This window comes from Mus musculus, chromosome X (assembly GCF_000001635.26).
Source record: "Mus musculus strain C57BL/6J chromosome X, GRCm38.p6 C57BL/6J".
NCBI lineage: Eukaryota > Metazoa > Chordata > Mammalia > Rodentia > Muridae > Mus > Mus musculus.
Genome location: NC_000086.7, coordinates 81,046,300 through 81,118,388, shown reverse-complemented (window position 1 = coordinate 81,118,388; position 72,089 = coordinate 81,046,300). Strand labels below are relative to the sequence as shown.

General features: G+C 36.8%; 1 protein-coding gene across 1 annotated transcript; it reads right to left on the bottom strand.

Annotated features, from left to right (window-relative positions):
• Positions 1-20,513: 20,513 nt before the first annotated feature.
• Tmem47 (transmembrane protein 47) lies at positions 20,514-47,745 on the bottom strand. Its single transcript, NM_138751.2, has 3 exons — positions 47,229-47,745; positions 33,958-34,098; positions 20,514-23,937 (listed from the first exon to the last, which is right to left on the bottom strand). Exons 1-3 carry the CDS (start codon positions 47,452-47,454, stop codon positions 23,759-23,761), a joined length of 546 nt encoding a protein of 181 aa, NP_620090.1. The 5' UTR covers positions 47,455-47,745; the 3' UTR covers positions 20,514-23,758.
• Between the last annotated feature and the right edge of the window lie 24,344 nt (positions 47,746-72,089).

The following is a 72,089-nucleotide window of genomic DNA, read 5'->3' as shown; positions in this document are numbered from 1 at the left end:
GTCTCTGCCTCCCCTGGGTATTTTGTTCCTCCTTCTAAGAAGGACCGAAGTATCCACACTTTGGTCTTCCTTCTTCTTGACCTTCATGTGGTCTGGGAATTGTATCTTCGGTATTCCGGGTTTCTCAGTTAATATCCACTTATCAGTGAGTGCATACCATATGTGTTCTTTTGTGATTGGGTTATCTCACTCAGGATGATATTTTCTAGTTTCACCCATTGGCCTAAAATTTTTATGAATTCATTGTTTTTAATAGCTGATTAGTACTCCATTGTGTAAATGTACCACATTTTCTGTATCCATTCCTCTGTTGAGGGACATTTGGTCTCATTCCAGTTTCTTGCTATAATAAATAAGGCTGCTATGAACATAGTGGAACATGTGTCCTTATTGCATGTTGGAGTATCTGCTAGGTATATGCCCAGGAGTGATATTGCTGGTGTGATGGTTTGTATATCCTTGGACCACGGGGTGGCACCATCTGAAGGTGTGGCCTTGTTAGAATAGGAGTGACCTGGTTGGAATGGGTGTGTCACTGTGGGTGTGGGTATAAGATCCTCACCCTAGTTGCCTGGAAGTCAGTCTTCCACTAGCAGCCTTTGGATGAAGACACAGAACTCTCAGCTCCTCCTGTGCCATGCCTGCCTGGATAGTGCCATGCTCCCACCTTGATGATAATGGACTGAACCTCTGAACCTGTAAGCCAGCCCCAATTAAATGTTGTTTTTTATAAGACTTGCCTTGGTCATGGTGTCTGTTCACAGCAGTAAAACCTTGACTAATACAGCTGGGTTCTCAGGTAGTACTATGTCCAATTTTCTGAGGAGTCACCAAACTGATTTCCAGAGGGGTTGTACCAGCTTGCAATCCCACCAGCTAAACTTTCTAATTATATTAAAAATGTTTGAAAATATTTCACTCTATACTCATGTCAAAATGATCTGTGGCAATTATAACATGAAAAAAGTATAAAATAAAATATTATGAAAGATTCTATTTGTTACTTCTAAAAATTAAAGGACTGTGTGCACTGGATGTTGTTGTTGTTTTTGTTTTCATTTAGGGGGAGTTGTTTTGTTTTGCTTTTTGACCTGAAGTAGATAACAAATTTGTACAAGTAAATTATATGCCATCCAACTATGACTTAAGGCTTATAAATTCATTAGATCCTTTCCTGGGCCTGTCTCAACATAGGGCCTCCTATTTGAGGTGAGGGTAAGTATCAAGATAAGGTTTTCCTTTTTAGTTCTGGCTGTCCAAGAATTCATTCAGTAGACCAGGCTGGTCTTGAACGCAGAGATCTGCCTGGTTCTGTTTATAGAATTTTGGGACTAAAGGAATGAGCCACCACTATAAAAACATTAGGGACTGTAAAACCTCATCTAATATCAACCAAGTAGTAAAAGATAAAATTTTGGATCAAATATAAATTCTGTAGAATCATTTGACCTCTTATTTCTTTTAGGTAATATTCAGATGATGTTAAAATGCACACAGCTTCCTATTTATTTATTTATTTGTTGCTTTTTCCAGACAGGGTTTCTCTCTATAGCCCTGGCTGTCCTGGAACTCACTCAGTGGACCAGGCTGGCCTCAAACTCAGAAATCCACCTGCCTCTGCCTCCCAAGTGCTGTGATTAAAGACGTGCACCACCCGGCTAGCTTCCATATTTAAACAGAATAATATGATACATAAGACAGGTGAGTCAATAGAGCTCTAAGCTATGGCTTTTTGTACTTGTAATACATGGTTTGCTTTCTTGTTTTCATTACAGGAAAAAAATAAATCAGCATATTTCATTCAATTTGTGCATGCTGCTTATCATTAAGAACAGAAGTTCATGTATGCTAACCAAAGGCTCCATGGCTGAGTTATATTCCAGCTCTCATTCAATTTAAAGAACAGTAAGTCCCAAAATCCTGCAGTCTCAAGCTCACTTGGTCAGGAAATGAAGAACATTTTGATGATCCTTATATTAGTAAGAACTGGCAAAGGGAAATGAAAGGTTTTTTTTTTATTTTGAATGTGATAAATGATAGCCTAAGAGCCTTAATTTTATTATAATGTAGGATAATAAGATACTTTCAATGGATTATTGTATTTTTAAACAAATTCTTCTTTTATCTCTATGCAAAATTATTTACAATTTAAAGAAAAAATTTATATAGGTGTACATTTAATTGAATATCCATATAGAGAAATGTATTGCATTTTTAAAATTTTTATTAGATATTTTCTTCATTTACATTTCAAATGCTATCCCCAAAGTCCTCTATACCCTCCTCCTGCCCTGCTCCCCAACTCACCCACTCTTGCTTCCTGGCCCTAGCATTCCTCTGTACTGAGGCATATGATCTTCACAAGACCAAGGGCCTCTCCTCCCATTGATGGCCAACTAGGCCATCCTCTGCTACATATGCACCTAGAGCCACAGCTCTGGGGGGCAGGGGTGTAGCCTCCCCCAGCCTGAAGCAGGCTGGTACAGACCTTGTCACCACTGAGGTGGGGCCACCTGTGGTGCAGCTTTCCAACCTGGCTGGCTTCTTTTCAAGTGTCAACTGCCCTGAGATTCTGCTACCTGCTGAGAGGCTGAACCTGTCTTCCTGAGACATTCCTGAATAAGCAATAGCCTGGTGACCAAGTGCTGACAGCTTGGTGACAAAGCACCAAGGATGGACTGGTGTGTGTGTGTGGGGGGGGGGAGGTGGGTGGTAGGGGGATGGATGGGCCTTCCCCCTTTTAAGCACAGTCTCTTAGTAATCTGGCAGGCCTTGATCAGAGAAAAAATTGTCTTGGCTTCATTCTTTTCTTGCTGTATAGTCTCTCTCTCTCTCTCTCTCTCTCTCTCTCTCTCTCTCTCTCTCTCTCTCTCTCTCTTTCAGCCCCAGCCTGCCTTCCAGGAATACCCAGTTCATGTAGGCCAACGGACCAGCCTCCTTCTACAGGGGGACAGGGTTCATATTGTTGTTCCCCCTATAGGGTTGCAGACCCCTTTAACTCCTTGGGTACTTTCTCTATCTCCTTCACTAGGGGCCCTGTGTTCCATCCAATAGATGACTGTGAGCATCCACTTCTGTATTTTCTAGGCACTGGCATAGTTCCACAAGAGAAAGTTATATCACCGTCCTGTCAGCAAAATCTTTCTGGCATATGCAATAGTGTCTGGGTTTAGTGGTTGTATATGTGATGGATCCCCAGGTGGGGCAGTCTCTGGATAGTCATTCCTTCTGTCTCAGCTCTGAACTTTGTCTCTGTAACTCCTTCCATGAGTATTTTGTTCCCCATTCTAAGACGGAACGAAGTATCTACACTTTGGTCTTCCTTCTTCTTGAGTTTCATGTGTTTTGCAAATTGTATCTTGGATATTCTAAGTTTCTGGGCTAATATCTGCTAATCAGTGAGTGCATAACATGTGTGTTCTTTTGTGATTGGATTGCATTTTAACTACTTGGCTATATACTAATCAAGTTAATTTTCTGAGTCATGGTGCAGGCCATCCCAGTGTAAAACAACTAGTATCAAATTGAGGCACTGTTAACTCTTAACATATTATAGGAACATAAGTAAAAACAGCCCACATAGAGAGAGACTCTCAGGATTCAATGGGGGTTACCTTTGTCAAAATTCCCAACATTGGGGAGAGGGAACTCTTGTCCATCTCTAGTAGATAGACTGGGTTCTCAATTAGAGGGACTGGATTAACAACCCACAGTCAAAATTTATGACACAGAATTTTTTCTGTCTAAAAAAACTATAGGGACAAAAATGGAGAAGATACTGAAGGAAGGGTGGTCCAAAGACCAGCCTAACTTGGGATCTCCTGGTGGTGGGGGCACACTGAGGCCTGACACTTTTATGATGTTATGATGTGCAGATACTTGCACTCAACTATGTACTGAAGTTGGGACCTCTATGGTTGAATTAGGGTAAGGATTGAGGAAACTGAAGGAGAGAGTGACCTCAGGGGAAGACCAGCAGTCTCAACTAACCTATAACCCAGGGAGCTCCCAGAAACTGAGCCACCAACCAGGAACATACACAAGGCTAGTCAGAAGCAGAGTCTGACTGGTCTAGCCTCAGTGAGAGATGGGCTTAATCCTAGAGAGATGTGAGGCCCTCAGAGACATGAGAAACCTGGAAGCAAGGGAACAACAACCTCCGAGGCAAGAAAGAAGAAGAATGGAATGAGGAACTGTGGGAGGAGGGATGGGGGTGGGCAATGACTCAAATGTAAATAAATAAAATGATTAAATAAACAGCCCACATGGTGTTTTGTTTTGTTTGGTTTTGTTTTTATGAATAATGTATCTCTTCACATGGTCCAAATATAATTACACATAATTGTTCAATGAATAAGCATGAAAATTTTCATCCATGTATAGTGAAGTGTAAGCAAGTTTAGGAGCTAATTTTTGTATTTGGCTTTAGTTCACAAGTTTTCATATTTGCTTATGATGCTTTCTGAGTACTACTATAACATTTATTTATATCAGCTACATTTCTATTTCTAGGACCTAGTAACCAAGAAATAGAATGCTACAGGATAATTGTGGGTAACAGTCCAGGTTTTCCAACTGTCTGCACATAAATTTTATGAGGATAAAGTGCTTGGAATTGTCTGTGTGCTGAATGTAAGGTTATACCCCAGAATTATGTATCTGTCACCACATCTTGAAATACAATTAGAATATAGGTGAAAATAACTAGATTTAGATGTAAAATACTACATTAAAAATTTTAAATCACCCTAAAATTTGCTCTCTAAATCACCCTAAAATTTGCTCCCTAAATAACTTTAAATATTAGTTTTCAGTTTCTTCAACCAAAACTTTAGGAAATAATAATTCCTTATCATATGATGTTATACTAGTAATTTAAGATTATATTGAAAGACCCCCATTTCTGGGAAGACTCTCGCTCAAGTCCAAGGATGAGCCAATGCCCCAATAACTCAAGAGAAACCGTTCTTTTTTTTTTTTTTTTAAATAAAACAAAACAAAACATTTAATTTTGTAAACTTAAGTGTCAATTACCATGGTCATGATTCCAACATATTAAGAGAAAAATAGAAAAAGTATAGTAGCAAATGGAAATTCAAAGTTGTTATCTATAAATTTCCTAAGTAATTATGGAATTCAGCATCTTCAGTTTCATTCAGCGGCTGCCTCTTAATTTTAAGGTTTCCTGTGGTTTCATGCTCATCCTGCTCTAGCGATACCCTAGCTTTGGTGTTTTATTTTCTCTTTCTTTGGCATAATACCAATATTTTAAAGATTTTTTTTGCTATTTTTTTTAATTAGGTATTTTCCTCGTTTACATTTACAATGCTATCCCAAAGGTCCCCCATACCCACCCCCCCAATCCCCTACTCACCCACTGCCCCTTTTTGGCCCTGGTGTTCCCCTGTACTGGGGCATATAAAGTTTGCAAGTCCAATTTACCACCTACAGCAGGATGTCTTTGCTGTCTTCTCTTTATCTGTCCTTGTGGAGGTGTGAAAGCTATATTGCTACAGGCAATTTATTTAATAATTGGAAGCCATATTGATAATGGATGTGGTGATATTTGTAGTTTAATCTACTTTAAGCGGCAGTAACTAATGGAATTTTTTTCCTTGATCATATATGTAGCACTTTTGTTACTTTTTAAAGATATTTATATTTGATAAATCTTTTTTTCATTTTGAGAACTCAAAAAAAAAAAAGTTTGCAAGTCCAATGGGCCTGTCTTTGCAGTGATGACCGACTAGGCCATCTTTTGATACATATGCAGCTAAAGACAAGAGCTCCCGGGTACTGGTTAGTTCATATTGTTGTTCCACCTATAGGGTTGCAGTTCCCTTTAGCTCCTTTGGTAATTTCTCTAGCTCCTCCATAAGGGGCCGTGTGACCCATCCAATAGCTGACTGTGATCATCCACTTCTGTGTTTGCTAGGCCCCGGCATAGTCTCACAAGAGAGAGCTATATCTGGGTCCTTTCAGCAAAATCTTGCTAGTGTATGCAATGGTGTCAGCATTTGGAAGCTGATTATGGGATGGATCCCTGCATATGGCAATCACTAGATGGTCCATCCTTTCGTCACAGCTCCAAATTTTGTCTCTGTAACTCCTTCTATGGGTGTTTTTTTCCCATTTCTAAGAAAGGGTAGAGTGTTCACACTTTGGTCTTCGTTCTTCTTGAATTTCATGCGTTTGGCAAGTTGTATCTTATATCTTGGGTATCCTAAGTTTCTGGGCTAATATCCACTTATCAGTGAGTACATATTGTGCGAGTTCCTTTGTGATTGGGTTACTTCACTCAGGATGATACCCTCCAGGTCCATCCATTTGCCTAGGAATTTCATAAATTCATTTTTTTTATAGCTGGGTAGTATTCCATTGTGTAAATGTACCACATTTTCTGTATCCATTCCTCTGTTGAGGGGCATCTGGGTTCTTTCCAGCTTCTGGCTATTATAAATAAGGCTGCTATGAACATAGTGGAGCATGTGTTCTTCTTACCGGTTGGGACATCTTCTGGATATATGCCCAGGAGAGGTATTGCGGGATCCTCTGGTAGTACAATGTCCAATTTTCTGAGGAACCGCCAGACTGATTTCCAGAGTGGTTGTACAAGCTTGCAATCCCACCAACAATGGAGGAGTGTTCCCCTTTCTCCACATCCTCGCCAGCATCTGCTGTCACCTGAGTTTTTGATCTTAGCCATTCTGACTAGAGTGAAGTGGAATCTCAGTGTTGTTTTGATTTGCATTTCCCTGATAATTAAGGATGTTGAACATTTTTTCAGGTGCTTCTCTGTCATTCGGTATTCCTCAGGTGAGAATTCTTTGTTCAGCTCTGAGCCCCATTTTTTAATGGGGTTATTTGATTTTCTGGAGTCCACCTTCTTGAGTTCTTTATATATATTGGATATTAGTCCCCTGTCCGATTTGGGATAGGTAAAGATCCTTTCCCAATCTGTTGGTGGCCTTTTTGTCTTATTGATAGTGTCTTTTGCTTTGCAGAAGCTTTGCAATTTTATGAGGTCCCATTTATCGATTCTTGATCTTACAGCACAAGCCATTGCTGTTCTCTTCAGGAATTTTTCCCCTGTACCCATATCTTCAAGGCTTTTCCCCACTTTCTCCTCTATAAGTTTCAGTGTCTCTGGTTTTATGTGGAGTTCCTTAATCCACTTAGATTTGACCTTAGTACAAGGAGATAGAAATGGATCGATTCGCATTCTTCTACATGATAACCGCCAGTTGTGCCAGCACCATTTGTTGAAAATGCTGTCTTTTTTCCACTGGATGGTTTTAGCTCCCTTGTCAAAGATCAAGTGACCATAGGTGTGTGGATTCATCTCTGGGTCTTCAATTCTGTTCCATTGGTCTACTTGTCTGTCACTATACCAGTACCATGCAGTTTTGATCACAATTGCTCTGTAGTACAGTTTTAGGTCCAGCATGGTGATTCCACCAGAGGTTCTTTTATCCTTGAGAAGAGTTTTTCTTATCCTCGGTTTTTTGTTATTCCAGATGAATCTGCCGATTGCCCTTTCTAATTCGTTGAAGAATTGAGTTGGAATTTTGATGGGGATTGCATTGAATCTGTAGATTGCTTTTGGCAAGATGGCCATTTTTACAATGTTGATCCTGCCAATCCATGAGCATGGGAGATCTTTCCATCTTCTGGAGAAACTGTTCTTGATGCAATATCACATGAGGTTTATTCGGGTATCAGCATGCTGAGGCCGAGCTCGTAACCCACACAGGGGCAGAGGAGATCGACCCCCAGCAGTTGCAGTCAAGGGTTTTTAAAGAATAAACCGCAAAGTGAGGGGAGGATGAGACCACAAAGAATGAGGAAGCTGAGTAAACATCATAAGAATGGGGATGACGAATTACAGCTCATCTCTCACAGAAAGGTTACAGGCTATCTTTGGCAAAAATTCTCGGTCCCTTACACAATGAGTCGGGTATCTGGGAGGGTCGTCTAGTGGCCATTGTTCTCTCAGGCTGAAGGTGAAAGAACAAAGAACTCCATCCTGGGCTTTGTTTCTAAGGGTCTAAGAAACACATTGAGTTGGAGTCTTACAATATCATATAAAGTTGCATATATATATATATATATATATATATATATATATATATATATGATCATCTTATTTGCAAAAATGTTAATTTCATCTAGAAGATTCAGGTAGTAATACCCATTTGTAGAATCTTTCTTTGTTGTGGGGATTTTGTAATGTTTTACATGTGGTATATGACAATGATGGCATCAATATTCCATTTATCCCTTTATATGCACTCTTTTCAGTGTACATTTTCAGTTTCATACTATCAAATTTACCTTTTCCCTTTGGTCTGGGATTGAAGATTTGATTTACTTTGTCCAATGGCTTATGTGAATATGTGTGCAAACAGAGCCTTAGAATGAGCATATGTAATACAGGCTAGACTTTTTCTACCATAGGATAGACAAAGAATGAAATCCATGGAGAAATAGAGTAAAGGACAGTATTTCAACATAGTTCAGGTCATCTTAGATCTTAGACATTCAACAATCCCAGACCTATTAATAAAACTACCCATGTCATCAACCCATAGCTGTAAGCTTAAGGTTGTAGACAACTCAGAGTTTATCTTGGTGCTCATATTATAGAAGCAATAAGTAACAAGAAATTATCTCTACCCATACACACAATGAATCTGTAGACACTATTACTGTCTACATTAGACAAAGAAAGATACAGAGACAAGAGAAAAGTTCAGTAAATTGCTCAGAATTACATTACTAGATAATAGATAACGGAGGCCATTGGAAATGATGAAGTCTAGCTCCAGAGGCATTATTGTAGCCATTACAGTTGAGTGAGTGGCTTTGTTCTTCTGAAAAGGAAATTAAATTGTTTTTTAAAGTTCCTTGTCAATGTTAAAGTACACACACACACACAAAAGCATTATTATGAGACTGGAACTCCTTTTCAGAGATACTATAAAATTCCAGCTAACTGTACTTTACATTTCACATAAAATGTAACCTAAAGCAAGTGTTAGATGATTCAAGATGCAGAGTTCTTTGATATGCCAGTGACATAGGGAGAGTTGGTAAATTGTGAAATTCCACACGCCACCTTCCTTCTGAATTTGTAATAGAGTACTACTATTTGCTAGGCAATGACCAAGTAAACAGAGAAATAAAGCCATGCTTTTCTTGGCCAATGTCATTAAAAATAGATTACGTTCGTGGTAAATGTAATCTGTAACATAGATCACACAGACAAAAAAAAAAAAAAAAAAAAAAAAAACCTGAAGGGGTTAATAAAACATTTCAGCACAATGAAGCAAAATAATCTTTGGGAATCCCAATGAAACAGGACATGTCTTCCTGAGCTTCAGGAGCCAGGCATATAGAAATAGTTCAAAACAGGAAGCTGATTATGCTTTGATGTTTAGTAAACGTATAAAACAAAAACTCTGGAAATGCTAATAGGCATTATGTTTATATGCTATAACTCTATTGACAAGGAATAGTGTCTGTAGGCATATATTTTAAGATTCATTTGATTTTTCATGTTTTAGTATATTTAAACTTCCAAAGATTATTATTCTCTTGAAAGAATTAACAGGAGTAAAATTATGTACATATCTATATTAAAGAGCATGAGCTCAGTTGATCAGGGCAGACAAAAGAACTTAACTTGCAGGTATATAGGATATATTATTCCTTTCTTACAAATAAAGCACAAGCCTTATGCTTTTAAAAAAAAATACAATTAAAAGAAAAATCCAGAAGGATAATAATGCAATTTAAAGCCAGAAATGGAAAAAGATACTCAAATAACCCAAAATGTCATTGGACAGAATAGAAAAAAAAAAGTGCTTTGGATATTATAGCTGTAATTAAAACAATAAAATTGCTAGATTTTACTTAATGGATTCTTTATTTTTTGCTTATTTATTAATTTAAGAATTGTCACTTAATTGTCTCTTCATATATAAAAAGATTTGAGTAGAAATGAAACACTCTAATATTGTTGTTTGTAGGGTCTGTATGTAACCTCATATTTAGCATTGAACAAAATAATGTACTCACATAGTAACTTAAAAATTGACTGAATGTCAGTTGAATGTGATTATTACTTATCGGGGTTTGTCTTATACCAATTTTGCTTTGATAAAACTGACTTTGCTGAATTAGATTTGAATAGAAATTTTGTTTTTACATCTTAGATCCAGTCTGCCATTTTTTTAAAAACATACTGGAAAAGAAAAGTTGGGGGTTTCTCTTGGAATTTTCATATCTGAAGATAATATATTTTTATCACAACTATGCTCTATCATGCTCTCTCATTCTCTTCTTTTTCCCTAATTGTACCTCTTCTACTTTACTCGTTTTGTTGTTGTTTTGTTTTGTTTTAATTTTGATTTATTGATTTATTCGTTGAGAATTTTTTACTTGAATACAGTGCATTTTGCTCATACCCATCCCTCTATCTTCTCCCATACCCTCCAATGACCCCCTTCAAATTTAATATTGTTTTTATAACCAAAGATCACTGAATCCAGTCAATACTTCCCAAATGAGCATAGGTGTAGATTCATCCACTGGGACATGGTAACTTTCAAGAGATCACATCTCTGAAGAAACATGACTACCCTGACTGAGCAGCTATCAATTTTGAGTAGCTCTCATCTAGGAGTGTGACTTCATGTTTCCCTCCCTTCTTCATGGTAGAGTATTCAGTGGCTTTTGATCTTGTCTTGCTGAAGCAGCAGCTGCTGCTATGACTTCATTTAGTAAAATGCAATCATGTCAAGAAGACACTTTTTTTTCAACAGTCCTCCCTGAACTCTAACAAGTTTTTTGTTTGTTTGTTTTTTGTTTTTTGTTTTTTTTTTGTTGTTGTTGTTTGTTTCCTTTGTCATGGTGCTTCCTAAACCCTGAGGGCATGATATAGATGTTTTATTTCAACTAAGCACTTCATTGTCACTTATTCTGTCTGCATGTTCACTAGTTATGAATTTTTTGTTAAAGGATGTCCACTCCCATAAATATCTTCTCAAATGTAGGGTGAGTGGCACATCAATTGATATGTACAAAAAATAGGTATTTAGAAGTAATTTTGATAATACATCCATTAAGCAAAACAATAATAAGTGTGTTTTTCCTAACTTTGTTTTCTTTGCCACATTTAACACATTTAACACAGCAAAAAACTTATGAGCTTCCCCCTGGGGAGTAGGCCTTCTATTCAAACAGAAAGCTGTTGGCTACAACCATATAATGGACACCACACTGTTGCACCAATGAGCATACATTATGAGCTCCCATAGTTAACAAGTAGATAAGGCTGTTGATGATTTCTTATCTCCTACAAGCATCTTTTGGTATTATGATGAAATCTAAGCAGAAGAGAAAGAGCTTCCAGGTCAGTACCAGCTTGATTTTTCAATATCCTGTGACCAAAGTATGTAGTCTTCAGTAGTAAAATCTTAAGATCAAGCTCTGGTGAGCAACCAAGAGGAATTGCACTAATCTTTATTCTTAGGGTGCTCTCTGGAATTCCCCTGACTAGTAACACAAAAGGAAGTATTCCATGCCTGCCACTGGGCATTTTGTTTGATAATCTATGGCTTCTGGAAGAAGAATTACCCCCTCCGTATAGGCTCACTCTGTAGGACCTTGAAAGGCAGCCTGGTTTCTGGTTGAACTAAGGCTAGAATCTCCAGTGACCCAAAGGGGACAGAAGGCATTTCTCTTTTCATCAGGATCCTAGCCTCCATCTAATCTCTCATGGAAGATCTCTCTGCTCTCCCAGCCAGAGTGAGACCAAGCTCAAGCCCAAGCCAGCTGCCCAAAAGCCAAAGACTCTCTCTCCGTGGAATCCAGCCTGAGCTCTCCCTTGTTTCTCCCTCGGCTAGATCCAATCTGTGGCCTCCCACTTCCTTCTCAGTTCTTCTGCGGTTCCTAGTGGCGCTTGGGTTCCCAAGAGCCTGAGAACCAGATGACCTTGGCCACCCTGCAGGCCCGGGGACCCCCGAGCTAGCTCCAGCTGTTCTGCACCTCAGACTGTGCTCCCCCACCCCATGGCTACTCTATGACCAGACAACCGCCCAGCGATGGCTTGGGGTAAGCACTGTCAAAACTCCCATGTCCTGCCTTCCCGAGTGGTTGAGCTCAATGGCGAAGCATATGCAGGATCCTCACTAACTCTACATCAATTAGCTCCTTTTAAGATTTTATGAATTTTATAAAGTTGTAGGTTTCCAAATATTTGTTTTCCAAACATGCTTTCCTTGGGCACTCCTCCTCATCCCTATCCTCTTAGTCCCATTTCACTCTCTCACCAACATTCCATTTCTGCTTTCTTAGCACTTGTGGTCTGCTATCTATGCACCGTAAGTTCTTTCTCTTCTCATCTGCAATGGCCCTCTTTTAGCATTCTAGATTCTATAAGTATTCTGAATTAAATAGAAATCTAGAGATTTGAAGTAAGGATCCACATATGAGAGAAAACATGCAGTATTTGTCTCTCTGGCTTGTGTTACCTCATTCTGAACAATTATTTCCAGAACTTTACTTCACCTAAAATTTTATGAATTCATTATTCTTGACATCTTATTAATACTTTATTGTGTAAATGTATCACATTTTGATTATTCATCTACCAGTTGATGAATGGGTAAACCTTTCCATGTCTTGGCTTTTATGAATAGAGCAGCAATGAACAAGGATGAGCAAGTGTCTCTGTAAGGATCATGTCATATATAGATAGTCCTTTGGATATATGATCTGTGTTTCACTATTTTGTAGGCATTTACTAATCAAATCAAATTGACAATCAAAATTTAGCACCATACCATCCTTCCATGCAGTTTTAATAAAGTTTTCTTTCCTATTGTCCCACTAAATGTTACAGACATTTGTACCTTAATAATATAGGCTACTGACAATAGAAATTTACTTTTTTTCTTAATTGAAAACATTTAGTTTAAATTGGAGACAAAAGTGATATGGGTTCCTGCATGAATTGTTTATATTAGCCACAAAATTTATTGCCCAATATCTTACTCTATATTTTAATACACTATATTATTAATAACAGTGCAAGGCTATTATATTAGCAATTTTACTTTGAAATCTTAATTCACTTCACAGTATAAGATAGAGTTATAACTATGCTCTCATCCAATATTATAAGACCCATGGACTCTGAGCTTACATCTTTATCAACATCTAGTACCACAGATACAGACACAGTTTTGTGTTCATGTCTAGAAATAATAGAACTGAATGATGGGTAAATTTTAAAAGTATGTGAAACACTTAGGAAGCAGAAATGTCTGCAAATCAGTGTGTGTGTGTACATATATGCATGAACATGTGTCCATTTGAATCAAAGAGAAAGACTAACATCTGGAACACAGGAACAAGGACAGCTTGAGGATTGTTCATCATCATGAAAATATGTTGGCCTTGACAGAATTTGGTATTATGGATGAGTATTTGGGAGAAATTGAGTACTCTGTCTACAATGCTTGCTCCAACAGATTAAGTTCATGGATTTAACTGGTAATAAAAGAAGTCTCTGGACCATGTAAGGGATAGCAGAAGCATAGCTATGTGCCTGGCTATTTTATACATTAATGCCAATCTCAAACAAATCATTTTTCTGCTCTGCTTTGGAAGGAAGGAGGATATTTCTGTCAGTGAGTGAATGGAGGATTACTGACTTGCTGACCTTTCCTCACTGTGATAAAAGATGACTTATTTCCTTTTAACAATACTTCAAAAATGGAAATTGGTCTTTTAAATGTGCAATGGGAGAATGAAGTTAGCAGCCAGCTATTATTCCATAAATAGATGGTAACAGAGTGCATCCCTTGGGAAAGGGAGAATTGTAGCTTTGTAAGTACTCTCAGCATGTATGTGTTTGTATTTAAAGAACTATAGAGAATGAAGTCTTGACCAGATGTATGAGACTCCAATTTTATTCATGAAACACTTACATACAGCATGTAAAATATAGCACGTTTAAATGTGCTAAGTTCTAAGTTTGTTGTTTGGAATCATATATCATTTTCCTGATGAAAGATGCAAAATTTATGTTGTTCTGCATTGGTAGATCCAAGTAAGTATGGAAATTAACAACACATGTGTTTGTCCCTTGATCCAGGAAATAAGACAATTGCCTGGTATTTGAAATAAGAAAGGATTTGCCACAGGAAAGGAATATGTGAGAGGACAGGACTTTAAATGTGTTGTAGAATCTCCTGAAGGCTGAGGATTTTAAATAAATGAGAAAATTGCATTATTTAGTATTATCAAATACAAAAAAATGGGGTAGTGTTATTCCATTGTATCATTAAAGTATTTCATTAATAAATCTAGGGAAACCCTTCTTGAAATCATACCAGTTGTCAGAATCATTCTTTTTACATAAAATAAATAAATACATCGTTTTTATATTTCCAATAATTTTATTTTCTATACACAACAAAAAAGACACTCATTATACACAAAAATGTAAGGATTGTGTGTTATACTAGTAGATGCTTCTGATAACTAACATTATGTTAAGGCCATTTGCTGTCCACATTAAAAAAAAGAAAACTACTAGCTATAATCCATATCATTCTAGGTAACTTTAAATAATGAGAAGGGAGAAAAACCTTCAAAGTATATACATGTCTTAATCCTTCAATGAAAGCTATGAAAACAACATATAATTTGGCTGTCTATTTTTTTGTGACAGAGTAAACTGTCATAGCACATCAATTGAACACTTTAAGAAGGAACTGTCAGTTTCCTCAAAAAAATGTTTATATTGTACTCCACTTGAGATTGAAACGCATATTGTACATGTAATTATTAAAAAATAATTTACCTTTAGGAAAGTCCAACACTAAGCAAATATGAGTAATACACATCTTATATAACCCCAGAATAAGTTACATGACAAATATGCCAAAACTTAAGTCCTTGCAATGTGTTCAGCGTCCTGGTGCTTTACATGTTTTTTTCATGTGTCCAGAAGGACAATACAACTACTGCAGGGTTAAAATTTTAAATCAACTATGTAGTTCCACCTCCAAGTTGGGAGGATAAATAGAATCTTTCATAATACACAATAGCAAGACTGGTACCACATGTTTGATTATATGTGCCTTCAAGTCTACTGTGCCCAAGTAGCATAATTACAACATTACAGTGAAGATAAAGGAAATCTCGGTTGATAGACTAGACATGCTAGGATCAGATGGAAAATGTGTTAAGAAATATTCATATATTTTGTATTTTTTTAATCTTAACATGACCTGAATATTAGCCTTTTCATTAAAAGTATCATCGTCAAGGTTTCTCTATGTCCAACTGGATTTAGCTCACCAAAATTGAAAATTGTTAGAAAGACATGAGTGTTTCATTAAACATAGAGAAGGAGGTATGGAGACTTGGGTTCTACTTGTTAACTACTCTTCTCTTTGTATTCATTTCATTCCTTTATTTTCTTAGTTTGTTTTACTTGAATCTCTGAACATACCCTAGACCCACATATTCTTTGCCTTTTATTACTAGCTACATGCAGAGACCAATTCAAAATTAATGGGCAAGAGAAACAGAGGAGTATAGCTTAAGGCAGGGAGCATCTCTGTTTCAGTCATCTCTGACCAGGGTGCAGCATCATTTGATGGAAATGTGGTTGCATGCCAAGTCTTCTATTGTTATAGAGAAATCATTATGGGTGGACCAAATTTGAAAATCAATCAACTACTTCAAATGTTTCTCATATCCATACAGCATTATAGCATACAATTATGTACAAATGACAACCCTTGGAATGGCCAACTGTTCGACATCCCGTTCCTGTAGGTTATTTTCCACAGCCCTTACTTTTGGCTTCAACATGGTATTTTCAGACATTGCAAACCATTTACAAACTACTCCATCTCCAAAATGGATAATGTGAAACAATTCTGAGTGTATGTTTGGAATGTGCTTATTTATCCTTATGAATCAAAATTTGGCTAACTTTAGTCAGTGTTTATTACATGTGTTTTCTCTATCCATCCAAACATCATAAAAGTCAGTTAACACTAAGTGAAGCTACACAGTGTTTTAGGTTTGATGAGGTAGATAGATTGTTTACCTTTTGTCTCCATCTTAACTAATGCATTTCTGGTTTGAAGACAGCATACAATCACTGGCAGTAGTTTAGTCTACTATGAATCATACTGGAATTTCCTAAAGCTGAAATGTCTGGCTATATATGTTCTAATATTCATTAACTTCCAGAGTTGGTTACAAAAATATTCCATGAAAGCTTTACAAGTAGGGGAATGTAACTTAAAGAATTCCATATTGGGAAAGATACTAGAAAGATGTGTGCAAATGACTGAGATTTATTCAGTAACATCTGAGTGACAATTTTTTTTTCAAAATTCTTCATTATAATGAAGCATTTAAGTGCTTGCTGACAGGATTCTGCTATGGCTGTTACCTGAGAGGTTATGCCAACACCTTACTAATGCAGATCCAGATACTCACAGTCAACCATTAGACTGAACTGGGGGACCTCAATGGAAGAGCTAGGGGAAGGACTGAAGGAGCTGAAGGGGATGGCAATCACATAGGAAGAACAATATCAACTAACCAGACCACCCATAGCTCCCAGGGACTAAACCAAAGAGTACACATGGAGGGACTCATTGGCCCTGGCTGCATACGTAGCAGAGGATTACATTTATCTGAAATGAATGGGAAGGGAGGTCCTTGGTCCTGTGGAGACTTGATGCCCCATCATATGGGAATGCTATAGCTGTGAAGCATGAGTGGGTGAGTAGGTGGAGGAGCACCCTCACACAGGCAAAGGGGAGGAGGTAGAGGGGGAAGGGATGGGGGCTGTGTGGAGGGGAAGCCAGAAAACAGGATAACTTTTTAAATGTAAATGAACAAAATGATTAATAAAAATAAAATAAAACTAGAAAAGACAAATAAACATTATGATTAAATAAAACAATTACCAATTCTTCATTTCGAGAATGTAACTGGAAACTGCATATGAAATTTTATTTTCCATAGAGATTTCTACAGCTTGTCATATTTATGCCAAATTTTTCCAGTGGTCAAAAGAATTCATAGAATGGAGTTAGACAGAAACATATTTTCAAGGCCATGTGGCAAAACACTTATTACAACTTTTTTGTTTGATATTCTATATACCTAGAATAAACACAATGATAGTAGCTATTTATGAGGAAAAACCATCTTAGGGTTGATAACTAGATAGTATATGCTTTATAGTAGAAGTTGTTCCACTACCACAGAGTACAAGCAAAAAAAGGAGCTTACTCTGCAAAAAGTCATGCAGAAGCCTATGTAAAAAAATTTATTAGCATTTCAGCATTATTTGCCTTTGCAGTTACCATGTAGTTATCAAAACCAGCAAGACAGTACTGCTACTCCATTTAACCCTAATAATTTAGCTTCCCATTCCGAATAAACTTAAGAAAATGCTCAGGTTCAAACAGGTTTGCTTTTTTTGTTGTTTGTTTTGCTTTACTTGTGAGTTATCTTATTTAAAATTTAAATGTATTCTATGGTTTATTGATATTTCTTGTGAGGATAAATTCAAAGCAAACTTAGGGTCACCGTCTTACCCATGAAATGTTTTACTTTAATGTCATGTCTAGTAACAGATGCATCCTCATTCATGTACAAATTTTCTCTCTTTCTCTCTCTCTCTCTCTCTCTCTCTCTCTCTCTCTCTCTCTCTCTCTCTCTGTCTCACACACACACACGCACGCACGCACGCACGCACGCACGCGCGCGCTTCCTAAATTCCTGACATGTAGATTGAAGTATTCCAGGTTTCCTGTGGTTTGATGACATGATTTTCCAGTACTTGCTCCTAACTTCTTTTATAGCCATTCTGTGAAGTCAATTCAACTTGGAAATAATTGCCTGCCCAAACTGAGTTTTTCTGGTTAACTATTCAACATAGCCTTAGTTTGACAAAGACTATTCTTTGTGTGTTGTTAATCTTGGCTTAGTAACACATTTTATCCTTTCCACTTGAACAGTTCAGCTGCTGTTCTCTTTTTTTTTTAATTTTTTTAAAATTTTTTATTAGGTATTTTCCTCATTTACATTTCCAATGCTATCCCAAAAGTCCCCTATACCCTCCCCGCCCCACTCCCCTACCCACCCACTCCCCCTTTTTGTCCCTGGCGTTCCCCTGTACTGGGGCATATAAAGTTTGCAAGTCCAATGGGCCTCTCTTTCCAGTGATGGCCGACTAGGCCATCTTTTGATACATATGCAACTAGAGACAAGAGCTCCGGGGTACTGGTTAGTTCATATTGTTGTTCCACCTATAGGGTTGCAGATCCCTTTAGCTCCTTGGGTACTTTCTCTAGCTCCTCCATTGGGAGCCCTGTGATCCATCCAATAGCTGACTGTGAGCATCCACTTCTGTGTTTGCTAGGCCCCGGCATAGTCTCACAAGACACAGCTATATCTGGGTCCTTTCAGCAAAATCTTGCTAGTGTATGCAAATGACCAAACTTTGGAGTTCTGACACCTACTTCAGGAAAATAAATATGAGTCACCTATCTGGTGAAGATGAAAATAGATTTTTCCAAGTGTGTGTACTTATTCTAATTTCCACCTGAATGAGGGTTCACCTTATACTCTAGAGGAGACAACACCATTGGCCAGGGTAAAGTCTACTCATAGCTAAACAGTACACAACTTGCATATATTAGAAAATTTCTACCATTTAATTATGAAGAATTTAATTATTCATTCTGGCTTTAGAGGTAATGTTGCTATAATAGTGTTCCAAAACTTGATATGACTTAAATCATTCAAATAAATTAGGCTTCATGTAAAAATATTGTTAAGCCAACAATTCTAATTGTCATTTACACTTTCCAGCTTATCTCATTTGAAATTATACTTCTGAAACCCCATACAGTATGTCCTAACATGAAAATCTGATAACCTCTTAGGGGACTTTGTCTGCAGGATACACAATTTTGCTATCAATTTATTTCCTAAGCAAAATGACTGATACTATGGAAATAGAACACAGTTGATATTTCAGGCTTGACTTAATTAAGCTGACTGCTCATATTGCATGGCTATTATGAAAAAATAAATTGAAATTGCTCTCCTGTTTTATGTTCACAATGAAACCCCTGAAGTTAAAGTATTTTTCCTTGTTATATCCTATGACGTTTTCATATTTGCAAATTCACGGAAACTAGGTCATGAGTAATTACAAAGCAAAATATGTTTATAAAGGGATTTTTCTCATGTGAAATTCAATGAAATCAGTAAGCATTTATATTGAAAATATAATGCAGTAAGTGGGTGATACCAGGTTTCTGAAAGACTAAGAAAAAGGTGAGCATAATACATTAGTTTTCTTAGCAGAAAAACTTTAAAACCCTCAAATTTGAAGATTCATACAATTTGACAAAAACATCTTTGTGACAAACACATTCATATTCAAACTTGTGTCTTGAAAAAAGCTTGCTCAATTGAATGGCTGTACTTATATCTTCAGACAAATTTTCTGGTAAACATTTAAGTGAATTCTGCTGAATGTCTAATTGAAATTGCTTTCAACATATACTATTTAAAAACACAAAAAGCTAGTGGTCAATTTCTTTTATAATTTTATGACTTTTTTCCATAAAAGTATGTGTGAGTATATTTCCATGTCCCCACTGCATATAGGGAGCAATTCTTTAATACAGAGCACAAAATAAGCCTGCTTTAATACAATGTGCAAACACTGAAATTTACACAAAAGGATATCTCCATAGGGTAGGAAAAGGTATAATGCATTGCATCTCCTGGATGTACATTTTAACAGACCTTCAAAACAAGAAGACAATATTTCCTGATGTTATCAGACTCTACATTTCACTCATTTGCAGAGGACAAGAATGATCATAGATGAAAATATAAAAAAAATTTAATTATTATTATTATTATTTAATCTTTTTTTTTCCAGTCCAGTTGTTATCCTTGTCCTGGTCTGCCCTCTGACAGTTCCTCATCCCATTCCTCCTACCATGTCTCCAAGAGGATGTTCCCACCCCAAGTAAGAAAAATTTAAACTGTATTTTTTTGGGACAGAGGGTGTAAGTTGGTAGTAGAGTGCTTGCCTACCTTATGTAGGATCAATGGATAGCATAGCAAAAATAAACACACACACACACACAACACACACACACTATAAAATTAAAAGAAAAAAATGGTGATTTGGGAAGAGGAAGGAAGAACTAAGAAAAAAAAAGCATGACAATAGAGTCAAAGTGCTGTAGTTGAACAAAGATGTCACTATGAAATCCTTTGCTTTATGCAATAAATACTAATGATTTGAAAATAAAACTATACACATTTTGCACTATGCAGTTTTTAAATATATTTTAATATAGAAAATGAACTGATGATATGCAATCTAGAAATTTTTCTCTAGTAGGTTTACACAAAAAAGAAGACACAAAGTAAGAGCATTGTTAGTGAAACCACTTTTTTTTTTAATTTTTTTTCCACATAGATAACGTTAGGTCAACTACAAAAATCATTAAATGAAGAACAGATAATGGGACTGCACACTCAAGCATCACTGGAGTGACAAACAGATTTCCCCAGATGACTTCTAAGTGAAAAGAAAAGAAAAGAAGAGAAAAGAAAAGAAAAGAACAGGATAACATAAACTCATATTTAAGTAGTAAACATGTCAGATATTTAAAAATAATAAATACAGAATAGCAGGAAAGAAACTATTATCATAAAACAGCATGGAATATATTTTATTTTCTTTAAGACAGATGAAATTTCTAGGCACAGTTTTAGGCATTAAGGAGGACACAGAGGCATAGGTTAGTGTGCGCTGCTCTGTACAAAAATACAGTCTGAATAAATTACATTGCTAGCCATACAATTAGACAATCACTTACCAGTCAGTTCACTGCATGTTTAATAATATACAGGTACATGCTTATCCATATATATCATTTATATTTCAAACACATAAGTCTCTCTATATTTGTCTTTAAAATTTACATGTTGACCTTACAAAAAGCTAAATACTTGTGCAAGAAATCTGAATAGCTAGCCCTGCTGAATAATGTTAGGGTTTCTCTGTGTGTATATCATCTCTCTAAGGTAACCATGGATGGGTTCATGACTAACAACTCTGTTTAAGAAAACACCAATCCAACCTAAAGCTAGAAGAAATGATGCTACTATAGCTGAAATTATCACTTGTGTTTATTCAGATAGACACATTACTTAGGACAAGAAAAAAAGGATTTCCCCACTGTACTAAGCTTTCTTAGTAATGAAAAAGTTCCAAATATGGTAAAAATGTAGCTTAGGGCTCGTTAATTGGGAAGGGAGAAAATTACAGAAAGAATCTATTTTTCAGTAGATTACAAATATCTGTGCTTCAACCTGTAACATAGCCTATCACTTTTTGGCTTGCCATGTGGACAGAGAATGGAAGCTCTATCATATTCTTGATATTGGTCTAACTGCACACTGTATCCTTCAACAAGCCTCACTGATGCCTGCTGCAAAGTTTTCATCGCCTCTTATTCATTCAAGAATAAAGAGGTCCTCTCACAAGAGGCTGTGGTCTGTAGCTGAAATCCCTATCCAAATATCACATTTCTTATTCTGTTCTCCCAATATGCAATGAAGTTTATAAGAGAACCTATCCCAGATTTTGATTTTAAGAAAGCGGCTTCAAAATAGTCTATAATACTAATCCCTTTCTGGAAATTTTCCATTCAGTTCCTTATGATTCTTGATAGAATCATACATTTTCATAAAGTTTGATCTCTAAGATGCATTTAATAATGTTTGTCTATCACCACTAAAATAAGAATGAATAAGGTATTTATATTTACTTTGATTCCATAGGAAATTCACAATTTATTTTGACATTTGAATAAAACATTTTTCAGGTCAGGGAAAGACAGTTGTTCTTGGCAACCATTCTTAAGATAAGCTGAAAGCAGAAATCTGCTCTGGGAGGTAAAGCAAATTATTAAATGCTATTGACACAGTCTTTTTCTTAGTGAATTGTATAATATATTAGTAAATAGATACATTTTTAATGTTTTCTTCCCCAATGTTTCTGTCTTCAAGAGGGTCAAATGAGAGAAAACTTGCTTTAATGTCTTTGTTAACAAAAATAATCATTTATAACTTTCCTATCAGAATTGTATATTTTATATAAAAATAGGCTTATACTTAAACTATCCAGATTTGTATAATAAACAGAATTAACACAAGTTTGCAGTAAAGATCAATTGCAAACTTATTCCTTATTGTTGATGTTTTCTTCCCTTGGAATAGTCAGTGAATAATTTCCCTAACATAAATTCATCACACTTGTGTGCACAAATCAGTTAGCCCATCATTTAACTTCAGAGGACCAGGTAACAACGGAATACTACTCATCTACTGAGACTTTTAGACATTTATAGAAATCTATCACTATTCCTTTATTTTAAAATGAAGACATTTAAAATACTTGCAAAAATAGCAGCCTTGTATTTTAATGAATTTTACACAAAGTGATCATTCTAATTCCTACTCTCTTTTGAACTACAATACTTATAAAAGAATCATTAAATTTCAGATTAACAACATTTCAATTTTACTTCTTAGGCAATTCTATTAATACTTTCCAATGAATCAGTAGAGAACACAGAGCAAAAGCTTTAAGGTATATGAACTTTTGTATGGTAAGTAACTGTGAATACTGAGTCTGTTGATGCATACAAGGTTAGTGTTCAAATTGCTTCACTAGAGCAAGTATTGATTATATGAATGATAGGTACATGTATGTGGACTATTAATGAGCAACTTATTACCAGTATGGTAATGGCTTGTGGTGTAGAAGAATAAGCTTGTTACATATGGACAATTGTTTGCTGCAAAATTTTTAAAGGATTTTAAGGGTACAAAAGCAACTCATGCACATTTCTTTCTGATTGCCCCAGGGGAAAGCAGACACCCTCAATTTTATAACTACATAATGAAAAACACATGTCTCCAAACGTTGACTTCCTTCCCAAGAGATGATAATTGGTAAAGTATAATTTGCTATTAAAAAGAACAGCCTTAAAGGTAGAATTAAATGGCTATATCTATGATTCTCATTAGATGCCCAAATGGCAGTTTCAAATTCCAAAGCAAAGTAACCAATAACCAATATAGCCACTGCGCAATATAAACAGGTGATAAGGGCTCCAACAGTAGAAATGTCAGAGCAATGGAACTTTTACATGTTGCTTATGCAGCTGTTTCCCTGCAGGCAAAAAGAGACTCTGGCAATTCTCATTCCAACTAGCTTCTCAAAATGGTTGCTGTCATACAGATCCTTCACATGTCAAGAGAAATGGCATAAGCATATTGGAAGTTTGCAGCATATGCCTATATCTAATCAGCATTCTTAATTTGTGCAGGTCCCTAAAATGGATATAAAAGCTGGTTATGATGTTGACACCCAAAGGCAAGGATATTAAATCAACTGAGCAAACTGCTTGAGGCTCCACAAGTGTTTTAGAAAATAGTGTTAGAAAAGATGTCAACACAAATCTTTTGTTGGATGGTTAGTTTCTCTTTTTCATGTGGTGTGTGTGTGTGTGTGTGTGTGTGTGTGTTTGTGTGTAATGTGGTGTGTGTAGTGTATGTTTTGTGTGTGTGTGTGCATATGTGTGTTTGTTTTTCAGACTTGATTTTAGTAGTAGTCTTCATAGTTCTTAGGGTTCAGGCAATAAAGAATGGCACCCCCAAATGAAAATATAGTTGCACCCCAGGCCAGGCCATAACCCCAATTGAACTCGTGGTAAATTTTCAAGCTCACAGTTTCAATGAACTTGATTGGATAAAGAACCAGGCTGCAGACCTGCAAAACAACTGGAAAAAAAGAAAGCAAACAAAATTATGATGTTATTTATAGCAAATAAAACAGCAAAACAGTGAGTTAATTTTTAATGAAATAAGTATAAGCCAAAAAATTAAAGCACTTCTAATTCCAAATATTATCTTTTAAAATATTAACAGCTTTATTTACTTAGGTACTGTCACAATACTGTAATCATTGCTCTGTTAATGACTTGTAGTTGCTATTAGCAAAAATGAAATTATTAAAAAATTAATTCATGAATATACAAAGTGATTCTTGCTCTGCAAACACATGTACAATTATCACTAATGACAGTACTATTTACACTAAAGTATTTCATATAATATCTATAGAGTTAATAAGAGTGGCCTCCATGCAGACTTAAGCCCTCATTATTTATTTTTGAATTTAAGGAACTGAAGAATTCAACATTTTAGTGATAAAGCTGAGCAACCTATAGCAACCTATTACTTAATAGATGTTCACAATCATCTGACTCAGCCAATATTCTAGAAAGACTAATCTTAATGTCTTTTTTCCTATTACTCTAATAAGAAACTACTTTCACTTTTTCTTCTCACACAGTCCACACCATTCATCTTAAAGAGACTCAAAAGTCATCTTTGCCACAAAGCCACAACTAATTCTATCCTTTTAGTATATCTTATACTTATTTGCATGTACATATATTTCCCACAGGTACTCAAAAAAGAATTAATTAAGGAATGAGGAATATAGATCCAAAAAAAGAAAAAAAGATAGGACAAGAAGACTACTATAGCAGAGACAAACTTTAGATCTTAATTCTTAGTTGGCTCTTAGTTCTAACTCAGGAATGAAAGAGAACTATAATGAGTCATATTTAATAAAAGAAAACAACCAATTAATCAGTAAGGGAAGGAAGGGGAAGGTTTCTTTTAACTATCTAAAACTAGAGTGTCATATATCCTGTGGGTATTTTTATATGAGAGTCACTATACTGTGTTACACAGAAGATGAAGTCACCTATTTAAAATATGTAGTTCCCTATTGGATCAACTATTATATAATTTAATTAGAATGTATGAGCTAAACTTTCCATACTTGCCTACTATGTTAGCCTTAACACGCAAGAAAGGTGATTGTTTTCCATTTAAAATCCAGGTAAAGATATACATAAAAGGGGCTGAAAATTACTCAGCCATGCTCATTCAGGTATATGCTATTCACATTACAATGGCAAAGCTATAGTTACAAAAGAAACCCAGTATCTCTAAACCCTAAAGTATTTGTTTTTTGTATCTTTAAAAAAAAATTAAAAATAGCCCTGACTTAAGAAACAAAATTTTTGTTAAACATGATTACTGTTTAGTTTTTATTAAAAGATCATAAATTCACAGACAATAATATGAACAAATACAATAAACTTTGATCCAGTGTATGTATATATGTATGTTGACAAACATACACACACATACAGAGAGAGAGAGAGAGAGAGAGAGAGAGAGAAAGGTTTCTTAAATTTAAATAGAACAAAAGGATTTCAGATTTTAAGATCTATCCTCACTTGTTCTCAGCACATTCTGAGACTTTTGTGCCTAAACATTTCTGAATTTTGTTAAGAGCCACATTAGCTATATGATTAAGTCTCCTAGCAAGACTACATTGTAATCATCTACCTTTGGCATAAAACTGAGGAAGTTTTGGTGAAGTTATGATGAAGGGCATGGTTCTTCAAAATCAATACTTTCTGTAAGAATGACCACAAAGCAACGACTATCTGGATCTGGATAGAATTCCAAATGTAGTTGTTTGGTTGCACAATTCCACTGGGCTTACAACTGCCTGCCATTCTTCCACATTACCTCTGAGAGTAGATAAACAGGAAAAAAGGAGAATCTCTTGACACCAAAAATAGAAACCACACCTTCCTTTCTGGTTTAAAGTTTTATATCAGTTAAGCCTCTGCCTACAGCACAATTATATAACCTCACTTAATCTATTTCTAACCACTAAGTGGTATAATGTGCACTAATTAAAAGGAAATGGTTAGCTTTCTACCTTGGTGAAAGAAAGGGAATGATCATGTTTTAAATGTCATAAAGCTAATGAATCAATTACAAGAAACAAAAACAAAAGAAAAAAAAAAAACATTAGATACCTAGCATGCTTTTTTTCCTCATTTTAAAGGCTTGTCTTATTACTCTTATTACTAAATCATAGCAAAAGTACCCAGGATACAATTAAAATGGGGGTGTGGATTACATATTTTTTAAAATATATCTAATGAATTCATCTATTCAATGAATACTAGCATGTTTCTGAGATATACAGTTTAAAGCATTATTAATCACAAGGGAATCAAAGCTACTATTCTCATTTATGGACAGTTCAATCGTAAATGAGTACAAACTAGAAAGTTGGCCATTTGGTCCATGCCTATGATCCCATTCAGCAACTGAGGAGGCTGAGGCACGAGAATACTGGAAGCCATACTCTACCATACAGAAGCATTCTGCATCAAAAAAACAAAGCATCAAGTCTATCAGTCAGTCTACTCTGAATATAATAGCAAGTACTACTAAGATCCAAGAATGACCAGAAAAAGACCTGAGAGCTACTTTTTAGATTCACAAAGGATTTTTTTTCCTCCTGGGAAGTTGATAGGAGCATATTCATGAATTCTGAATGGAGATTCAGGTCAACACAGCAGGAAGAGTGTCCAGGGAACAGACAGGGATAAATTCATAATGGAGAAATGAATTCAATAAGGAAGATGCCAATGCTGTGGGCCTGGTTCAGATAATAAGGTAGGTAAAAAAGTTAACCAAATAAACCAAACAAAACCCAAAACAAACCCATCAGGCATCAATTCCTGGTTAGGTTTTTCACCTGGAGACCAGAGTTAGGGTTTTGTACTCCAGTGTAAATTATAGGTAGCTGCTAGAGGAATTTGAGCAAAGAAGTAATAACCAACTTGAATTTATTCAAAAAGCAAGCAGCCAGTCCCTTGAGTAAGGTACTCACCTAAGCTGCACTAAAGCTTCATTTCAATGTATTTCATTCAGCAAATTCTGAGACCCCATTGTAAAATGTAATGACATAATTTCCTGGTAGAGGGCAAGTGGAAATACAATGCCATTCAGGCTTCAATGGGAAACTCAGTAGAACCGGTTGCTTAGACTTTTCTTGTGTTGTAACAAGATGAAAGATTACCCTAAAATGAATTAGCCTTCTGAATTGTGTTATTCTTTCAGGACCCACAGAAAAAAATGCATGCAACAGAAAAACTGAAGGAAAATATAAACCTGGAATGGCAAACAGTTTTTTTCTCCGTTTTATAAAATATATAGTAAAAGAAAAATGCCTCTTTGCTTTTCAGAAATATCTGCAAGGGGGCAGAAGGACCAACATTTTCAGTACAGGACAATAACATCATGCTGTATTTGTATCTTACCACCAATCAATGAAATATAAAAATAGTGGGCATTGTCTGCGGTATTCTGTGCCCTTCATCTGATACAGCATTGGGAAAGTTACAGAGCATTTCAGAATTTTAAATGCTGGAATTTACTTTTTTCTTTTCTTTTCTTTTCTTTTCTTTTCTTTTCTTTTCTTTTCTTTTCTTTTCTTTTCCTTTCTCTCTCTCTCTCTCTCTCTCTCTCTTGCAGATGTGATGAAAACTATGATTATGAAATTGCATGGCTAGACATATGAGACAAACTTAAAGCTAGTAATCTTTGTGTGCATTTCAGTTTTGTTTTATCTGCTTTCTTGGATTTAAGATAAAGTGAACTTGATGTGATGTGTATGCCCAATTGGTCCTGAAGTTATATCAGTCCTCTGGCTTCAGCACAGGCTCATCTTGAACTTCTGATTTTCATACCTCTGCCTCCCAAGATCAGAGACATGAAACCCACTATTTTGATTTTAGTTTGAACCAGAAGTTTGTCAACACAAACATTCAACATTTCTTCTAAGAGAATGTTTTTTTTTTTTAACATTTTAAGAAAAATTTCTTGGGTACTTCCTGTGGTTTGGTTGAGGTATTTGTTTCTGTGGTTACAGAACTTGCTAATGCCCCATCCAGAAACTTTTATCCTTGGCACTCTATCACATAGCAAATAGATTTCCAATTGCTACCACTTGCATTTCTTTGCCTCTAGTAACTCAATTTATTTTGCTCACCTGCAAAATGATGACAAGTTCTGGGAAATGAATGCTGAAGTCCATTAAGCAAAACCTCTACCAGTTCCTCATAAAAACTGATGTTTAAATACCCTAGCTTTCCATTGCTTCCAATGAGAGACATCTTGAAGTGTGTGCTTTCTACCAGTTTCGAAACTTGTTCTAAGGAATAAAATCCAGCTGCTTCTGGCTCAGAAAAATGGGTTTGAAAATCCTCTCTCTTCTGGCAGTGCTTTGAAGCTCTTTTTACTTTCTAGGTTTCTTATTGTAGTCCTTATTTTAACTCTGCAATAGGATTGTTTGTCCTAGAGTCCATTGTCTTAAGGATCACTTCTGTGGGAACCAAATCAGGAAGAGAAAAGAATACATTCCTACTTTAGAAGTGGAATCAGTACACTTGTACACAAGAACAATTAAAAAGATGAAAAGACAGGGCCTAAGAGATCGGTACTTGTCTATGTATCATCCTGGACAGTGGGGTAAGGGAGAAAAAGATACAGGTGAAAAATAAAGGTTGGAATGGTAAAGAAACTATTAAGAAAAGAATATCATCTTGATTCTAGAAAAAGGGAAAGGAAAGAATCACATAACTAAGTTAGAAATTACTAAGTTAAAATAAAACAGAAAAAAAGGGAAAATAAATAAATAAATAAATAAATAAATAAATAAAACAGAAGACCACATTTAGGCACTGAAATGTGTCGTTTGAGAAACAACTGTAGGGGCTGGAGAGATGGCTCAGTGTTTAAGAGCACTGACTGTTCTTCCAGAGATCCTGAGTTCAATTCCCAGCATCAACATGGTGGATCATAACCATTCATAATGGCATCCAATGTCCTCTTCTGGTGTGTCTGAAGACAGTGTACTCATACATAAGCTAAATAATTATTATTTTTTTTTTTTTTACAAAAAGAGAAACTGTGGCCTCAACTAAGGCAATTCTCATGCTGTAAACAAACAAGGGGAAGACTGGAGATAACTAAAAGGCAGAAGGCCTTCCAGCTAGGTTCCTAAATATAGCATGTAAAGGAAATTGTAATTTGGATAATAAAAACATTTCTCCTACAAAGGGAATGTTGGGCTATTGATTAATTAAATTTATAACTCAGAAAGTAGTACAAGTATAAAATAAATTAGTGTAAAACACTCTAACCGAAGTATAGTAGCATACTGACACATGGAAAGTAACATAGTATCTAAACACCTGTGAGTAGAACATCCTTTTAGTTTATAATCTAAACTGGACTAAATTTTAGTCAAACAGAGATTTAAAATGACTGCCCATTTTCACAATATCTTTTAAGATGATGACAAGAGGTAGCAAACACAAGCTTCTAATCATGGACCAGAGAAAACTCAGAAATAAAAATTAGCTGCTAGATCATAAGGGAAAGAGCCATCACTCCATATAATCACTTACAGGAGGCTTCTTCCAGATATGACAAAAAAGGAAGCATCTTTAGTAATATAATGAATTAGTGCAATATCATTCAAAATTTAAATTACAAAGCATTAAATATTTTCTTTAATCTGTATTCAAAATCCATGAAGGACAAAAGAAAACACTCATTCTAATTATCAGTAGAGTAAAGAAGCAGACACTGAAGAACCAAGGAGACAATCTTTTTGATTTCACTAAGTCATTAGTGAGGGAAGTTGAATGGCAGGTATCAGAATCTCAACACATCTATCACTATCAGCTGTCCAAAAAGGATAAAGTCGGCTATAATTTGGTCAGGTCAGTCGCTTAGTACAAGACAGTTTGTGCTCTTTGTGACATTTCAAGCTTCTGACTTCCTAAAGGAGTATTGCCCCTGTGAGATAGAACAACTGCATCTTCAGGATAGACTCTATCGGAGAGATAAAAGAAAGACTACAGTAAAGAATTTAGAAAGTAAAAAGGGGTTTCTAGGATAGTCAGAAGAGGGAAAATTTAGTTTGAAAACTAAATGCAAAGCTGATTCTTTTCTGTCTCTTCTCTTCTCTTCTTTTCTCTTCTTATCCTTTCTTTCTTTCTTTCTTTTTCTTCTTGGATTTTTTTTTTTAATGTGACAGGTAACCTATAAGATGATTCAGTAATCTTCGTCTTTCATGTAATATAGATACCCTGAATAGAAAACCCTGGCTCTCTATACACAGGCTGGACCTTGCCCCTAACATATGACCTTCAACTGGAGTGCATAAGGGGGTGGGGCTATCCCAAAATTTGTTGCCTGTCTGTGGAATCTGTTCCTCAACTGGGCTGCCTTGTCTGGCCTCAGTGGGAGAGGATGTGCCTAACCCTGCAGAGACTTGATGTGCCAGAATGGTGGTGATACCCTGGAGGGGGTGGGAGGTACTTTACCCTTCTCAGAGGAGAAGTGAAAAAAGGTAAGAAGCTATGTGAGGAAAGTTGGGTGGGAGTGGGGCGCTGGGATAGGAATTTAAAGTGAATAAATAAATTAATGGAAAAAGAATCCCTGGCCCTCCAAAATAGTACTTGGATAACTGGGGATGGGAGGGGCTTAATTAACCCTTCTAAATCTAGTTCTTGGACAATAAAGGCCGTTGTATCATAAATAGAATATGCTTAAGTGTGGCACAAGACAGGTGTTCAGTTAATTATTACTATTAACAGTATTATTAGAGATAATGCCTGGATCTAAATCTAGACTTTTAGAAAGGATAAGAAAGTTTTGGAAACTGAAGCAATGGTTTAAATGAACTGTGATGATGGCTACCTTTAGCTCTGTTAGCAGCTGCTCAAGTTAATTTCAAGCCCACCATGAAGTCAAGAGTTTCAGGAAGAAAGATGATTAAAAAAAATCGACAAGATCTGTTTGGCTGTTTTTAGAACATTTCAAGACAAACAAACAAAAACTTTTAGGGTCAGGTGAAACCTGTTTCTTTCTGAGCCTCAATGAGAAAAAAAAAAAAAAAAAAAAAAAGACGTGATATCACATGAATCACATACAGTAGTTTCCATGCTTGATTTCCCTTACAACACTATCCACTAAATGTAGTTGTTGTTTACCAGTCATTCAAGGACTATACTTGAGTATCCATGAGTATCAGCCAGCACAGATGACTGGTATACCTATTTTGAATACAGGTACTGTTCATCTCTGCAGAAGCAAAGAGACATTTCCTTTGATAGATCACATTCTCTACATGAAGAGAGACAAATACTGCTTGGTGGTACAAGGCTTGTTAATATTTGATGAAGAAAACATTTTGTTAAGAGATCTAATTACAATATTCACAAATGCCAATATAAATAAAACTGAAATGCTCTCAGATATGCATTTAAAGAATGACTGAAATTACAACTGAGGTAAGCCAACTACTTCAGTACATTTAGTTTCAGTTATGTAGATTTTCCAAGTTTTTATATCTTAAATCCAGATTAATAGTTGATTACTATGTGCAATGAACATGCTTTCCAAAAAAAAAAAAAAAAAAACCCAAACAATCAAATGTAGTGATTTATTGGCTTTTTGTGCAATATAAAATAACAAGTATGTTTTTCCTTATATGAAAAGGTAACATTAAGGTAATGGTTATTTCAAAACAGATTTTCTATAATTATTGCGAAAGGAAGAGATAAATATTAAATCTGAGGACATGCACATTTTTAAAGTGTAGCAGTCTGTATAATGCCCATTTTAGGCCTTAGTGCATGGAGTGACACTATATGCATCTTGCTACAGGGTTTCTTCTCATTATTTTAGCATTTACTAATATGTAATAGCTAAAGCTAAATAAAAAAACTTTATTTTGGCCAAACCTCTTAACTTTATGTTGCTAAATTCCATCATATTTTGTATAACCAGGACTCACTTTCACAAATGTTTCTATACTTGGCAAAATGTATATTTTAAGGATAAAAGGGGAAACAAACTCCCAGTTAGTTTTCTACAAATTTCTAGATGGTACCAGCAATGGACATATTTACAGTTTTCATTAGGCAGTAACTAAACTGCTAAATGGAATAGTAATTAAGTTTTCACAGTAACATTGAATATTAAAAAAAAATAACTAGAGTATCTCTATGCCCTCCTACAATAAGAAATTTTTACTATTCTAAAAATGGCTGATAACAATTCTACTTTTTAAAGCCATATAACATAGTGTTTTATGGGGAACAGTTTATTAAAAAGAGTTCAACTTATTATCTCATTGTTCTATTTTTAAGTCCTATCTTCAAAGACGAACTTACACCTAATTAAAATACCAATATTGTTCCACTCTAAAACAGGAAAAGACCCAATGGTAAATCAATGAACCAAGAAATAAGCCAGCAAATGGTGACACATCTTAAGGGTGCTTTTTATTTGTTACTGTATCATTCCCAACTGAGACTCTTATTACACCTGGCAACAATAATACTATAGTATTACAAACATTTCAAAATATATTATGTAGTCACACTTTTGTTGTCTGCTAAAAGAAGTTTTGTGGTTATACTTCGACCAGTTTTAGAGCTGTCCTAATAAAATGTTTAGTCCATAATAGACATCCCAGAAATAGTTGAATGGATGCATGAGGAAGTCAGTAATGAACGAACTACTTCTTTAAGATTCACTGTCCTCTATTGTAGTCCCAACTCTGCCAGTCACTACTTGATTTTGAGCAGGTCATTTAAGTAAGGGAATTAGACATATTTCTAAATTGTTGTTCAGCCCTTTGTATTTTCCCTTTCATGATGTCTGCACTGTGATCAGTCTTCTTTGTTATCAAAGGAACACAAGCAGCAGGGGGCAGTAGAACACTTTGGGTTTTGTGTTTAACTCATCCTATCCTTTAAATCCTGAGAAATTTGATCTCTTCCAACTTTAAACAGCTTTTAAAACTCCATCTAACAGACTAGATGGTTCTGTCAGTGTCTTCATTATTGACAGTCACAGGGGCTTATTTTTCAGACTTCAAATCAGATATGACTGACAGGAAATTTTGAAGATACCACAAGGATATTTTAGTTAAGAGTCAAAATGAATAATATATTCAAGGATGTTCTTCTAAATGAAAATTACAACTCACATCAGATAATGAACTGGGCTTGTAACAGTCCACAAGCTCCTCCCCCATCTGAACACAGCTGTTGGTCTTTTGTTTACATTGTTTGATATTTCGATTTAAAATATGCTTCACAGAATAATGGCTGTTAAAGTAGCAGACATCCAGCTGCCCTCATACAATTAACTTCTTTGATCGTTCACATTAGCTGTCATGTTTTTTTTTTTCATACAAGGGTGCTTATTTTTCAAAATGTGTATGCTTTTAGGAGTATATATTTAAAAAATTTTTTTTTCTTGTTTCATGTCAGAATTAAAAATAAAAAAAAAAAGGACTGCTAGCTATTGCCCTAAGATCACACAGGAGGCTAGGCGTTGAGATAGGGAAGAACTGATGCTTAAAAAATTAAAAAAAAAAAAAGGATTTGATAAATACATCTGCTACAATTTCTAAAGCAATAGCCCAGCAGCCCTGTGAAAGATATTTTTGTTTTGTTTTTTTTTTTTTGTTTTTTTAATTTGGTGTCTTTATTTTTGCATTACTGGGAATTGAATCTAGACTCCATGCCCTGTCCTAGAGCTTCAAGTCATGCTATGTATGCACTCTACTACTAAGCTGTATTTGCAGCCCAAGAAATTTTATTTATTCATGCTTTAGTAAGAAGTTTAGAAATTGACAGTGTTCTGTGAAATGCTTAACATGCTAAAAACTGGTACTCAGATAAACCTTCAGCCAAATTACCTTAAAATATAACAAATGCCTTTCAATTTTTATGTAAGGAGCAAACACACACTGATGCGTAAGGTGGGATAATGGTAGAAAGGTTCATGAATCTTTAATGCTGGTTTGAACGTAATGAATATATTTACCTGCTGCAAAAAGCATGACAGCAACAGGTCTGTAGAAGCGCCTTCGTGATCCCACACAGATTGAAATCAAACCCACCAGGAATGCAATGAGAATGATGGCAGCACCGCCCAGGAGTAAAGCCAGAGTAGCAATCTGCCAATCTGAAAAGAAAAGAAAAAAAAAAAAAAAAAGAAAAGAAAAGGATGTTTTTTAAGCAAAATGACTCCAAAGAATCATCTGACCTCTGCTCAGCACCTTTCACCCTGAAGCACTTCTGGGTGTGATTTGTCTTCATGCTAAGCATCCTCTGGGGTTTGAAATGTTTTATGAAAAAAATTAATATTAATGTCCTTGTTAAGAAATGGTTTCTTTGCTAACCTCAGCACAGTTTTTAGGGCAGAGTGTTGCTACAGTTCTTACATGGGGTCTTCAAATGTTAAATTGAGGGTCCACCTCTATGACCTAGTTTTTTTCAATATTAAGATTAAAAATTGCATTTAGCTATAAAGTTAACAAATTTTAAGTATAGAAAATAAGGACAAGGATAAATTGCATATAACCACCATTCAGATGTAGATTTTAGATATTTTCATCACCAAGAAACTCCCCTTTTGCCTTTTCTTAGTCAATAGCTTTCTTACTACATGAACTACTGACAAGATCCAGTCCCATGACTAATTTAGTTTAATCTGTTCATAAATGATATTAACTATTTTGTGCCTTTAAGTCTCTGAAAATCATCTCATTATTATATGTTTCAAGAAAATAGTTTTTAAAATTCTTTTCCCTCACTGCTAAAACAATTTCCCAGTCAACTCCCATCAGAAAGGTTTGATAGTGGTTTATTTCATTTCATGTGTCTGAAATCACCATCACCAAAATGGTTTCTGAAGTAGGGAATTTCAGAGAGTCAGACAAACTCTAAATGATTGCTTAGCTCCTTTCTTTAATCAAGAACATGTAAAGTTATATTGACCACTTAGCATGTTTGATTGAGTGAGAAAAAAAAAAAACCTCACTGATGACAGTTTACCATTTCTTATAAAGATGTAGCCATGGTATAACAGAAAAATGATGCATGTTTCAGTCAATAAAAATACAGATGAATTTATAAAATACATATAGATCAGGAACTATTACATAAAGGATATAATAGGGATTGACACACTACAGCATAGTAATTTGAATGAAAATCCCAGAATACCTCTCCTGCTCAATTTAATGTATGCACAGGAAATGCAAATAGATTTTAATCAATTGCTAAACTGCATCTGCAATGCATTCTACTCTAAGTCCATAACCCATAATACTTTGATGCTTGCCCCTGAAATTATCCTTCAAAGCTTCTCAAGTGCTTAAATATGAGAAAGGTTTATGAGAGAAACCCTAAAGTCATTCTTTTTCTATTGATTCTTGAACACCCTGTTCCACATCCTTACCTCCAAAAAGCTCTGGATGTTTCACTAGCTTTCAACTAGAACCTGAACAGCCATCAGAAAAGAAATACATAAAACAGATCCACAGATTTCAAAGTATAAGCAGCAATCACAAGAAAGTAGAGAGCAATTTTAATGCATCTATTTGTAACAAAGCCATATAACTTCAAACAAAAGTGTATCTGGCTTTCAACTAGAAGTTAAAAGGATAGCTATATTATGGCATTTTTATTCTCCAACAGCATGTGGCTTTAAATTTAAAAGCTGAAAGCATAATCCTTGTACTTGGAAGCCTCTAAATTACTTTGGAAAACTTTATATATTGTACATTATTTGACATAATGGAAGCTTGTAAGTTGAAACTTCTGAATTAAAAAAAAATCAGTGTAATTACACCAAAACAATAAATAGAAAAAAAAAAAGAGCAAAATCCATTGCTGCATTCATAGATCAATAAAACACCTGGTGTTTAAACAGCTACATCATGGATAATTTTCGTTGGATTATTACTGTTATAAAGTAATTATCACTTTAAAGGAAATTTTAGCTGTCTTCGAATAAAGATAAAACTAAATAGCCACCTCCTTAAAAGTATCAATACAAACTTACTGTTTTTCCTGCTAAGTTCTTCCATGTTCCTAAAACATGTGTTAAAAGGCACTATTTATACTATTTTTACTTTAACTCAAAATCAGACAAGAAATAGTCTTAATCAGTATCATCTACTTTTTTAATAGCTTCAAAGACCCAAGTCACATATTTATTTGCATTTTGTAAAGACAGACTAGGAAAAACACTCAGTAAATTTTCTGAAGAAAAAAAAAGTCAAATCAATATTTTCAGCCTTGAGGGTATTGGTCTCTGTTGTGCCTGCCTAACTATGACATAGTGCAAAAGTGGCCACACATAACAAGTAAATGAACAAATGCTAATAAAAATATATTACAGAAATGAATGGTGGGCCAACTAGATAGCTCAGCAAGTAAAGGCACATGCTGCCAGGCCTGAGGACCCGAGTTCAATCCCTGAATCACATCTGATTGAAAATACACCTACTCCCCAAGCACACCGGCTACAAAAATGTGCACACAGAGACACAGACAAACACACACACACACACACACACACACACACACACACACACACACTCCCCAAATAAATGTAAAAACATTAAAGTAAAAAGAAAAAAAAAAAGGAGGTAGGCTGGTTGGATGGTTTTTACCTTGTCCTGTACTGTTATATGACTATGGTCTATTTCATTTTCAAATGTTATTCTTTTTCTCCTAAGCAAAGTCTAATCAAACAACTGAAATCACATAACAATTAAATGGAATAAATCTGTATTACCAAGTGATAGTCATACAAATCTGAAGAAGAAAAAAAAAAACAAAATAAAAATTCCTAATTTCTCGTAAGGTTGAATGTTCTCAAACAATGGTATTTCCTTTCATATAGAAAAAAAATGCAAAAATGCAGTAGTAGATACAAGAAAACTATTAAGAGAGACTAGCAACTAGGAAAGGAATATCTTGCAGGCCAGGAACGACATTAAAAGCAAATGAACAGAGGCACTTCTGGGTTTTCTACTAGATTGCCTGTATTAATTTTTAGTGATGGCTTTATGGCTAATGCAGAACATCTCTCTAGACTCAAAGTCAACAAGGAAAAACAATACCATCGTTACTGTGATACTCTTACCCTTCCTTTTGGTCTGCAACCAGAGCTACAGCTCAAACAGAAAAGCTATTTAATTTTCCAAGAGATACTAGGAATGGGCCATGATTGTCACTGTCCTGGCCAGAAGCCATGGCTTTGAACTGGAAAAGCAAGACTATATTCCTGGTGGAGAGTGCCAAGTTTTTAAGTATTGTCATAATGTCCACTGGCAAGGATTCATTCGGGCTGAGTGTTTGCCTAGGACTTAAACTTCACATTCCCAGTCAGATAATACTCAATTCACCAGCATAAACAATGATTATGAAGGGCTACTATAATCAGGGAGGTCCAGTATGCTTTATAAGTCTCTGTTTGAACCTCTGGAGCTAAGAACAGAGCTTTTGCTTTGTGCACCAATAGAAGCCTCGAATCCAAAGGACAAGGCTAAGAGGGGATCTTAAAGTCATGGATAAATAGTTAACATTTCCCTTTTCTCATTAGGAACAATACTATGATATCAAGAATTAAAAACAAAAGTAAAAAGGATTTATGTATACTTAGGTCACTAAAGTACCAGGTTGGGGTTTATAATATTTATTTCTCAACCAACATCTAAAAATTGGATTTAGCACAAGTGCATGCAAAATCCGAGCAATTATAAAGGAATACACTAACAAGTGACCAAAATACTCAGTTTTACCTCAGTAGTATTTTAGTTAAAAAAAAAAAAAATGATACCTAACAGTCAATGTCTGTAAGGTAAATTAAAAGATAGTAACATTTGTAATTTTCAGGTCTACTTCTTATAAAAAGAAAGTCATGTGTTTTAAGTTTTTACTATCAGTTAATCTCTATATTGATCTTCGTTTTTCTTTCCAGTTAAATACCTCATAGAACTGGGTCAGATAAAGTATAAAACCCTGAGAGTAATGGTTCTGTATTCGCTTTACAATTTTCTGTAAATTATGGTGTGATACTGTAGTGGAACAGTACATATAAAAAGCAGTTCTATAGAACATCAATGGCCTATGGCACTGATTTAAACACTGTAGTCTTCTCTTTAATATTAGGGCAGCTGATTGCAAATCTGTACTTCTTTTCCTAAGATCTGAGAGAACAGGTGATAATCAATCTTGATACAATTCTTAGCATTCTTAGTGTATAAAATGGGTGAGGGCTCACATGGCCAGATAACATACAAAATGAAATAACGTTGCCATATTACTTATCACATTCCCTCAAGAGTATATGGGCAAAAATGATAAAGGAATACACTGGAGACATTGGAACTAAACTTAGGGAAGCAACAACCTAAAACAACTGTGTACTTTTCCTAACAGAAACAAAAGCAAAAGTAAACAAACAAAAATGCATACATACGAAGTATTTCCTTCCACAGTAACAGAACAAAATCAGGAAGCCCCTTGTATTATACTATTAAGTTCAATATTAACATGCAGTTCAGGAACTAAATTTGAGTCTTCTTTCAAGGTATTTTTACTCACAAGCATCAGACTTTCCATTGTCTATAAATACATTAGTGTTCTACAGAATTGTGCTGACTTATTTTTAGCAGTGTAATACGTGAGACTGGTCAGAAGTTAGTAGTACTTTATGAAAATTCTATAGCCTATGGTACAACTGTCCAGCTGGAGAACTGTCTTCACACAGGGAAATTCATAGTCAAAATTCATTAATGATTTCCAAGAAAGGAAAATCTTAATGAGGATACATGTTTATTTTGTTTGCTAAGTTCATTTATATATCTCTCCAAACTTAAAATTATTCCTATTTCACAAAAGTAGATACAATAAAAAGAAATGCACTTTTATTTTAAAATTAAGGTTCTATTGTTTGAATGAACAGTATTTCTCTAAATATAATGTATGCTTTAACTTAATGTATTAATATAATATGTTGCTATAATAAATTATTTACCATTTTCTAAAATTCTCATTAGAAATTGAAATATAAATTTTTACAAACTTGTAAAATCACAATAAAATTTTACTAGCACCCACCTGTATTTTCATCTTTAATCCCCTAGGAGGAAATTATATTATTTAAAATGAAATCCATAATTTTAGTGAAAGTCACTCAGTAGATCAAATAATAAAAATCATTTTTTATTCACTCCTCATAAGTTTTCCCCAAATTCTCCATAATCTACCTAAATAAATTTGACTACTTTCACCCACTCTTATCTAACAAATATATCTGACCAATTTAATTTAATTGTAGGATATATTTATAACAAAACTTTTTCAATTAAATTATGTTGATGACAACTTTGAAAGATAACTCATTATTGTAAATTCCTTTCTATCATTAGGAACTAAAAACACCACGGTAATATATTTAAAGAAAAAATGTTCTCAGTAGCAGGTGAATTCCTCATGTTCAATCATGACAATTTTATTCAAACCCTTAAAGCTGTTATTTGCTAGTTTTCAAAGAATAAACATCCATTTTCTTTAACAAAAGGACCTCTTAGCTAGTTCACATAGTTGTATATTAGAAATCTCTGGAAATATAATTTAAAATCTGAGTGCTGTAACATATGGTGTTTCCTCTCAAATAAAACTGTTATATACAGTGCTTAGCAAAGAGCCTTGGTATTAAAGCATGTTTTAGCACTTACAAAGAAAGAAAGCCAACATCATGCCAAATGACTGCTGTATCTTCATGTGCTATATGAGAAAACTTTCACTGGCATTTGATGATGCTATTAGCTAGCAAGCACTGCTACTTCTCAGTAGTAACTACTAAGGAATATTTGTTCAAAGATTTATTAGGTTTGGTAAACTGAAGGCTTTTTCCATTCAATTCTTAAAAGAGAAACAAAAGAAAAAGAAAGGAAGGAAGGAGGGAGGGAGGAAGAGAAGAGAGGAGAAAAGAGAAGAGAAGAGAAGAGAAGAGAAGAGAAGAGAAGAGAAGAGAAGAGAAGAGAAGAGAAGAGAAGAGAAGGAGGAGGGAAGGGGAGGGGAGGGAAGGGGGAGAGAAGGAAAGAGAGAGGAGAGGAGAAGGAGAAGGAGAAGGAGGAGAGGGGAGGGGAGGGGAGGGGAGGAGAGGAGAGGAGAGGAGAGGACTCTTGTGGTGGGACAAGCCTTCAATTGCAGCACTCAGGGAAGCAGGCAGATCTCTCTGTTCCAAGCCAGACTAGGCTACAGAGCAAGTTCCAATATAGCCATAGCAACAAAGAGAATCCCTGTCTTGAAAAACAAGCACAGAAAATTGAAAAAGACAAAATACCTGGGTTTATTTGGAAAAAGCTGGAAGCTGAAAACCCACAGAATGGACACCCTTCTAGCCACTATAAGCTTCGAAAGTAACATATAAGACAGCTAATAACATTAAAAAAGAAGGAAGATCTTCAAATAGACACACAGACATTATACAATGCAGGAGTAAATACTTGAGAATAAAACTGGCGAGCTAATCTCTCAGAAAGCTCTTTGTTTCTCACTTCCCAGGGAAGAACTTCTAATGCTTCATTTCCAGCAAGTTTTAAACTTATTTCATTAGCTTAAATTGTATCATTTGTTTCACCAACCACTTAGTCTCCCTACATAGTACAGAAGACTTACTGGCTAAGTTCAGGTAGGGATCTACCCCTTGCTATTTAATGAATTAATGAGGTCAACTTAGTGGTGCTTTCTAAGACAGTAAGAAAATGGAGATGGTGCTAGAAATAGTCTCCCAGTATTATTCTCAATAGACAATAGCAATGTTTTTGTGACTATTGGTTTAGAAGTCTTAAAATATGGCATCAAGAAATTCTCTTGTAAAAAAAAAGTTGAATTTTAGGTTTAGTGCCCATTTTGATACAAATAATAGAGAATTGAGGAGATTTCATCTTCTATTTTTCCTACATTTTTTCTAATAGACAAACAGTTTAACAAAAGACTGTCTATATGCAAAGTTTGTGACACAATACAGAAATGACTCCTTAAATTATCAGTTTAAACTTCACAACAGTTAGTAATCGTGCTGACAAACTAAAATGGTCCACATATGTTTTCCTGGTTCTTTGCTAGACCACAAATGTCCTTCATTCTTGTATACATTTGCACTTTATATGTGGGGTTCTTTGTTGTTTATGTGGCAAAGATTCCAAAAGAAAAGAAAATCAAAAGTATTTACTAGTTTTCCCCAATCCAATGTAAATCTAACAGCAAAAGTTAAAGTGCCCTTCTCTAATTTTCAAGCGAGATGATCTAAGAATCTGAAGAGTTGTAGATTCATTTGTCAGTGCCCTTGACATGAAATATTTAAACCAATTTCTAATGGGCCTGATCTTTGGTTGTATGAACTCAAAGAGCAAAGATGGCTGTATCTATATGTACCTATCTAGCTCTCCACCCATATTTGCATTTAAGTTTTTAGGCTCATCTCATCCTACCCAAATAAATTCTAAATTCTTAGAAGTGACCAATCATTGAAGCCATGTATTGGCTAAGGATAGTATTTATCCTAGCCATGGGTTATTTATATATGCATTAGAAAAATCAAGTGAAAAAGCTACATAAGTAGTTTTCTTTGCTCTTCAAAGGCAATAAAGATTTTGGAGATTGTGTCAGGTTTTTGAATTAGTGAAATGAGCAAATGTTCATCTCTTATCACAAACTGAGAGCCTGGTAAACATTCTGGGAAACATTACACAGCCATTATAATATGACACTGGGAGTAAGTGAGGTATTTGGCCTTTAATATTATTGAATATCATTGAGAAGTGGAATCCAACTCTCCATTTAAATCTGAGCTAGCCATGTGGCTAGGTGTAACCAATATGATGTAATAGGAGAGCTAGCTCCAAGACTTCCCAGCTGGTTCACAGAGAAGATAGCTCAATTAAAATTCTCACTTGGTCGGTAACCAGTCTAATTATCCTGAGATCCCCATGCTAAAGACTGCCTGCAAGTGCTTGGAGGCAAGACAAGCCTATCAACCTTTCCCATCAAAGTGCCAAATCCTTGAGCAAAAGGATTCAGAACAGGATCCTACAGAATTAATATCCCAGTCCCTTACTGTAAAAGGCATGCTCAGCTATGACTGCAGATATCTGGGTTATGGACAAGTTAGGCTCATTATGCTCTACGTGCATTCCTGACCTTCAGTATTCCACAGTATGCCTATTTTATACAACTAAATGTTGGTAGAGTTAGGTTTTTTGAACTAGTGAAATGAGCAAATGCTCATCTCTTATCACAAATTGAGAGTCGGTAAACTTACGAAAGTCCATAGTATTCTGGGAAACATTACACAGCCATTAATATGACACTGGAAGTAAGTGAGGTATTTGGCCTTTAATATTATTGAATAAAATGTAGCTACTAAGATAATATAGTTCTCTGGCCATGATCTACCAGGGGTTTTATTAAATGCTATGTAACCAATATTTAATTCAGACCAATATTTAATTCTTATACAAAAACAATTATTTCACTATCCAATGTAAAAGGAAATATTACTTGCATTGAAAAATAACATTGAGTTTACTTTTCTAAAGATATAATATGAAAGAAAAATAATATTTCATGTATTTAAACTTCATGACATGCCATCTGAAGAAGTTAAGAACATTGTATATGCTAAGTTGATCAGTGAGTGGCCAAGTTCTGGCCAGAAGGGAGCTGAAGTCCCATGTGTTCTTCATAATAGTACTTTGTCCTACCATTAGATTATGCTATAATTTAGCATAGTTCATACAGAAGATTATTGTGGAGACTTATTTTGAAATACCTACAAATACTTTCATTAATAGAAACCAGAAATATTGGCTATACTTAGGTCTCTCTAAACTGTATAATTAATAAACAAAATGAACAAAATCTTGAAATTCATTTCTTTTCAACAGGAAAGATCTTTTGCTTGAGAAAAGTTTTTGTTTGCTTGTTGTGGTTTTGTTGCTTTGCAATGCCACCATTTGTTTTAAACGCCAGTTTTCACACTCCTATCAAAACCCATTTGTTGCCAATAGACTCCACTAAGGGACTCCCTGGAGACTATAATCTCTCCATGAGTCTGAGCAAAAGAAGGATTCTACTTGACCACAAATTAAAATATCCTTTAGTGAATTTGAAATCCAAGAAGACCTTAAAGGAAAAAACCATCATGAATATTTTGATTTAATTCATCCTGGGTTTTCTTTGGTTTATTAGTTAAGGTGCTAGCTAGTGCTGGTACTTTTTCCACCCACTCGTGCATTTTCCCTGATGATGTTCTCGTAGAAGAAACTGGAAGAGGGTATACTTGTAGTAAGTAGGCAGCTTGCTATTTGTAAACACATTTATCAGTGTCAACTCATCTCTGGGAGCACCTAAACCTTCTTGGACCAAATCATATTGTGAGGTTTTCGGACGAAATTCCATTTCCAAATCAAGGTGTAATCTCAAAATATGCAAAGATGGCATGAATCTGAACTTGGAATCACTGTATCTTAGAATTTCTAGGAATTGCAGGTGTTCAGACAGTTCCATTTATCTTAAATTACACCTCAGATAGTTTTAGTCATAAATTCCTTTTAAAGGGAATTTTTATATTGAAGTTAAAAACATGAGCTACATATAAGCACTCTTGAAAGAGCTTCTGCCAACTGAAAATAATAATATTCACCTGTTTTAGCACAGAGTGCCCTGTCATTTCAAAACTACCAATAACTCATGCTACAAATGCAGCTTATTCTTAGGGAAGTACACCCATGATGCTATTAATATTTCGTGAAAAGGGTACTATTTGATCAAGTGTTTTGTTGATAGAAAAATGGTTAAACACACCCTTGCTATAGTCCCAAATCACTCTTAAACCTGTTTATTGAGTCACCTATGTTTTCTATTTTGCTGAGTCAAAAAACAGACAGTAATAAGCCATCTGCTTCATGGGAAGTAGTTACATATTAATTGTTTTTAGCAGAAACATAAAATCATTCTAGGAATTACACAACTTCTTGATGTGGAGTTTAGGGAACCTTAATCCTGTATTCTCTTGTAATTGCTATGGCTATGAAACCCTAACTATTATATCCTAGGGGAAAAGTTATCAAACTAAACAGGAAGCAGTGGTTAAACATTGTAAAAACTTTAAATAGGACTGAAGACGTATTAAAATGCTGTACCAATGTCCTGGGGAAAATCATCATTAGAAAAAAATTCTGGAGCAGGCAACCATGTGATTACTGCATATTCCAAACTTCCCCCACCATACTATCAGTGACAGCCAATTCTCCCTTTTCCCAGTTGTCTTCCTAGAAAACATACAAGCAAAGATAATGCCAGTGCTATCCTTCATATCGCGAATTGAGACTCTAGTGAAAAGCTTTCTGGCTGACTGACAACCCGATTACTGCTTTCTACTAGAAGTGCTGACGCAACCTTCAATAAAACAGGACACAAGAGGCATGGCTCTGCTCTAGCTTAAAACCACAAAAACAGTTATCAACAGCAAACTAGGCATATTTGGTACCAAAATTCAAATGCAAGTTTGAAATCATGGCTTAGGGGGATGTTTCAGTAGAAACTGGGCCTAAGTAGGGAATGTTGTTTTCAGAAGAAAAACATTCCAGAATTTTTCCTTCTTGAAAGAAAACCTTGTCTAATTAAAACAAAGGTTTTTAATTAAGTCCTGAAGATCCTGGCGAAGTAAAACTGTCCTTGGTGGGTTTTCCCAAAGTAATTGATTTTCCAGAGAGAATGAAGTCGATCTTTAAAAATCTTCAGAAAGACATTTTGCTCCTATCCCTCTGCTACTCTGTACAGCAAACAGACTAAATAAGCTGCCCACCATTGGAACAGACAAGGACAGCATTCCTGGGCTGATCCTAGTGTCCCTCTTTGTCTTAAAACACTGCTTGATAGAAGCTTCAAGTCCATATAACATCTCTAGGAGCACATTTTCTAAGTGGCCACAGCAATTTTCTGTGTTTTGGCCCTTCCCTTCACAACTTTTCTGCTACCACACAAAGTCAAGAACTTCCACATAACTTGTACTACTTGTAACACATCTTGTCATCTTTTAGAGGGACAGAAAACTATTTTTTTCAAGCAAATTGAAGCCAATGAACCCAAGTTGAAGGACATGGAGATAGAATAAGGGGCGTAGGCTGGGGCGGGGGTGGGGGGCTCAGAAAGCATGCTTGCCTTTGATTTTCCCTTTCCACAGTCCTATGGACACCATATTTGCATTAAGCTTATGTCTCCGTATTTGCCCAGCTGAAATCTTTGGGGTTTTTTTGTTTTTTTATTCTTTTATTTTTCTTTTTGGTCCAGTTACAAATTTCTTTGTAGCTAAAATCAATCGGTATGGAGGCAATTAAGGAAAGATTAGCAAACAAACTGAAGCTGCTTTTCGTCCATTCCCCACATTCCAAGCCAAGAGAAAAGGATAATAGCCTAAAAAGCAAATGGGAGCTGAAGCTGGTTTCTCCAACCTATCTGAAAAGTCTTTATGCAATCAGAGGGCTATTATTTCAGGAGACAGAGTGAAGGGGGCAAAAGATTCACGTTGCTAAGGAGATCTGCTGAAGCTGGCATTCCTACATAAATTTCCATTTCTATTGAAGGGAGAAAGAAAAGATATTTTTTCCAAAGTTTATTTGGAGCCCCTGGTTACCAAAGAAAGGCATTTTGTGGGTTTATTTTATCTTCAGTTGTAAACAACTAATCCTGAAAGAATTAAAAAGCCTGAGTGTTGACCTCCTGCTGCCAACCAGTCCCCTTCACTAAGAATCAATCAACAAAGAAAGCCTTCAATAGGTATTCTGAGGTAACAGCAAAGAAAAAGCCTTTGTAAGCACAAAATTAAATTTCTGGAAGAAATTTAACTAAGTGAACTAATTTCTCCTATAACAAAAAACGTAAGACAAAGAAAAGTCGGATTTGTGTGTGTGTGTGTGTGTGTGTGTGTGTGTGTGTGGTCTTTGTGCTATTTCAACTTTATTAGAACTTGAAACGTTTCCAGCAAAGCTTAAAAAAATTGTTTCAGAAAAGACTTGAAACTATCAAGAAGGGATTTAATGAGTTTCTCAGGTCAGTGTGTGAGTGTGAGCGTGAGCTTGTGCGTGTGTGTGTGTGTGTGTGTGTGTGTGTGTGTGTGTGTGTGTGTGTGTTAGCGCGCGCCAGCATTAAAAAGAAAAAAAAAAAAAAAAAGCACCCAGCAGAGCCTCCCTTTTACATTCCTTAATCTGTGCACACAGCAGCAGCTGAAGAAACAGAATTCAAGTAGCAATAGTTTTCAGCAAGAAATTGGAAGTTGGCAAATTCTTAGGAATGGGACTCTGGAAATGGGGTTAAAAACAAAACAAAACAAAAACAAAAACTAGAGGATCAGGAAGAGAATAAAGCCACAAAGTCCCTTTGAGCTAGTAGCCACAATGGCTACCGCCTACTCTACCCCGTTTCCCATCCGCACACAATTTTCACTGCTTGCTGAATGAAGCAGAACTTTCCAGGCAACTGTGAGTAACTAGCTCAGAGAAAACGGAGTGGAAGAAAGGGGAGTTTCTTACTGTGGGAGTGAAAGAAAGGAAACTCAGAAGCAACAATGGTGTCGCCAAAAAAGGAAAGAAAATTCATCAGTCTCTCCTGACTCTCGGTATCCCTCCCCAAAATTTAAAGGGGAAATACACACACACACACACACACACACACACACACACACACACACACACACACGAAAATTCACTCGGGAAAAGCCAGGTGTCTTAGTCAGGGTTCCTAGCCAATACACCAGGTAAAGTGAAATAGAATAGGGGGAAATGTGGGCCTTCAGGAAAACTTGGGCAAATTTCTCTTAGAGGGTTGGAACAGAGAACCCACACAGATTTGGAGCGTTTTACCCATTTCTTTTCTAACGGGGGTGTGGAAGGCATTGCGTCTTTTACACAGCCACATGGTTCTCGCCCTCAATGATAACAATTGCCCAAAATAGCAGACGTGTTACTCCAAAACTGGAGGGATGAGCAAGGGAGGAGTAGAGGGCGTAGGAGGTCTCTGGAGTCTTGCCTACCCGGACCCCTTCGAGAGAGGGGCACATGCAAGAGGGTCCTGGGGTCCAAGGGCCGAGAAGGTAGGGCAAGGAGGCAGGGAGGGGAGCGAAGGAAAGTGGGGGAGGTGGCTCCCAGAGAGGCGGTGGCAGCGGAGGAGCCCAGGATGGCCACGCGGGAGCAAGGGGCGCGGCACCGGAGGTGGGGTGGGGGCGCTCACCGCTGCCGAGAGTGGATTCGCAATGCCAGATATCCAGGTTGGCGGGTTTCCGGCAGGACTCCCACAGGGACAGGTAGTACTGGTGGTCCGCGGTGACCCAGGCCGGGCTCAGAACAGCTCCCAGATCCAGACACAGCGCCAAGAAGATGCACACCAGCCCGACCAGCTTGAGCGGGGTCAGCACCGACACTCGCACCTCTTCCATGCCGCTGCCAGCCGAAGCCATGCCCGGGCGCCGCTGCCGCCCTTCCCGACGCAAACGAGGACGCCAGGAGGGTCCGAAGAGCCTGGAGCGGGACCTCCCGAACAGGAAAGCGGCGCTAACCGCGCCAAGAAGTCGTACCTTGGGTCTCAGTTAAGCACACCGAGTGGTCAACTGGACTTGCCTAGCTGGGACGCCTGGCCCTAAGGAGGTCGTCCGCTGCTGCAGCGACAGCAAACGCAGAGAGAATCTTCAGCAAGCGATCAGCCCGCGCCCGCGCCCGCGCCTGCTCCTCCCTGGCGCGGCCAACCTGGCTCCGCCCCAGCCCCGCCCCAGGCTGCGGGAGGCGGCGCCTTAGGAGAGAGACTGAGGGTCTGCACCCGGACGGCGGAAGGCTCTGGCTCCCGCCGGTCTCGCCACTAATCCCTTGGTCACTGCGCGCAGCAATTCTTCTCTGCAGCCAGCCGGACCGCGGTTGCTCCGGGGTCGCTCCCTCGCCCTGTCTCCGGGTCACGTGGCTTTTCCTTTCCTAGGGAACAGGGACTGACCATTTTTCTAGTTCTCTTCTTGATGTGGCTTCCTAGGCTGTGGCCTTTGGAGAAAAGATGGGTTCCACACAGGGCGATGTTCTACCCTCTTGCTAATCAATTCACATCCGGAATGAGGTTGTGGAAGGAGGGGAAAAGTAACACTTCCCACTCTGAACCCAGGACGAGCCCTGGAGACACCCTTCCATCCCTACCTTCCAGCTCCAAATTAAGTCAGTTCTCAATCTGAAAACAGCCTTTGCTCTCCTCTGAAGGGCAAGAGAGAGATAAAATGAATGAGAGATTTCACAAAGTGTAAACATGAAGCTAGCCAGGCATTGGTGGCTCACGCCTTTAATCCCAGCACATGGGAGACAGAGGCAGGCGGATTTCTGAGTTCGAGGCCAGCTTGGTCTACAGAGTGAGTTCCAGGTCAGCCAGGGCTACACAGAGAAACCCTGTCTCAGAAAAAAAAAAAAAAAAAAAAAAAAAAGACAAGCATAAAGCTAGCCCTATTTGCAACTCTGCTGTTCTGTCCTTTATAATTTGGCTAAAATCCCTAAATTTCTCTTCACTGTGTTCAGCTAGATCTGAATTCCTACCCTCGGTGATAAGCTTTCCCTGTTCTTCCACAAGCTCTACTACATTTCCCTGTTCTTCCACAAACTCTACTACAGGGCCTGAGATAAGAAGCTGTGATATAAGGATCCTGAATGGAACTAATGCATCTACATAGATTTTTCATTAAATTGACTTACACAAGGACTCTTCAAAGGGCATTGCCTTGGTTCTTGAGGAGGGGCTTCACGCTTTTGGCTGATTTATGAGAACTGCACACCCCTTGAAACTGGATTTGTGGTTTGTAATTGTCAATTCAAAGTGATTGGGGATGGGAGTTGTTTCATGCCTTTTTTTTTTTTTTCAACTACTTTCCCTCTTGCCTAAAAGAAAAAGAAAAAGCAATTTAATGTTCAGATCATTGTCTAAGAGTGTTTCCAGATCATTTACCTTTTCAATAACTTAGTGTGAAAGTCAAAAATGAGGACACTGACCTGAAGAATGCCCCTTGGCGTGCTTCTCACCCCTGACATAATACCTCAACCTTAATGGCTCTCATACTTTCTGTGCAGGGATAAGGGGGTCCTTAACACTCATTCTCTTCTAACATCCTCTTTGCACAGGCATAGCACATTTTGACAAGAACACTTGGAGTGGAAGAAGCAATCAAAGTAGTATCAGGTGATCTGAGAAAAAGAAGAAGCCCCAAGTAGAATGAAACCCAAAGTTTTCTTAAAACTATAAATAGGAGAGCTGGCTATTTTTTTACTCTTCAACCATTATCAGGTTAATTTCTTCAGGAGGCACCAAAAACAAGCAAGGAACACACTCAAAATTGTTTCTTCCAGTGTAGAGGAATGCTAGGGCAGGTGGTGAGGCAGGAGTGGGTGGATGGGTGGGTGGGTGAACACCCTCACAGAAGCAGGGTGAGAGGGGATGGGATAGGCTGTTTTCAGAAGGGAAACCAGGAAAGGGATAACATTTGAAATGTAAACAAATAATAAAATACCCATTTTTTATTTTTTATTCTTTTTAAGGAGCTCCTTCCTTTACCTAGGTCTTCCAAATGCTTCTTTGATGCAGGGTTAGAGTACTAAGTGCCCCATACCTTGCTAAAACAGATCCTTATAAAACACTGAAAATTTCCAAACCTGAAGAATGAACTCTGGTGACTAGGGCTGTGACATTTCCTTTTGCTCAGATTTACACTTGCAGATTTATAATCCAAAAATAATCTTTAGGAAATTTTCCTAAGCATACTCCAGGTTATAATGACATTGTTTCACCCTCCAAATTCTAACAACTAACTTTTCTGACTCAACTAACATTTTCCTTATTCATCATGCTTATTATTCATTCTACAACACTCCTACACCAACCTCCACACTTACTGTATTTGTTCTGTATTGTTTTCGACTGCTTGCTGGAGCTACTTTGCACTATTTCAAAAAAACCAAATCTGTTATCTCCAAAAAGTAGAAAAGTAAACTACCTCTAACAACAAAAGGCCAAATTCTGCTAAAATACTCTGATTCTTCTACCTGCATTTATAAAGTTTGCATGGCATAGTGAGGATCAACAATCCTCAGTGTTCACCTGTAAAATATATAAGGGCTTCAAACAAAAAAAAAATACTATTTATTTTAAATAATATATTAGTAAACTCATGTGGTCAAAAGTTCTATTTGAAACTATTTTGTGGTGAATTATAGATTTGATTTATTTCATTGTGAATAATCAGAGATTCATCATTGTCTTGTGTAACTTATGGAACAAACAAAATACTATCCTTCATGCATCTGAAAACTTGTGTTTTATCATCTCAAAACTTCACTGAAGAAATGGTAGACCAAAACTTACCATAAAAAAATGACAAATTAAAGATATCCAAAAAAGATACCTGACTGGAAATGAAGGGAAGACATGACAACTGAATTACACAGACACATGTGTGTATGTATATGTCTTTCCATGACTCCAAAAATACATGCATATACACATATATTTTATGGGCTATCATATATGTATATATTATATATTATATGCACAGTGTCTGTTGTACAAAATAGGATAGAAATGGATGAAGATTGATCACAGTGAACTGTGAAGGAAGAACTCCTACCTCATGAAAACTGACTTGCAAGTGAATGAAAAATGAGGACAAGGTAAGGCTGAGGGAAAGTGTTGTTGTAGATATGAGGGGGAGAACAACCAGAGGTATCTAGAAGAGTACAGGCTGAACATAGACAACAGATTAAACTTGGTCATGAGAGAAATCAGAGGAGAGCAAGTTAGGGAAAGGGGGGGGGGGGCGGGGAAAGCAGGCTAAAAGAGTTCCAGGAGCAAAGTCAGTCAGGAGTCAAAAAAGTGCATGGACCAAGAGAAAGGTTGAGTTTCTATAGGAATCAGAAGCTGAGGCAAGCCTAGCCACTGAGCTTGAGAGGTTTAGGGTACGGGGTAAGGTGAGAAGTTCTGGGAAGAACCACAGATATTCAGTGACACTTGTTTCAAATTTTCTTGAGACCAAAGAACAATCTGTTAGAAGGGATGGCTTTATTGGTCTAGCACTAGCATATCACAAAAAGTCCAGATGTTTTGTTCACTTAAATACAGCCTAAGATGTTGTACTGTCTAATCACTCCTGTTTCTGGGGAAAATTTTTGTCAGTTAAAAGTCAGTAACTCTGTTTCGCTGGTATAAGGGCTCAAGCAAATGAAGTGTGTGTACTGAATAGCAAAGTAAAGGTAGAAAGCAATCTCTCTATAGACTCTGAAGTCAATTACAAGGTCAGGTCCCACACTGGCTAGTTTTATGTCATCTTGAAACAAGCTACAGTCATTTGACAAAAGGGAACTTCAATTGAGAAAAATGTCCACACTGTAGTCAAGCCTGTGTGACAGTTTTTGATTGATGACTGAAATAAGAGGACCTAGCCCATTGTAGATGATACTTTCTCTAGGCAGCTGGTTCTAAATGATATAAGAAAACGGACTGAGCAAGCAATGAGCAGTAAGCCAGTAAGCAGCACTGTTGTATAGCTTCTGTTTCAGGAATGTGGACATGCTTCCACATTCCTGTCTTAATTTCCTTCAGTGAAGTATAAATTGAAATAAAGCATTTCTTCATTAAATTGCTTTTGGTCAGTCTTTTATCACAGCAATAGAAACCCCAATACAGCCCAAAATCTTTAATTAGTGAAGCAAATAAAACAAAAAGGGTCAGCAATTGTGAGAAGTCATGTTGCAGAAGATATTAAAGAGTTTAGAAGACATGTGGAATGTGTCACAGCTGCAACACAGAGAGAATAAGAGATAGGGATAAGCAAGGGCACCATGTCTATGTTTGCTTGTTGGTTGAAATGTTTATGTGACTAAGTTCAATGGAAGAGTTAACAGGGAAATAGTTATTGTTTTCAGATTAGCACAACCAGTATAGTGTGTAAGTCCTCAATTTCTTACTCAGATGCTAGTTACTACTAATCCTAAACCCTACTGTACTTGAACCATGTAAAAGTGTTCTCCATCTAAACTCAATCTACCATCAGCGTGTAGTGTTCTCTGTTTATAGATTACAGGGGTACTTTCAGATAGGTATTCTCCTTTGGGACCCTAAAAATGATGGTCTATGCTGGGATCATTGCAGACGTCCATGGGTGGGATCCTATTTGTTCCAGAGAGGAAAAAGATGTCAGGAAGAAACAAATTTTCTTGAAAGAAAAACAATGAGAGATTAGAAATACATAAAAAGTCTTTTTCAAGTGTGGCTGGCCAGGTGGTTGGCAAATTTCTTCTAAGTGAGTCTCTAGGTCACTCCATTGGGGTATGACATACATTGTACCATAATATAATGAGGACTTCCTGCTACTTATGAAAATTAATGAGGTCAAGAGACTTTCAGGTTATGTACTTTATTGCATTTCTGGAGTTTCTTTCGTTATGCAACATTTTGCACTTAGGATTATCAAAATAACTATTATTGGCAATTGTTAATCCAGCTTTTTAAAGAGCAACAATTATAAAAATTAAGAACTCCAGATCTAAAAGCTGAATTCTATCATTTTAAATTATATTTTAATATAATCTCTGATTTTAAAATTGTATTACACTGTGTATTCAGTTCAGTTAATAATAGTACATTCATTATTCACATTGTATTGATATTTTGATTTCATGTTAATTGATGTTTCATATTAAAAACCCATGACCATAATAATTTTCTAGTCCACAAAGGAACGAAATAAATTAGGAAAGTGAAGGCATTAGAGGACAGTGGAGGGAACGAATGATTAGTTCTAAATAAATATGTTTACTGTAATGAAAAGTCTGAGTCAAAAGCCCAGGAGGCAGGAATATGGGGAAATAAGATTACTGTCAGTAGGAATGAAGATATTTAAAAATTAGTAAAGCTTGTCATGCCTGAATATTAGTTTTTTTATTTCTCTGTTTCTATCACTTTCAGTCAATGTAATATTTGGTACTCTACCAATACAATCTTGATCATGAACTGATTTGGATTTTGGTTGAACACCATCATAGAGACCCATCAGTTTATTATCTGGTACAGAGTAACTTCTGTTAGAGAACTAATTGACAACAAAGGCTAAAAGCCTCAGAAGTGCTTACTCTGAGAGTTGAAATTTAGGTGGGATAAGAAACTATAGCTTATGCTTGGTAGAAGAGTATGGAAGGGACATGCTATTCAACCATGGCCTAGGAGTAAGCATAAACACATACTAATGAAGTTGGAAGTAGAAGAGAAAATCTGAAGTCATCCAGAAAAGGTGGACCTTCCCCCAACCCCCACTTTCATTGGAACTCATTAGCTAAGAATCCACTGTTACTCTAAATTCATTGCACGTTTCAAGTGAATGCTCCTAAAAATTGTTTAAGGGCCTAATTTTATTTAAGCATCAAATAGAGACCATTTCAGCAGGAAATATCTAAGAAATACCTGCTTAGATACATTGTCAAAATAGCCTCAATTTATAGGATCAAATATAGCATCAACTTCCCAACTTAAGAAGTTAGGGCTGGAGTGTAAGCTCTATTGGTAGAGTGTTTGTCTCTAATGCACAAGACACTGAATTCCATGCCCAGAACCATATAAACTAGGCATGATCATATATGTTTCCAACCACAGTACTTCAGATGTGGAGGCAGGAAGCGCAGGAATTCAAGGTTATCATCAACTACAAAAGGAGACTGAGGTAAGTCAGGAATACATGAGACCCTGTATCAAAACTAACTAACTAACTAACTAACTACTTAAATAACTAACTAACTAAATGAAACTACTTTACCTATGTTACGTTGATAAGTAGTGTTGTATTCTTTCTCATAAATTAACTTTTGTGATGTAAATATTATTATATCTGGGAATGTTTATCTTGCATTCTAGCAGAAACTGCTTCAGAAGAATCAGAAAATTCTTTTCTAGAAGTTGTGAATGTGACGGTGCTCACGTGCACATGTGTATTTGTGTGTGTGCACGTGTGTGTGCGTGTGCAGGTGCAGGTGCGTGAGTGAGTGTGTGTGTGTGTGTGTGTGTGTGTGTGTGTGTGTGTGTGTGTGTGTGTAGGGAAGTAGGCATCTTTTCCTTTCTTTGTGTTCTAAAGGAGTCACGTATTCAAAAGGGAAATCTGAACCCAGCAGTTTACATTTCAAGTACTTTGCTGTAATTGAAGGGAAGATTGAAGGTAAAGAAGCTTACAATGAAGGGATGCCTAGAGAGATTTGTACTCACAATTCCAAACAGAAGAATGCAACTAAGCAATTACTCTCTGGGGTTTTCAAGTGGGGGGTCTTAAATGTCAAGCAAAGGGCTTGAGACTAATTGAAAAAGGACGTTTTCTTAGAAATTTTATTTTAGTGTAGCTCTCACCTCTAGTTTCACCTTTTGAAATTAGTCTGCAAAGTGAGTAAGTAGGATATATTTGCCATCAATCAGAATTCAAAATGTCATCTCATTTGGTTCCGAACAGACATAGCTGGAAATATACCAGAATAATATAAAATTTTCTCTCTTATTCTATTCTCTCAATATGTTTTTCAACTTTCCTAAACTTATCTCTTTTATATTCCCTCCCTTTTCTTTCAGGTTCTCTAGTTTGTTTGTAAATAGCAGTGGAAAATTAATTTCAGTGAGAATGCTCAAGGTTAAAACACTCACTATGGAAACTATTAACTGTGTAACTTTGGCCATGCCATTAACCTTAGTTTCCTTCTTTATAAAATGGAATGGTATACTACTGGATTGTTGTAAGGATTAATAAAGCAATTTCCATAAGGTGTAATGCTAGACATATGGTAGGCACTGATCATAATCATTACATTATTAAAATCCAGATGTCAGCTAAGGCCTCAAAGTCCCTAGGAGAGTTAACAATTTTACTCAAATCTCTAATTTCAGGATCCTTCACAATCCAATTTCATTCTCCAAATCTTGTTATTTGCTTCTGTATTTATTCAAATGTTTTACTTATAAAAAGTTCGATACAAAATCTGGAGAAATTTTGATAAATTTCTGGAGAAAGCATATTAAATATCATAATATAGTATTGAATTTCTGAAACATCTGTGATCATTTGAGGATTTGTTTAGAGGTTCTATTAGGGATGCACAGCTGCTTCTAAACCTTTGTCTGTAAAAATAATTAAACAAACAACAAAATGACTTCATGTATCAGCTAAGATGTTTCTTTTTAAGCAAGTGTACATATTTGGAAGGGAAAACCATGGTGTCATGAGAGAGTGAGGAAGGTAACATACACCTAGCCAACTGAACCAATGCTAGCAATCTGTGAAATAATAGATGGGTCATCCAGATCTAATATCCTCTCCCCTCCCAAAAGACATACTTCATTCCAAGGTTTATATCTCTTGGGTTCTTACTCCTTGCTCCCTGAATTTCGGATGCAAGCAATATTAGAGTCACTCGGAAGCTCACTGCAAATGTTTATTTCTTATTTCCCCTCAAACTGAAGCATAATGAGACTCCTAATTTATTACTAACATTTATGAATCACTAATCTGTCATCTCAGGTGCTCTGTGCTCAACATCTACTTAAAAACACCCATATCAAAGCAGCTTTGAAGCAAATAAAGAATATGTTCTCACATTTTAACATATATGTTTAGCAGGAGAATGAGATTCTTTTATATAAATTTCTTGGCATGCTCTCATTGATAATTTAGTCAACTAGTTTAATTAGCATTGGTATATTCTTGAATCAATGGTCCTAAACACTTACTTTTTTACGATTTTATTTTCAAGCATTATTTTGATAGTCTATTAATATACTAATGATAAATGATGCTACTCCTAAAACTTGACCTTGAAAATTAATTTTATGATTTAGGAATAGAAGAAATGACAGCTAGTTTCTTGTGAAATGGTTTGGAAAAATTCATGAGCTTTCATAGTATATGAAGTACCTGGAACTAGCTCAGTCTAACTCATTCGAAAGAGCATCATGAACAAAGGGGAAAAAAAAAAAAAAACAGTCCTCATTGATTAGGACCTTTAAGCAAGGAGTATCACTGGCCTGGAAATGATAGCTAGAGGAAAGGCAAGAAGTTGAAACTAAATTTTGATCCAGTGGCTCCTTTTGAGTTCCTTACCTTTTACCAGTCAAATTATCAGCTTTGAAATATTTTCTATAGCTTAATTGACAAATAAAAACTACTGTGAAACTGAACAGTGTTGGAAGACAAACTGTCTATGGATACAAAAGCCAGTTAAAGATATCATTTAGGAAAATCACAACTGAACATGACGAAAACTAACAAGTAAATATGCATTTTCCAGAATGATGGAAGGTATATACATATTTTATTAAAGAGAACCAGAGATGATGATTCCCCTATCCGTTCTTTTATTGTTAAGACTTGTTTTCACTATTCTGGTGTATTTGCCTTTCCAGATGAATTGAAGAATTGTTCTTTCCATGCCTTTGAAGAATTGTGTTAGGATTTGATGGGGATTGCATTGAATCTGTAGATTGCCCTTGGTAGGATGGTCATTTTTACTATGTTAATTCTGCCAATCCATGAGCATGGGAGATCTCTCCATTTTCTGAGAATTTCTTTCCTTTCTTTCTTGGGAGACTTGAAGTTACTGTTATACAAGTATTTCACTTGTTTGGTTAGAGTTACAAGATATTTTATATTATTTTTAGCTATTGTGAAGGGAGTTGTTTCCCTAACTTCTTTCTCAGCCTGTTTATCATTTGTATAAAGGAAGGGTACTGATTTATTTGAGTTAATTTTATATCCGGTCACATTGCTGAAGTTGTTTATCAGCTGTAGAAGTTCTCTGGTAGAACTTTTGGGGTTGCTACTTCATATTATCATATCATGTGTAAATAGTGATACCTTAAATTCTTCTTTGCCAATTTGTATCCCCTTGATCTCTTTTTGTTGTCTTATTGTGCTGGCTAACACTTCGAGTACTATATTGAATCGATATGGGGAGAGTGGGCATTTTTGTCCTGTCTCCGATTTTATTGGGATTGCTTCAAGATGTATCCATTTAATTTGATATTGGCTGTTGGTTTGCACTAAATTGCTTTTACTTTGTTTAGGTATGGGACTTGAATTCCTGATCTCGCTAATATTTTTAATATGGAGGGGTGTTGTATTTTGTTAAGTGTTTTTTTTTCTGCATCTAAGGAGATGATCATGTGATTTTTTTCTTTGAGTTTGTTTATATATTGGATTATGTTAATGGTTTTCCATATATTAAACCAACCTTCCATTCCCGGGATGAAGCCTTACTTCAGGAGCTTTCATGAGCCTTGGGGAGAAAGAATTTGATATTAATATCCCATTTATGACTTGGTACTTTTCATATAGTTATTTTACTCACTTTAATTAGTTGTGAATATCTGTATCAACTGGGGTCCCCTAGAAAAAAATAGTGCCCTATTAGTGAAGACATTACTCTCCTTTGTTAAAATATAAAGGGGAAAAAAAAGCTAGAAGTAAGATAGAAGCTTCATTATGTGCTGATGAGCTGAGCTTCCATAGTACCATAATATAGTATGTAGGGTACTTGAGGAAAAAAAGCACTAATGGTCTTCTTACTCTATAAACTGAAATAGCAACTTACCAATCAAGATATGCTTAATTATTCTACTGTGGTACAACTGTTATAGGTGTAGCAAACAACTCTTTGCTAGAACCTGAGGTCTTTGCCACAAGAGAGAATGCACTTCTTACACTGTAAATTTCCATCAAAAGTCCATGCCTGGAAAAAAAGGATCATAGAGAGGAACCAACTATTGTTGATCAGCTAAGTAGACATTAAATTTACCTTTTGCTTAGTTATATCAATAAAAAAAATGTTATTCACAGCTACAACCAGAGAAGCCTTTCTTTACAGTGAAAGGTGACAAAAAGATGGTAACACACGACTGGTTAAAATACTGAGAATAAATGAAAGATTAATTCTCAGCCACCAGTAAGACATACCGTCTGCTCTGAGACTCAGGAAACATTGCAGAATAGAGGGCAGAAGATCATAATATCTGGAAGACAGGAAGAAGAGCTATTTAATACCATTATATGGATATAATACACTCATTTCATTCATAAACTCTGTGTAAAAACTTGCCTAAGATGTGCCTGTATAAATATGGTCCTGAGAAAAACCAACCAAATTGAGAGAGATGATCAAGTGATCTGTCATATTTCTACTGAACTAACAGTCAATTGTAGATTATGAAAGTTAGAGAGTCACTGCTTTCGGTAGATTAAACACTTATGAGCTCTCAAACTTCCAGATACAATTTGAAACATGAAACCATAGAAATGGTGGGGGTTAAACACATAGTTAAAACTAACATGGCAGAAAAGGGACTAATGGGGAGAAGTCGGAGAGTGATAGGAAGAGAAGTGAAACAGAAGATAGAAATAAGAATAGTAGAAATTCACTGTGTATGTTATGCATGAATGCATGAAAAATGTTAAAGAACACATTTATTTTAAAAGGGAAATTTTCCATGGGTTTAAGAAATCATAGACTTGTTATAAAAATTCCAATTGTTCAATACATCTTAATTCTACACCCATTTGTGATATTCCTTGCTATCTGAATTTAATTTTGCTTATTAATTCACCATCATAAATTACAGATACTATTACCTTTTGCGAGGAGAGAGATTGTAATATAATTGCAACATTTCTGTCTTTCCTTTCCTCCCTCCAACCTCTTCCATACAATCACCCACCCCATTGCCACTTGCTGGTCTGCCCCCTCACACAGTCCCTCTCTGATTCCCACTGCCCATTTTCTGAGAGGATGGAGACACCCCTCCTGAGTATCCCCTGACCCTGGCACATTAAATCTCTGCAGGACTAAGCATAGCCTCACCCACTGAGGCCAGACGAGGCAGCCCAGTTAGGGGAACATATTTAACAGGCATGCATCAATTTTAGGGATAACCCCACTCCAGTTGCTGAGGAATCCAAATGAAGTCTAAGCTGTACATATGCTACATATATACAGGGGACCTAGCTCAAGTGTGAGTATGGTTCTTGGTTGGTGCTTCAATCTCTGAGAACCCCCAAGGGTCCAGACTAGTTGACTCTGTTGGAGTCCCTGATTTTAATGGAATTATTTTAAGATTCTCTCAATTGATTTTGAAGTTGGCTATTTACTTGCTGAATATTGCTTTTATTACATTTAGGCACATGTATTATGTCCCTGATCTCTCCGAGACCTTTAATATGCAGGGGTGTTAGATTTTGTCACAGGTGTTTTCAGCATTTAACGAAATGATTATGTGATTGTTTCTTTCAGTTTATTTACATGGTGGATTACAGTGATGGGTTTCATGTATTTAATGATTCCAGGGTTCCTGGGATGAAGCCTACTTGATCATGGTGGATGGTGTTTTTGATGTGTTCCTAGATTTGGTTTGTGAGTGTCTTACTATTTTTGCATCAGTGTTCATGAGAGAAATTGGTCTGAAATTCTTTTTCTTTGTAGAGTCTTTGTGTGGATTAAGGATCAGGGTGCTGTGTCTTAATGAACGAGTTTGGCAGTGTTCCTTCTGTTTTTATTTTGTGGAATAGTTTGAGGAGACCTAATAGTTTGCTATTAGGTCTTCTTTGAAAATCTAGTAGAATTCTGCACTAACACCTTCTGGCCTTGAGCATTTTTTGGTTAGGTGACTTCTAATGACTGCTTCTATTTCCTTACAGACTATGGGACTGTTTAAATAGTTTACCTGATTTTGATTTAACTTTGGTAAGTTGAATCTGTCTAGAAGATTATCCATTTTGTTAAGGTTTTCCAATTTTGTATAATAAAGACTTTTGAAGTAATACCTAATGAATTGATTCTTTGAATTTCCCCATTGTCTGCTGTATTTTCTGCCTTTTCTTTGCTATTTTGTTTACTTGGATACCGTCTCTTTGTCTTTTAGTTACTTTGATTAGGGTTTTGTTTATCTTGTTGATTTTCTCAAAGAAATCAACTAAGTCGTGGTTTCTTTGAGTCTCTGAATTGTTTTCTTTGTTTCAAATTGATTGTTTTCATTCCCATTTTGCTTATTTCCTGACTTCTTCTTTTGCAAAGTTTCTCCTACTTTTTTTTTTTTCCCTTGAGCTTTCAGGTATACTTTTAAATAGCTGGTATGAGCACTGTCTAATTTCTTTATGGAGACACTTAGTGCTATGAACTTGCCTCTTAACACTGCTTTCCTTGTGTCTCACAAGTTTGGGTTTACTGTTCCTTCATTTTCATTGAATTCTTGAAAGTTTTTAATTTATTTCTTTATTTTTTTCCCTAAGCCAGAGATCATTGAGTAGAGAGTTGTTTGATTTCTATGAGTGTGTAGGCTTCCTGGTATTTCTGCTGTTATTTAAGTCCAGTTGTAAACCTCGGCGATCTGATAAGATAGAAGGCTTTATTTCAAGTTTCTTGTCTCTGTTGAAGCTTGCTTTGAGACCAACTATGTAGTCAGTTTTGGAGAAGGATCTATACGATGTTAAGAAGGTATATTCTTCTGTGTTTGGGTGAAATATTCTGTTGATATCTGTTATGTCCATTTGATTCATAGCATTGGTTAATTTCAATATTTATCTTTTTATAGTTTTTGTCTGAATGACCTGTGGATTGCTGCGAGTGGGGTATGGAAGTCTACCATTACTACTAATGTGTAGGGTTCGATGCATACGTTATGCTTTATCAATTTTTCTTTTACAAATGTGAGGGCCCCTTTGTTTGGGCCATAGATGTTGAGAATTGAGATATTATCTTTACAGACTTTTTCTTTGAGGAATGTGAAGCATCCTTCTTTTGCACTTGAAGTTTGTTTGGATTCTACTTTTATTAGATATTAGAATAGCTACTCCAGCTTTCTTCTTGTGTCATTTTGCTTGGAAAACTTTTTTCTCAGACCTTTACTCTCTGGTAATATGTATCTTTATTTCTGAGGTGTGTTTCTTGTATGCAGCAGAATGACAGATCCTGTTTTCACATCCATTCTGTAAGCCTTTATATGTCTTTATATGTCTTTATATTGGTGAATATTCCCCATTGATATTGAGAAATATTAATGACCAGTGATTGTTATTCCCTGTTTTTTTGATATTGGTGGTGTTAGTTGTGCCTGTGACATACTCTCTCTCTCTCTCTCTCTCTCTCCCTCTCTCTCTCTCTCTCTCTCTCTGTGTGTGTGTGTGTGTGTGTGTGTGTGTGTGTGTGCTTCCCTTGCTTATCCTGACGTGGCATTACTTATTTCCTTTGTTAACTTGTATAGCACTATCCTCTTTTGGTTGACATTTTCCTTCTAGTAATTTCTGTAGGGCTGAATTTATGGATAGTATTGTTTGAATTTGGGTTTTTCTTGAAATGTCTTGTTTTCCTTATCCGTGGTGATTAAGAGTTTTGCAAGGTATCACAGCCTAAATTGATATCTGTGGTTTGATTTAAAGGTTGTAAGATATCTATGTGTTTAGGCCTTTCTATATTTTGGAGCCTCTGTTGAGAAGTCTAATACAATTCTCATAAGTCGGGTTTTTTATGTTACCTGATGTTTTTCTTGCTTTTAATATTCTTTCTTTGTTCTATAGATTTTTTATTTTGAGTATTATGTGGTGGCAGGATATTCTTTTCTTGTCTAGTTTAATTGGTGTTCTATAAGTGTTTTATATTTTTATAGGCATCTCTTTATGTTGATAATGTTTTCTTCTATGATTTCTTTGGAAAATTTTTTGTGGTCATTGGTGCTGAGACTTTTTCCTTCTATTCCTGTTATTTTAGGCTAGGTGTTTTCATGGTATCCTACAATTCTTCGATGTTTTGTGTTTGAAATTTTATAGATTTAACATTTTCTTTATCAGATTCTTCTATTGTATCTTTTATGCCTGAGATTCTCTATTCCATCTCCCACATTCTGATGATTGTGTCTGCTGTTCCTCTTCTCCCTAGGTATTCCAGCCCCAGGATTCCCGCAGTTTGTTGTTTTCTTTATTGCTTTTATTTCTGTTTTCAGGTCTTGAATTTTTTTTATTTCCTTCACCTCTTTAATTTTATTTTCCTGTATTTTTCAGGGATTTACTTGTGTCCTCTTTAAAGGCCTGTAACTGTTTGATTTTAATGTTCCTATATTTCTTTAAGGGATTCATTCATTTCTTCTGTAAGGTATCCAATCATCTGTGTAAGATTTATTTAATCTCATTTTCTCATGTTTCAGTTGTATTAGGATATCTAGAGTTTTTTATAGTAGGATGTCTATGCTTTGGTGATATCACACAGCCCTGTTTATGGTGTCAGTGTTCCTTTGATAGCCTTTAGCCACCTAGAGGGCTTTAGTTCCTGGATGTTCCCATTTTTGTACATATTGGGAGGGGCCTAACTCTGATGATTCTGGTGTGACATGCTTCTGGTGGGTGTCCTTGAGTATTCTTGTGTGATATGGTTCCAGGACAGCAGTTCTGCTGAAGTTGGGCAGAGAAGTAGCAGGACAATGGAGAGCTGGCAGGGACTGCAGGCTGTTCAAGGCAGCGGCGAGTGCCACAGTGTACTCAGTGCACAGGTAAGATGGGTGCAGGAAGTGTATCTCACTTTTATGTAGATACTATTTTCTAAATATAGGTATAATTTGCATTCAAAATTATAAAGCTTTCATTTAACATTTTTATTTCTAATTTTAAGCAATAAATCCACATGTGTGACTGGATCCATAGATGTGATTGGAAAAAAAAAATGAAATCATCAAGTACATTCACAGTGAACAGGGGATGGTTAAAATTAAGAAAAAGTCTTTGAGATCATGGTACCAAAACTCTTTACAAGTTTTATGTGTTGTCTCTCTCTTGTTTAGGAAGAAACTTCCATGCGTCTCCCATGACTTAGACAGTAGTGAATAATTTTTCTATGAAAAACTTTATATTAAAAAAAATAAGTTCCCATTGGGTTTGTGTGAAGGCTTTTGATTTTAGAAAAATTACACAGGTATTAGATTACTCCATTGTAAGAAGTCACTTAGAGGATAAGCTACTGCTGATATTGCAAATGAGCTAATACATTTCTGAGAAGCTAATCTCCATCTAAAAGCTTCAAGGTCTGAGCAAAATTCCAGTCCCTAAATGACCATAGTTGATAATTTAGTGTTTTATTAGAAAATGCAGCTTATTCACAAAGGAAACAAATATATACAATGGATATCAACTAATTAAGCCTCCATGTATACATTGCCCAATTTAGAACAAAATATTAGCAGTACCTTAGAGCCATTTGTATCATTTACTAATCTTTTCCCCATCATTTTATATATGTATGGACCAAAATGTGTATTGATTATTTTCCTCATTTTGCTTCTTATGTTTAAGAACATATGTTATGGTTTTGTCCCACTTAACGCTATGTGAATGAACTCCTACAGCATGTATCTTCTTGTGACTCTCTTATGAACTTCATTCATACTGACATAACAGCAACTATTCACTGTTTTTGTTGTATTATGTTCAAGAACACGTGTCCATATATCTCAGTTACTTTTCCTGTTGCTGGAATAAAATACACTGTAAAAACAATTTAAGGAAGAATGTGTTTATTTTGAGTTACAGGCCCAGTGTAATGTTTATCATGGTGGACAAGTCCTGGTGGTAGGAGCCTTAAACAGATGATATATTTGACATTGTATTCCTATTAGGAAGAAAAGAATGATGGACACATTTGTTGATCTCAGATTATTCTTTTTATACAGTCCAGGATTTCAGACAATGGAACAGTGCCACCCATAGTAACCAGGTCTTCCCACTTCCACTAATTTAATGAAGAAAATCCTTCACTAGCATGCTCAGAGTTCCTTCTTCCAGATGATTCCAGATCTCATCTAGTTGACATTAGACACTAAACACACCATATAATTAATGTTTGTCTACTTTGTAGTTGAAGGTCAGTTAGGCTCCTTCTGTTTTTTACCTTGTTTTGTTTTGTTTTTTGAGACAGGGTTTCTCTGTGTAGCCCTGGCTGTCCTATAACTCACTCTGTAGACCAGACAGGCTTCAAACTCAGAAATCCGCCTGCCTCTGCCTCCCAAGTGCTGGGATTAAAGGCATGCGTCACCATGCCCGGCTTGTTTTTTGTTGTTGTTGTTGTTGTTGTTTTTAACCTTCTTAAGGACAATGATGCTAAGAACTTTCTTCTATGTATTATTTCTGGCATGTGTGCATGGCTTATATACTGGAGTGGAATTGTGGGTCAAAAAGTGTGTGTCTTAGGGTTTGTATTGCTGTGGTAAAATGTCATAACCAAAAACAAGTTTTTAAGGAAAGGGTTTACTTAATCCTACAGTTTGTAGTCCTTCATCTAGGGATATTAAAATTTTCAAATCAGACACCTGAAGGCAGGAGTAATGCAGAGGCCATGGAAAAATAATGCTTATTAGATTGTTCCCCATGACTAGCTCATACTGATTTCTTAAAGCACCCAAGACTACCAGCCCAGGAGAGGTAATGGACTATGCCCATCTATATCAATCACTAAATAAGAAAACCCAGAGGGAGTATTTTCACAATTGACGTTTCTTCTTCCAAAAATGACTTTTAACTTCAAATTGACATAATACTAGACAGCACTGTATGTTCTTGGTTACTTTTATTGGACCTTACTAAAATGTTTTCTAATTTATATTCCACTAGAATTGTAGAAGGTAGAGGTTGTTGTTCCTCCTCTTTTTTTTTTTCTTTTGGTTCTTTTATGATTATTTACGTTGTATAAAGACTTGGGGAAATATATCTCAGAATGCATTTCCTTCTCTTCAGAGGGAAGAAGAGAGGAACCACTGATAGGTTGATTGGTTCATTTATTTCAATAGTCATGATACATGCATAGATGGTTAACTACCCTGTACTCTTAGGTTTCAGACGTGTGAGTTCAGGGGAGTTTTTGTAGGTAACACTTGATAGTTTAACTTCTGGGATGTGATGTTGCGTGCGCTCAACTAGTCAGGAAGAACGATGCTGCAACAGGATCCTTCTGCACACGTTTATTCAGTCCTGTTTCTTCTTGTTTATATCTCTCTTGTTTATATCTCCCCTGTTTATATCTCCCTTGTTTATGTCTCCCCTGTTTATATCTCCCTTGTTTATATCTCCCTTGTTCATATCTCCCCTGTTTATATCTCCCCTGTTTATATCTCCCTTGTTTTTATATCTCCCCCGAACCCTGGGCCTCTCACTCCTTTTATACTCTCAGTTCCCATCCACGCACAGCAGGCCACGCCACCTCACCAGGCATGCAGCTTCAGCTAATCAGGGCAGCAGGGGCATATCTCCACCAAATTGGATTCACCTGTATCCTGGTACACCTGCGCAGCACTCAAGATGTTTGTGGTTTATATGAGGAAGTCAGGTGCAAGTCATATGACTTAGCTGCAGTCCCTGGCGCCTTTAGGACTGCCGCCACACCTGCTCCTAACATCTCCCCCTTTTTTCTTTTCTGGCAGAGAGAATGTCTGTAGATAGCCCCCCGCAGCCATGCCCCTTACCCGTCCTTGGGAGACAAACAGCATTGGTTTGATCCCTGTCTTAGGTTGGTGACATGCACAGGGAGTCTTATCACTGACTACCTCTCTATCATGCCAAGCCACTCCTGGGGAGATTGTGTTTTGCTTGTGGCAGGTGCATCAAAAGGCCAGGATGTTAATTAACCTATGGCCAGATCTTAATTGCTGCAAGCAAGCCTCATGGGTGAAGGTAGAGGTCTGATCCCCAGTGTGCAAGCATAGGGGCCCTACACAAAACCATCCCTTAGGCTCATCACCCAGAGAGGTCTTGGCCAGCTCCCGTGTCGTTTTTCCTGGGGGAAGGGAACTAGGACACTGAACCTTCATGCAATCAGACATGCCTTCCACAGGATGCCAACAGCAGCTATCCTCTGTGCAGTGCTTAGCCTCGCACCCCACGGCATAACGCAGCATAATTTCTTTTAGAGCGGCAAACCGAATCTGAGGAGATTGTCCCGCCTCCACTGCAGCAAAAGCCTACGCTACCATGGCGAAAGTGCGGGCCGCACACTCTGCACCTAACACTTGTGCCAAACACAAAAAACACACACATTATAACAAGCATACATCCCAGGGCTCTCATCCCCACTCATCTTCTCTGAAGCAAGGGATAGATAGCCAGCGGGGCTATCTCTTTAAGGGGAATTTAGGGATCAAAAAGCATGGAAAAATTTGAATGTCATGTTGAGCTGGTATCGGCTTCTGGAATACCGAAAGGATCTCTCATCTCGGCTCCATCCTTTGTGCTTGTGGGATCATCCACCACATCCACAGGGGCAACTGGATCAGGAGCCTCATTCTTGCAGCGTCTCACCAATCTCTCCGGCACCCAAAGAGGTTCTGTCTGGTCCTGTGGAAACACACAAACAGACCCTCTCGCCCACATCAACACCTGATCCTGTCGATCCCCAGTGGAGATGGACACAATACCTCATAGTGATGAGACCATAACCTCAATCACCTGTGTGTCCATCTGGGGAGTCAATATGAGAGTCAAGTTTTCACTAGCTTCCCCTCTGTTAGGCAATGATTTCCACGCCCTTATAGGAATCTGATTCACCTGCTTAAACACCTGCACTGGATATCCTGTCTGTTGTTGTGCAAATCGACCTTGATCAAGCAACATATCTCTATCCCATGCAAATTCAGCTTGATCAGTGAAAATAGGACATCCCAGCAAGGAGAATCTATCCTCTTTCCAGACCTCCGGACAGAAGGTCTGCCCATAGATGGCTGACGAGGAGGCATAGGGAGGGGGAGCAGAAGCTAATTCACCTTCCTCCTCCGCCTCAGCTCTGTTATTTTGTCCTTTCTGTCCACCTGATAACACTGTGTCTCCTTTCTTTTTCCTTTTTCTTTTTAAGCCCTTCTCCTTTTCCAACATACTTTCTTGTTGCTCTGTAAGGATTTTCTGACCTGTCTTGACTACCTTTACACACAATTTCAAACAGTAACAGAGTCCATATATCAGAACAAACAAGACCAAAACTATCAGACCTACCCACAAAGGGTCAATGGGAGAAAAAAGCATAACTACACAGCGAGGATCTCTTGATCACTACACTGAGGTTATCATAGTTCCTTAACTTGTCCCAAAGCTGGGAACCTTTTGTTACCTTGTGCCTGCTTCCTGGCAACTTTATGCTTGCCTCTATTTTATCCAAGGTCCTTCCCAAACTCCTGGGTTACTTTGTGCCTACTTCCTGGCAACTTTATGCTCACCTCTATTTTATCCGAGGTCCTTCCCAAACTCCTGGGGTTGCAAGTTTCACTCACCGTGAACTTACCCTGCCAGCAACCACTGACTGCTGAAAGTTCTGAACTGGCGGAGGAGTCGGTTCCCCGTACGGGCCACCAATTGTCGCGCCTGCTCTCGACCAGCAAGAACGATGCGACCACCAGTCCTTCTAACAGCAGTTTATTCAGTCCTCATCTTTCTCTTCATCAGTACCGTTCCCCAGCTGAAGAGTTCTGAATCCACACCAGATCCTTCTCAACAGTCTGTTTTACGGGAACCTTTATTAACCCCTTCTTCCCTGTGATGCAGTTCTGAATCCTCCCTGTAGCAGGGGGTCTTCGCTCATGCCTGAAGATGTTTCTTTTCCCGGGTTTTCTCGTCCCAGGTCTTCTCGTCCCAGGTCTTCTCGTCCCAGGTCTTCTCGTCCCAGGTCTTCTCGTCCCGTCCCGGGTCTCAGCACCAACTCTTGCGTGCGCTCAACTAGTCAGGAAGAACGATGCTGCAACAGGATCCTTCTGCACACGTTTATTCAGTCCTGTTTCTTCTTGTTTATATCTCTCTTGTTTATATCTCCCCTGTTTATATCTCCCTTGTTTATGTCTCCCCTGTTTATATCTCCCTTGTTTATATCTCCCTTGTTCATATCTCCCCTGTTTATATCTCCCCTGTTTATATCTCCCTTGTTTTTATATCTCCCCCGAACCCTGGGCCTCTCACTCCTTTTATACTCTCAGTTCCCATCCACGCACAGCAGGCCACGCCACCTCACCAGGCATGCAGCTTCAGCTAATCAGGGCAGCAGGGGCATATCTCCACCAAATTGGATTCACCTGTATCCTGGTACACCTGCGCAGCACTCAAGATGTTTGTGGTTTATATGAGGAAGTCAGGTGCAAGTCATATGACTTAGCTGCAGTCCCTGGCGCCTTTAGGACTGCCGCCACACCTGCTCCTAACATCGTGAGGTAGAAAATACAGCTCCAGGATAGTGAAGACCCAGAAATGAACCCACACACCTATGGTCACTTGATCTTTGACAAAGGGAGCTAAAACCATCCAGTGGAAGAAAGACAGCATTTTCAACAATTGGTGCTGGCACAACTGGTTGTTATCGTGTAGAAGAATGCGAATCAATCCATACTTATCTACTTGTACTAAGGTCAAATCTAAGTGGATCAAGGAACTTCACATAAAACCAGAGACACTGAAACTTATAGAGGAGAAAGTGGGGAAAAGCCTTGAAGATATGGGTACAGGGGAAAAATTCCTGAATAGAACAGCAATGGCTTGTGCTGAAAGATCGATAAACGATAAATGGGACCTCATAAAATTGCAGAGCTTCTGCCAGGCAAAAGACACCGTCAATAAGACAAAAAGACCACCAACAGATTGGGAAAGGATCTTTACCTATCCCAAATCAGATACGGGACTAATATCCAATATATATAAAGAACTCAAGAAGGTGGACTCCAGAAAATCAAATAATCCCATTAAAAATGGGGCTCAGAGCTAAACAAAGAATTCTCACCTGAGGAATAACAAATGGCTGAGAAGCACCTGAAAAAAAAAAAATGTTCAGCATCCTTAATAATCAGGGAAATGCAAATCAAAACAACCCTGAGATTCCACCTCCCATCAGTCAGAATGGCTAAGATCAAATATTCAGGAGACAGAAGATGCTGGTGAGGATGTGGAGAAAGAGGAACACTCCTCCATTGTTGGTGGGATTGCAAGTTTGTACAACCACTCTTGAAATCAGTCTGGCAGTCCCTCAGAAAATTGGACATAGTACTACCAGAGGATCCCACAATACCTCTCCTGGGCATATATCCAGAGATGTTCAAACTGGTAATAAGGACACATGCTCCACTATGGTCATAGCACCACTTATAATAGCCAGAAGCTAGAAAGAACCCAGATGTCCCTAAACAGAGGAATGGATACAGAAAATGTGGTACACTTACACAATGGAGTACTACTCAGCTATTAAAAAGAATGAACTTATGAAATTCCTAGGCAAATGGATGGACCTGGAGGGCATCATCCTGAGTGAGGTAACCCAATCACAAAAGAACTCACATGATATGTACTCACCAATAAGTGGATATTAGCCCAGAAACTTAGAATACCCAAGATACAAGATACAATTTGCAAAACACATGAAACTCAAGAAGAACGAAGACCAAACTGTGGACACTTTGTCCCTTCTTACAATTGGGAACAAAACACCCATGGAAGGAGTTACAGAGACAAAGTTTGGAGCTGAGACAAAAGGATGGACCATCTAGAGACTGCCATACCTGAGGATCCATCCCATAATCAGTCCCCAAACGCTGCCACCATTGCATACACTAGCAAGATTTTGCTGAAAGGACCCTGATATATCTGTCTCTTGTGATGCTATGCCGGGGCCTAGCAAACACAGAAGTGGATCCTCACAGTCACCTATTGAATGGATCACAGGGCCCCCAATTCATTTCTTTGTTTGTCTTTCAATCAGTATTTATAGCATATGAACAATGTGTCAGAAACTGCTCTTTACAAGTTACAGCTATAAAGAAAACTGAGCTGGGCTGAGGTGGCGCATGCCTTTAATCCCAGCACTTGGGAGGCAGAAACAGGTCATTTAGGTGTTTGAGGCAAGCCTGGTCTACAAACTGAGTTCCAAGACAGCCAGGGCTATACAGAGAAACCCTGTCTCAAAAAAGAAAGAAAGAAAGAAAAACTGAACAAAAACTGTCGTTATTGTAGATTGTATTTTATAAAAGGGATATAGTTGATAAACAAGATTTTACAAGTAATGAAATGATTTAGAGAAAAGTAAGTAAGCGATATGGACAGATATTGAATTACAAAGGTGCTTGGTGAAAGTTTCAACTAAAAGCAAAGAGTTGTGAGTAATATCTATAGAAGAAACCGAAGAGTCATGGATGAAGAAACAGCTAGTGAAATGTTCAGGAGAGGCAGGTTTTGCAAATAATTAGAGCAACCTGGGCCATTGTGCTGGAAAAGAAGCTGTGAGAGAAAGTGAAATTGATAAAGTCAAGGAAACACATCCAGAAGAAGAACTCTTAGGTAAAATCTTAAGGTATGACTGATTTAACTCACAGGATGACTCTGGCTGCAGACTTGAAAATAGACTAAATAGGAAAAAGCAGATACCACATTGTCATTTGTTTTTAGTCTAGAGAGGTTAAATTTCAGTGTTCTTCAGGTTCTTATAGGAAACATCCTTCCATAACAGGCCTCAAGAATTTAGGAGTCTCCCATAACTTAGCACAACTGACTCCATGATAGAAGTACCATTCAAGCTGTAAATTATAGCATGTAGACAGCACCATTTGTCAAAATAAAAACAATGACCTAATCCTTCTGTCTATAGTTCTGGGAAAGTCATTGCATACACTAGCAAGCGTTTGTTGCAAGGACCGTGATATAGCTGTCTCGTGTGAGACTAGGCTGGGGTCTAGCAAACACAGAAGTGGATGCTCACAGTCAACTATTGGATGGATCACAGGGCCCCCAATGGAGGAGTTAGAGAGAGTATACAAGGAGCTAAAGAGATCTGCAACCCTGTAGGTGCAACATTATGAACTAACCAGTACCCTGGAGCTCTTGACTCTAGCTGCATATGTATCAAAAGATGGCCTAGTCTGCCATCACTGGAAAGAGAGGCCCATTGGACAGGCAAACTTTATATGCCCCAGTACAGGGGAATGCCAGGGCCAAAAAATGGGAATGGGTGGGTAGGGGAGTCGGGGGGGGGGTGTGTGGGAGACTTTTGGGATAGCATTGGAAATGTAATTGAGGAAAATACGTAATAATAATAATAATAATAATAATAATAATAATAATAAAACGGTTGAATGAAAAAAAAAAGATTTGCTCCAGTGTAATGATGCTGATTCTCTTGGTCAACTTTTACCATCCGTGTAACAGACATAAATAACTTAAGGAATGAAGAATTTATTGGGTCTCATATTTTCCAAAGGTTTGGTCTCTGCTGCATGCCTAATATGTGTAAATGTATCCAGTGTCCTGCCAAAAGAATCATGTGACATTACAGGATGATCACTTGTTGAAGGTCAAGACTACGAAAAGAAAAATGCCATTGCTCAAATTTCTTCCCCTTTTCCTAGTGGATTATGTTTAGGCCTGTAGCCAGAAACATTCTCATGGACAGGACCATAGGTGTCCCTCACAAGATTCCAATTTGATTATGAATAATGCACAATTTTCAAAGATTAACTATAACAAACACTAAGCCTGCTGGTTACTTAGGTTTATAATTATGCTGATTGATTTTCTTAATAATATATTATTAATTACGAAAAACATTTTTAAAATCAGTTGTACTTGCTGCTATGATAAACATGTTTTCTTCCTTTATATGGTTAATGTAAAACTATGATAATTTGTACCTGTTTGTATGGAAAAAATGTTATATTGTCTAGTAAAATGTGTGATTTTGATTGTATATTTGTTAACTAAAACTTTATTAGGTATATATGCAAATAATGTTATACACTCATTTACATTATACATATAATAAGATATTGTTAGTAACAAATGTCAGTTTCCTCATAAAATAATTTACTATATTTTGTTACTTTGTATGGTATAGGATTTAACATCAAATATGATTCCATTCTCAATTTAAATATTGCTCATACAATACAAAATAATACTATAATATCACTATGCTCGTTATGTCTTATTAGCAGACACTTTGGCAAAATTTTAATATATTTCTTTGTTTTCTCAAGAACATACCAGATTTAAGACAATGTAAAAACTGTATCTTTTCTGAAAGGTTA

Excerpts from the sequence above, each read along its gene's own strand:
- Tmem47 (NM_138751.2), bottom strand. The coding sequence starts at position 47,454 with ATGGCTTCGGCTGGCAGCGGCATGGAAGAGGTGCGAGTGTCGGTGCTG. Across the intron at positions 34,099-47,228 it reads CGAATCCACTCTCGGCAGCG|ATTGGCAGATTGCTACTCTG; the intron begins GTGAGCGCCCCC and ends TTTTCTTTTCAG. Across the intron at positions 23,938-33,957 it reads TGTCATGCTTTTTGCAGCAG|TTGTTTTGCAGGTCTGCAGC; the intron begins GTAAATATATTC and ends CTTTTTTTCCAG.